General features: G+C 42.8%; 1 protein-coding gene across 2 annotated transcripts; it reads right to left on the minus strand.

Annotated features, from left to right (window-relative positions):
- Positions 1-9801: 9801 nt before the first annotated feature.
- On the minus strand, positions 9802-60011 carry mrps35 (mitochondrial ribosomal protein S35). Of its 2 annotated transcripts, XM_078568123.1 has the most exons (8): positions 59810-60011; positions 57235-57284; positions 56134-56301; positions 52612-52672; positions 51034-51173; positions 28131-28240; positions 24310-24379; positions 9802-10269 (listed from the first exon to the last, which is right to left on the minus strand). In XM_078568123.1, exons 1-8 carry the CDS (start codon positions 59937-59939, stop codon positions 9994-9996), a joined length of 1005 nt encoding a protein of 334 aa, XP_078424249.1. In that variant the 5' UTR covers positions 59940-60011; the 3' UTR covers positions 9802-9993. The 2 variants fall into 2 exon arrangements, with proteins under 2 accessions (XP_078424249.1, XP_078424250.1); XM_078568124.1 differs by lacking the exons at positions 9802-10269; positions 24310-24379; positions 28131-28240 and adding an exon at positions 39467-41008.
- Between the last annotated feature and the right edge of the window lie 2072 nt (positions 60012-62083).

The following is a 62083-nucleotide window of genomic DNA, read 5'->3' on the forward strand; positions in this document are numbered from 1 at the left end:
TTTCTATAACTAGCTAGCTGTCTCTCGTACTCTAATTTTTCCCTCCTTATTAACCTTTTAAGTCATTCTTTGCTGTTCTTTATATACTTTCCAATCTTCTGACCTGCCACCCGTCTTTGCATAATTATATGCTTTTTCTTTAAGTTTGATACTGTCTTTAACTTTTTCAGTTAACCATGGATGGTGGGCCCTCAACTTGGAATTTTTCTTTCTCATGGGAATGTATCTATTGTGTATTCTGAAATATCCCTTTAAATGCCTGCCACTGAACCTCTATTGACCTATCCCTTAACCTCATTTGCCAGCTCACTTTAGCCAGCTCTGCTTTCATGACCATATAACTGCCCTTATTTAAGTTTAAAAATACTAGTCTTGGACACACTCATCTCCCCTTCAAAATGAATGTAAAATTCAATCATATTATTAATTAGATGCTACCTAGGGGTGCCTTCACTACGAGGTTGTCAATTAATCCTATCTTGTTGCTTGATACCAGGTCTAGTATAGCCTGCTCTCTGGTTGGCTCCAGAACACGCTGTTCTAAGAAACTATTCTGAAAACATTCCATCAACTCCTCATCTACGCTACCTTTTCCCATCTGATTTTTCAGTCTATATTTAGATTAAAATCCCCATGATTATTGCTGTACCTTTCTGAGAAGTTCCTATTATCTCTTCTTTTTACTCTATCCTACCGTGTAGTTACAATTAGGGGGCCTGTACACAACTCCCACAAGTGACTTCTCACCTTTATCATTTCTCATCTCTACCCAAACACTTCTACATCTTGGTTTCCTGAACTTAGTTCATCCCACTCTAATGTGCTAATACCAACATAATTAACAGAGCCACTCCTCCACCTTTTCCTCACTTCCTGTTAATGTAGTTGTCTGGACAGCTGGTTTGTGATGCAGAGTGACGCCAACAGGTTGGGTTCAATTCCCGTACCGGCTGAGGTCAATCCATGAAGGCCCTGCCTTCTCAACGTCAGCCTTCGTCTGAGGTGTGGTGACCCTCAGGTTAAACTCACCACCAGTGGTCTCTCTCTGATGAGAGAGCAGCCTATAGCCCTCTGGGACTATGGCGACTCTCATTTCCTAAATATCATGTACCCTTCAATATTCAGGTCCCAATCTATGTCATCCTCTAGCCATGTCTCTGTAATGGCTATCAGATAGTACAATAGAAATAATTAAGTACAATCAGTTCATCTGTTTTGTTTCGAATGCTACACGGGTTTAGATAGAGACTTTAGTTTTGCCCTTTTATTTTTGTAGCGTCTAACCTTTCCTGCTGATTTACTCTTAGATTTATACTCTTTGTCCCTTCCTGTCACGGTCTGTTTATCATTTCCCATATTAATACTGGTCTCTCTTGCCTTGTCTCTACTCTTTAATTTACCACATCTTCCCAAATTTGATCCCTTGCCCCCACTAATCAGTTTAAAACCCTCTCTACATCCCTAGATTTGCGCTCGCAAAGACACCAGCCCCAGCACGGTTCAGATGTAGACCGTACCCACTTACCAGATACTCATCTAACTCCTTTCCCTGTAGTGGAGCAAGAACCAATTTCTATGGGGTGAGAAAGATAGAAAAAGTAAACAAACATCTCCTTCACCGAACTCCCCCTCTCACCAAACTCCAAGTCTTCACTCAGTTAGCTCAGCTGCACTTCGTTTGCAGTCTCTGTTCCAAAATGTCAGCTGCACTCTGTATGTAGTCTCTGTTCTAAAATGTCACTTAAGTTTTATGTTACGAACACACGGGACAGAATTTTATGTTTGTCAGGCGGGCGGGCCTGACCCATTCAGCGGCGGGCGCATAGCTGATCTCTGGCCGCGCCGCCATTTTGCGCGGGCAGGCCAATTAAGGCCCGCCCAGCGCGTTTCAGGCTCCCATGTACAGCGGGAAATTCAAATGTGCGGTGGGCGTGTACAGACTGCTGGTCCCAATGTGGAACCGGCAGTCTGTATAATGAAAGACCAGGCAGCCTCCTTTAAGCTGTTCACCATGGCCAGCGACCGGGCTCCAGAGGAGGTCAGGGCAGAGGAGGAGGGGGGCAGGTTGCAGGGTAGGCCAGCAGGGGGCCAATGTGCCGCTCGGTTCTCTGATGCCTGCTTGCTGCCCTCCTTGAAGAGGTGTCAAATCGTCGGGAGGTGTTGTTGTGTTGTTTCCGGAGGATGGGAGGAGGAGGGCCCCCCACGTGACCAGGCAGGCGTGGCAGGAGGTGGCAGCGGAGGCTGTGAGCTCTCAAGATGCCGTGCAGCTCACAGGAACCCAGTGCCGCAAACACTTCAATGATTTGTTGCGCTCTGGAAGGGTGAGTACCATGTCGGCCTTGGCCATTTGACCCAGCAGGTAGCCTGAGCCTTTGAGGCGCCCCCCCACCCAAAATACGTCTTAGTGTCGTTGCTGCATTGGGCATTTGGCGCACGCTTTGTGGGCAAACAGATATTGACCATGCTTACATCAGCCTTAGTGGTTGAGGAGAAGATGGGTTCTCCCTGCAGCATATGTTGGTGTTTGTGGCATTTGAGTAGTCTGGGGGCAACCTGCAGGGGAGGCAGCTAGACACATGCTCAGAACTCCAACACATGTCTTACTGATGGTGATGAGATGGTGGAAGGGGAGCCTCAAGGTGTCGTGGCCAAGAGCCATCTGCTGGCCTCGGCGCCGCACCTAATTGCGCCTCCTTGCCATGGGCGCGAAGACCCGTGTGTTATTCAAAGTGATGGGCGCCGAATGTGTCCAAGGTGTCCATTGGGGGAGGGGGTTGGGAGCAGCCGTACTATCTTCTGGTGACTGATCACCAGTAGTGTGGACAGGAGCCGCTGGAGGCCTCAGATGGTCCACTGTGGTTGGGGTGCGGCGTGCGGGTGCAGAGTACATGAGCGATCAGCCCCAATAAATGCTCTTCTATGTTCTGCAGGCAAAAACAGAGCACAATAGCCGGGAGCATTTGTGGACTGGTGGTGGGCACGCTGTGCTGCAGCACCTAACCACGCATGAGGAGCAGGCCATGGAGCTGGGGAGGAGGCAAGCGACCAGGGCGGCAGGTGTCGGTGAGGCTGGGGTGCAGCGGCCAGGTACTTGAGGGCCACAGTCCCATCCACTCTGTCTCCCCACCATCCAAAGCACTGATGATTGCTGCAATCGTTAACGCAGCAGTACTGCTCATTCACAGACTGATACAGTCAGACGTGTGGGTCATACACAAAGGTCCCTCGTCCCCTTGAGGATGCGCGTCTCTAGCACCTTCCAAAGTCGCCTTATCCCATTTCTGACCACTATCCCCATGGCCTAACATGCCATGGCATCGCTGCTGCACATCCAAAGACTTACTGCATCTTAAGAGGGTTTGGGACCTCCACCACCCTTTCAGCCAGTGCGTCCCACATCACTCTGTGCAAAAGGTCCTCAGCACCTCACCTGTCAACCTCATGGCACTCAACTTAAATAAATGCCACCACGTTAGTCATCCCTGTGCCAAGGGGAAATGTTGCCTTCTGTCCACCCATTCTATGCCCCTCCTAACGGTATGAAGGTCAATAATGTGACCTGTCAATCTCCTGTGCTCCACGGCAAATGTCGCAAGTGTTTGCAATGTTTCCTCATAACTCTAACTCTCCAGGCCAGCATGCATCCAGGTCAGGAACCTCTGCACTCTCCCCACTCCAATGCCATCCCTCCCATGAAACGCTGGTCATAACTGAACGCAGAAGTGTAGATGTGGCCTCGACAGCGTTTTCTGCACTTGCAACATGACCTCCCTTTTCCTACATTCTATTCCTAGGCTAATAAAGGCAAGTCTGGCTTTGACCTTGTTAAACGCCTTATGTTCCTGTTCTGCTACCTTAACGGGTCTGCCCAGCAAGGTCCCTGTAATCGTCGTGACTTTCCATGGTTCTACCATTACTCATGTACTCCCGTACCTTGTTTGTCTTGCCCAAGTGCTTAACTGCACACGTATCCACATAACATTCCATGTGGCATTCCTTAGGCCATCTGACAAGCCTGTCTGTATGCATGTGTAATGTTTGGGCCTCCTCTTGACTATTTACCATCCCACCAATGTTCGTCTTCTTAGGTTCTTGAAGGTTGAGTGCATTATGAGCCTGGGGAGGGAAAGGGATGAATGGTGTTACTGATTGAACGCTAACTGATGCACTGTCCTTGTTGTTAATTTCAGCATCATCACTGCATGGCTACCAGGAACAAGTCCAGAGCCCCCCCTCCACACCTGAGGGGCATCACTTGCAACTTGCGTCACATCCTTTCAGCGAGCCAGGCACCAGCACAGCGACTACCACATCGGTGGAGATTATGAAGTCGGCTAGTGTCCCGGGGCACAGTGGGGAGGGCACTTCACAATTGCTGGAGGAGATGGCACGGACAGAGAGTGCCGATGGCGCCAGCAGCCGGAGGACTGAAGGGGACCAGGCACATGCTGAGTCAGGCCGTGATGATGTACCTCTGGAGATGTCAGCCATGCAGCAGCTGCAGGACAACCGGCAGGGTGCGTGGGAGCATCTGGCAGGGTTGCATGAGGGTGTGCTTCACTTGGTCTATGGGGTGGAGGAGTCCAGGCAGAGTGCCAGTGATGGCATGAACCTCAGGACAGAGCTTCAGGCTTCCTCCATTGAGAGATTGGCGACTCTCATGGAGAGGGGCTTCCAACAGATTGAGAATCATCTGATTGGGTTACGCTCTGACCTGCAAGCCCTCACACCGCTAATGGCCACAGGTGGTCCTTGGCAATGTGGGAGATGTTCTGGGCACCAAGTGCCGCAGCTTGGTGCCCATCCATCTGCGGTGAGCAGGGAGGTCCAATGTGACCTCACGTCGGCGCAGCAGCTGCCTGTCGTTGCTGCGAGCTCCTCTCAGGGTGCTCCCGATGGGGGCAGCAGCTCCTCTGCCCCACTGCCAGCGACCGTTGCATCCATTGACGCTGTGATAACTGGGGAGGTGCCAGTTCTGGAACTGGCCACTCCCTCCCAGCTGGGGCCAGCACAGGCTCTACGGGCCAGCGGACGGCCGCCAAGGTCATCGAGGCCAACAGGACGGCAGAGTCAGCAGGCTGTCTCAGAAACCACTCTGAGCGATGGGGCAGCACCAAGAGGTAGCACCCGCAAATGTAAGCATAAGGCACGTTAGGCATTCCACGGGTTTGTCACTGGTGATTTTGTGTTGGCCCTAGATTAGGGAATGTTTCATTATCTGCGTCAGAGCGACGTTTGTTGTTTATTTTGGTGGCAATAAAATCCACTTTTCTGATCATGGCTGAGGGTGTTTCCTTTGTGCTGCATTTGTATGTTTCACAGACATCTCATGAATGTTTGAGTGGACATTGATGTTTCCGTACTAAGCCCTTAGTTGCAGCTGATGAGGTGGAAGTTGTAGCACCTAAGTGCCACATTTGGAAGTGCCAGGCAATGCTGGTCCTGCAGATCCATGTGTGTGGAGCTAGCTGAAGGTTCGTTGAATTAAAGTGTCCCGGATATCCCTGTCTCCTTGGTGTAGTAGCGGGTCGGCGTGCTGCCCCTCATCATTCCCCTGTGCTTCCTCATTCTCTGAGCCACTGCTGGATTCGTCATGTGCAGCCTCATCCAGGGCGTCATGGTCTTCATCATCAACTGCATCCCCCCTTTCCAACGCAAGACTGTGCAGAGCGCAGCATGCTACCACTATCAGAGAAACGCGATCTGGGGGGTACTGGAGTGCGCCCCCTGAGCGGCCCAGGCAACGGAAGCACATCTTGAGAAGACCGATGTCTCTCTCCACCATAGCCCTTGTGGTGCCATGTCTCCTGTTGTAGCGCTCCTCAGCTTCTGTTCTTGGATGGTGGAGAGGCGTCATGAGCCACCTTCTGAGGGGATAGCCCTTGTCACCCACCAGCCATCCATCCAGCCGAGCCAGAGCACTGAAGAGCCCCGGCACCTGGCAGTGTCTGAGGATGTAGGCATCGTGGGAGCTGCCTGGGTACCTTGCACAGACTTGTAGAATCTGCATCCTGTGATCACACACTATCTGCACGTTCATGGAGTGGAAGCCCTTCCTGTTGATGAAGGCACTGGGCTCACCTGCTGGCGCCTTCATGGCCACAAGTGTACAGTCTATTGCACCCTGGACGCGCGAGAAGCCAGCAATGGCCGCGAAGCCTCTGGCTCACTGTGCCTGACTTGCCTGGTCCCAGCGGAAGTGGATGAACGTCAATGCACATCTGAACAGAGCGTCCGTAACCTGCTTGACACAAGTGTGGACAGCTGATTGGGAGATACCGCAAATATCACCCACCGAGCCCTGAAAGGAGCCAGATGCATAGAAGTGGAGGGCAGCTGTGACCTTCAGAGCCGCTGGCATGGGGTGTCCACCCACACAGTGGGGGAGATCTCAGGGCCAATCATCTGACAGATATAGTTCACTGTCCCCTTTGACAGTCGGAGCCTCCTTCGGCACTGCACATCAGTCATATTGAGGTAGCTGCTTCACCACCTGTATACCCTGGCAGCAGGATAGTGGTGTCTTCTCCGGCCCCTTGCACCTTGGACAACCTCTTGGCCCTGCGCCCCTTGTGCCTGCACCTGGCCACTCAAAGGTGGCTCCCCTGGAGGCTGATTGTCCACTCCTGGCCTCCTCCTTATTCTATCCCTCCCTTCATCCTCAGAGAAGCTGCCTCCAGTGGAGATGTCAGAACCCATACCCCCAGGCTAAATGGAGGCCTCCGGAAAGCTGCAGGCCCCATAAAGTTTACTGTCTGCAGACTGGTGAGCTGAAGCTTCAAAGTACAAAGAAAGCTGTTGGAAAGCGATCTGAACTGCTAACAATCACACAGGCAAGTTTAAAACACTTTTTGCAATAAATACTTCAGATAAAACATTAACAACCCCTCTGAGCCTGCATATCCCGCCCGTGGATAAGGTTTGTTAAAAAATCACTTACCCGCCTGCCTGTTGTGCCTGTGCGCCGAGCCAAAGATCGCACGGGCGCCTCAAAATTGGCGTCGATTGACGAGTTAAGGGCCTTAACAAGGCCTTTAATTAATGGTGGGTGCACATCGCGCTTCATAGCGCGCCTGCCCAGCTACGTATCGCTATGGCGCACGCTGACATCCGGATGCTCGCCTGACCTCAGTGCACGACATTTTAAGCGCTGACGTGTGGGCTCTGCCACCCGTACATCATAACTAAAATTCTGCCCACGGAGTGTGCTGGACTGTATGACATAATTGAAAGGATAAGTAAGATGGTGAATATGAGGTCTGAAGATTGCCCAGTACTATAGTAATTTATTTTTTTCATACATATCAGGTTACCAGAAAATATAGTAGACATTTTATAATAAAAATTACACCATCAGTATTCACAAAGCATATCTAGAGGTTATTATCAAAACAAACGGGGTTTGGAACAAATATGAAAAGAAGTTTCATACTTGCAAACTCACAGAACTTTCAAATCCAAGGAGAAAACAGAGAGCGTTCAGACACTTTCCACAGGTGCTCCACTCAACTGCAATAACAATCCAAAGAAAGAGAAACACTTACCCATTTGGCTGAAATGTAAAACAAGGTTGCAATTGAAACCCACATTCTTCTGTCGAGGAAGTCCAACATTTTCTCACTGAAACTAAGTTATAATGTGCTATTTTGGGAACGTATCCCCATGACAATCACAACTGACCTGTGACTACTAGATTTCTGACAGCATGTTACAAAGAATGAAACCATTGTCACAATGAAATTCAGTACATTTCATTAATTGGATCCAAAACGTAAACAGGAAAAGTATTGACTTGGGTGGTATTTAGCTATAAACCCGAGATTAGTAATGTACGTTTATGGATTAGGAGACATTTAATATTGGAAAGACACTTGAAAATAGACTTGCGTAAGAGTAACGAACTGCCTTGCAACATATGTGAAAGGATTTGTCCTCGTGGCTCACTATGTCCACGCATGTATGAACTAAAGACACACAAAAGTGATGTCCCATTACACCCTATTTTATCAATTACCGGTTCTGCACAGTATGAATTGGCCAAATAGTTGAGCGAGTTACTACAGCCAGTTCTTGGTGAATTTTCCACATACACGTTGAAGGATTCCTTCAGCTTTGTGAAGACTATGTGTGACCTACATATTGGCAGACTCAACCAGCTTGTGCAAAAAAACACAAAACATGTACTGTTAATTGATTCAGCAATTGGGCAGCACTTGCTGAACAATCCTGAGTATGTTAATAACTTACATTAACAACCAATTTAAGGGGACCCTGAACAGGGAGATCTCAAAATAAATCAACACTATGTAGGTGTTGCCAGGGAGAAAGCAATGGGGAGCTATATGCTTGCCAAGCTCCAGTAACATACATTCATAAGCAGGGACTTGTTTTCTACAAACAAAAAGAATATGTTCAAGCCTTGTGCCTTTTTTAAATTACCTAGGAGCTTGGTGAGCCTATAGCTCCCCATTGCTTTCTCCCTGGCAACACCTACATCTATTTAACAGGTATGTGCATTTCCAGTAGATTTGAGGTTCCTCCAGCTGTTAGTGTTGATTTATTTTGAGAGAGTTTAGCAATCTCTCTGTTCAGGGTCCCCTTAAAGAAAAACCAGTCTCCATTATGGTGATCTTTGCGTCCTCAATCTGTAAATAAGATCTTCAAAATCTGCAGTTTAATAACTTCAGACTAGAATTAACATTCTCCTTTCAAATGCATAGCCGAGCTCCAAATAATATTTGATTTAAAATCCAGTAAAGCATACAGGAATATCCCGAACTGCAGAGGTGAGCCATGAGGGAAAACTGAATGAGAAGAAACCAAATTCAAAATTTCAATACCCATGTCTTCATGCTTCAGGTTATTGAGCTAATCCTTTTGTTGACCTAAATGTAATGTTTCAGTTTGATAAGTAGAAAAGCACTGTGAATTGGGAAGTGCACCTCCCATCTTCCTAAATGTATTGCTTTGCTAATGACAAAGTGCTGTTTGTGCCTGGCTTTTCTGAAGTTGCTATTCATTTTTTTAAGGTGATGCCTGAGGGTGTGGCCGGTAGTAGCAGTGTTTTAAAATAAAGTCCATAACTTAAAAAACACCAATTATTGTATATGCTACGCACATTCTGTCAAAGGTAACTTTTTTTTAAAAAAATGTCACAGAACAAAAATAGATATGCAGATATTGTTGAAAAAAAAAGATGTGTTGCCAAAGTTTTTCGTCTTGCGCTATTCATGAAAAATTTCAAACAATAACAACAACTTATACTACAGGAGAAAAGGATGCTAATTGGTTAACAAATCAATTCTGATTGGCCAAGGTTTTTTAAAATTCATTTACAGGATGTGAATGTCGCTGGCTAGGCCAACGTTTACTGCCCATCCCCAATTGCCTTTGAGAAAGTGGTGAGCTGCCTTCTTGAACCGCTGCAGTCCCTGTGGTGTAGGTACACCTACAGTGCTGTTAGGGAGGGAGTTCCAGGATTTTGACCCAGTGATAGTGAAAGAACGGTGATATATTTCCAAGTCGGGATGGTGAGTGGCTTGGAGGGAAACTTCCAGGGAACACCACCATCTCTATTTTCAGCAATATTCAAGTACCTATGTTTGTTCTGGTAACATTGCAGAGATAGCGGTGAGTGGTCTTGGTGACAGAAGGGAAGTGAAGATTGAAGCTCAGCTTTGGGTTGAGCAGGAGGCCAAGATTTGAGTCAGTCAGAATCAATCGCAATAAGGTCCAGCAGAATTTAGAGCAGAAGTTTAAATGATTAGCCTCATAGCTGGTTAGACACAGTGAACAAATTAATGGAAGGGAAAGGCTAAATTTTATTCACAGAATTAAAATACTTTCAATACAAGCATATTTGTGGAAGTAAAATTAAATTTGCTTACAAATGAACAATTAACACTTCCCTTTATACAAGATACTTTAATTTTTGACAAAATCTGTACAGTGCCAATCTATTAACTTAGTATAAACTGACCATGTCTTTATAGGTCATGCTGGAACCTGCAAATGTAGCAGCTTTTTAACAGATTCTTTGTATTGTAAAATGTTTTCTTCCGTTTCCCCAACGTTTTTAATATTCACCACAGACGTCTTGTAATTGTGGACTTCTGGGAAGTTGATTATTTCTTCCTTTGAAACTGATAATTTTTCAGCCTCTTTCATTCTGAAGATTGTGTCCAAGGCCTTTTTCTCAGATTGACTGTTCTCCCAAATAAATTCATCCATGTCAGCCTCCGTTTTGTCCAATTCCCATACTTCCGTTTTCTGTGAAGAAGACAGACAGAACAGTATTTGGTGATGGTGTGATTGCTTTTTGCACAAGGCAAGTTCATTGTTAAGACTTGGAGGCCATGGCCAGAAGAAACGTTTTTCCATATTACCTAAATAGTTTGAACAATTAATTTCCCAGGCATAAGCAGGCATTGTGGAATGGCTGCCCGAAAACAGCAACCGACCAATTTCCATTTCAATGCTTTATTTTATTCTCTGGCATTATGGAAAATCCACTCTATTGCTCACAAAAACACTGGTCTAGAGGGTGTCTTTTCAGCTCACAAAAACACTGGTCTAGTGGGTGTCTTTTCAGTTCCAACTTGGTAACAGAACCTAAAATTACCGTAGAAAACAATCTAGAGGTGCTGTAGGAGAAAGTTCAATTATAGGCTGAACTAGAAGATTAGTTATTTGAAATAAATTAACACCATTACTGTGGTACAGATGGAAAAAATGTATATGCAGATAAACTAAAACTAGGGCTATCAGATGTAGTCTTGCAATTGATCAAACATTGAGAGAATGAAGATGAACCTAAGGCTGAATTTAAGACCTAAGTTGAGTTTAATGAAAGGTTTTTTTCTCCTTAGCAGAATCAGAAATTTTACAGTGCAGAAGGAGGTCATTCAGCCCATTGAGTCTGCACTGGCTCTCTGAAAGAGCATTCTACCTAGCCCCACACTCGTCTTATCCCCATAACCTTGCACGATCTTTCTTTTCAGATAGCAATCCAATTCCCTTTTGAATACCTTGATTGAGCCCACCTCAACTACCCTCTCTGGAAGTTCATTCCAGACTCCAATCACCGGCTAGGTGAAAAAAATTTCTCCTTGCCTCACTTTTACTCCTTTTGACAAATTATTTTGAATCTGTGCCCTCTAGTTTTTGATGCTCGAGTGGGAAGTTTCTCACTATGTACCCCGTCCATACCCCTCAGGATCTTGAATACCTCTATCAAGTCTCCTCTCAGCCTTCTTCTCTCCAAGGAAACAGTCCCAACCTCCTCAATATATCCTAATAGCTACAGTTCTTTATCCCTGGAATCATTCTTGTCAATCACTTATACTCTCTTCCATGCCTTCATATCCTTCCTCAAATATGGCGCCCAGAACTGGATGCAGTACTCCAGATGAGGCCTAACTAGTGTCTTCTACAAGTTCAATATGACCTCCTTATTCTTGTACTCAATATCCCTATTAATAAAGCCTTAGACACTATATGCTTTGTTAACTGCTCTCTCTACATGCCATATCTTCAATGACTTATGTATGTATACACCGAGGTACCTCTGTTCCTACACCTCCTTTAGAGTTTCTCCCATTATTTTATACTGTCTCACCATATTCTGCCTGCCAAAATGAATCACCTCACACTTCTCTGCATTGAACCTCATCTGCCACTCACCATCCTGACTTGGGAATATATCGCCGTTTCTTCCTGCCACTGGGTCAAAATCCTGGAACTCTCTCCCTAACATCACCGTGGGTGTACCAGCACCACATGGATTGCTGTGGTTCAAGAAGGTAGCTCACCATCACCTCAAGGGCAACTGGGGATGGGCAATAAATGCTGGCCTAGCTAGCAACGCCCACACCCTATAAATGAATAAAAAAATACTTGTCTGCCCAATCCACCAACATATCTATGTTCTTTTGGAATTCAAGACTATCCTCATCACTGTTGACAATGTTTCCAATCTTTGCATCATCTGCAAATTTTTGAATCATGCCCATATATATTTGATATATATAAAAAATATTTAGCTTCATTTTTTTTTATGCATGACAGTGAAGGACAGTGGTTCCTAATCAGGATGGTGTACATCTTGGAGGGAAACTTGCAGATGGTGGCGTCCCCATGCATCTGCTGCCCTTGTTCTTCTAGGTTGCGGGTTTGTAAGGTGCTGTCAAAGGAGTCTTGGTGAGTTGCTGCAGTGCATCTTATAGATGGTACACACTGCTTCCACTGTGTATTGGTAGTGAAAGGAATGAATGTTTAAGGTAGTGGATGGGGTCCCAATCAAGTGGGTTTCTTTGTCCTGGACAATGTCAAGCTTCTTGAGTGTTGTGGGAGCTGCACTGATCCAGGCAAGTGGGGAGCATTCCATCACACACCTGACTTGTGCCTTGTAGATGGTGGAATCATGAGGTGAGTTACTCACCACAGAATTCCAAGGCTCTGACCTGCTCTTGTAGCCACAGTATTTAGATTCTGTGATATGGCTGGTGCAGTTCAGTTTCTGGTCACTGGTAACTCCTAGGATGTTGATAGTAGGGGATTCAGCAATGGTACTGCCGTTGAATGTCAAGGTGAGATGGTTAGATTTTCTTGTTGGAGATAGTCAGTGTCTGGCGCAAATGTTACCTGCCACTTATCAGTCCAGTCCTGAATGTTGTCCAGGCCTTGCTGAATATAGACTGTTTCAGTATCTGAGGAATTGCGAATGGTGCTGAACATTGCACAATCATCAGTGAACATCCCCAATTCTAGCTTTATGTTGGAGGGAAGGTCATTGATGGAGCAGCCAAAGATGGCTGGGCCTAGGACACTACCTTGAGGAACTCCTGCAGCGATGTCCTGCAATTGAGATGAGTACCTATTTAAGCTTTTATGTTATGGCCATAAGTTAATAGGATGCAGACAGTTTCTGGTACATTTGCCAATGTCAATAAGAAACTAATGAGAGGATTATTCCCTCCAATTTTGTTGATGATTACTTTATTTGCTATGATTTGTCTAATTCTCTGAGAGAATGTTGAAATAATAGTTTAAAGATATTTAAGGTTGAATATTGTTGTCTGAAATTTGTAGTTTATTTAAAATCAAATTCGAAAGGTTTTTGGAGAAGAAAAAGTCAATTAAAGTCAATGAAAGACACAATTAGAATCAGAACATTCAACACTTTCTCTAGTTTGCTACATGAAATGAGGTTGTAGAAGTAGGGAAGAGAGAGGGCACAAAGGAATGATGTACTGCTATTAACTTAAAATGAACACAAAACAGCCATATACTTTTAAATGGCGACTCAACTTAACACCTTAAGGAAAATAATGCAAGTGTGATTAAGAGCACAACAATTATAGAAAGATTGACCCCGAAATTGCTGGAGTGGCTAATCTTGCAGCGAGATTACCCCACCTCCTTTCTCTCCTTCCCTATCTTTCCTGAAACCTTGTATCTAGGAATATTTACTACCCAGTGCCGCCCTTTTTGAGCCAATGCTATCATATTCCCAGATGGCTATTTGCATCTGCGGTTCACCAACCTTATTTACCACTCTCCATGCATTTACATAAATGCACTGTAAACCTAATTTAGACCTTATTGCATTCCCTCTTAGTGTGACAACTCATCTCTCCTAATCCTACATCCTGGTTCTCATCCTTTTGCCAAGTTAATTTAAGCCCTCCCAAATACCACCAGCAAAACATTCCCAATTCTGTGAGGATGCAACTCACATGGCCTCATTTGGTCCCATCTCCTCCCAGAACCAGTCCCAATGTTCCTCCTCCATCATCTCTCCAACGATGGATTCATCTGCTCTGTCCTCCTATTTCTATACTCACTAGTGTCTGACACTGAGGGTAATCCAGAGATTACTACCTATGAGGTCCTGCTTGCTGGTTTCTATTCAGTTCCCTGAAATCTGCCTGCAGGACTTACTCCCTTTCTCCACCTATGTCATCGGTACCGATATAGACCACAACCTCTGGCGGTCCACCTTCCCCCCTTAGAGTGTTCAGCAGCAGCTCAATAATATCCTTGACCATGGTACCAGGGAGGCAACTTACCATCCTGGATCACACCTGCAGCTGCAAAAACAACCTGTCCGTTCCGTTAACTATAGAATCCGCTATCACTATTGCTTTCCTAATCTTCCTCCTGCCCTCTGTACAGCTGAGCTACCTATGGTGGACTTGGTTCTGGTGGTACTCCACAGATGAACTATCATTCCCACCAGTATGCTGAACTGAATACTGTCTGGAGTAGAGATGCACTCAGGGTAATTCTGCACTACCTGCCTGGTCCTCCTTGACTCCCTGGTGGTCACCCATTCCCTCTCTGCTTGCACACCCTTAAGCTGAAACCCAAGCTGCTCAAGCTGACATCACTTCCTGGTGATGTCTGGGACACTTTTTCTTCACTGATAACCAAGGTATGCTTGAATTAAATTTTAACTTCATCAAGCAAAGCAATCCAAAATAACACTTTAGAACACTTTATTTTATAAAAACATGCATTTATAATAATTTAGGAAAAATGTATCTCAAGGCACTTCACAGGGGGATAAGAGGAAAAATGGTGCAAAGTGAAAGAAGATTTTGGAACAGGAGCTCAAATGCTCGATTAAAGAGGCAGGTTTCAAGGTTTAGGGGGTCTTGCAGGAAGTGAGCAAGGAGGAGAGGCAGTAAAGAAATTCCAGAGCATGGTGCCTAGGTGACTAAATGTACAGCCACTAATGATGCAACAAAGATACACAAGAGTTTGGAGTCAATAGAAGAAAACAAGGTACTTATTGGCTATGAATTGCATGCTATACCTATGTTACAAGATTGGTGGTACAGTATAGCTGCAGCCTAACTTTCGGTTTGCTAAAAGATTTGGGAAAAGAAAGGCAAAAGTTATAAGACTGTCAAAACAGAGAGTCAATTGCTCCTCAGTCCAAGTAATGAAAATCTATATTGTTATGAGGTAAGTGAAGGAGAGAGGCAGCAAAACAGATGGTCTTTGTCTTGGGAACAAATAAATCCACAACTACTTGCATCTCTCATGAGTGGTGAGGGTGGAAGAGGTAGGGAGAACAATTTAAAGGCGGTGTTTGGTAATGGTAAGTTGTTCGGTGCACTGAATTTTATTTTCCCAACTGCTTCCCATTTCATTTTTTCTTCAAAATAACAGTATTATTCCCTGAAATTATAAAGGTAATGGGAGAAATATTTATAAGAGTACAATATTTGTATCAAACTGTGTTGCAAAAAAAATCCAGCTACCAAATAGTTTAACAGTGACACTGCTACAGGTGCATTGTCTCAAATCCGACAACCTCGCGATCAAGTCCATGCCGGATTTCGGATTTTGCTGGTATTTAGATTGGTTGGTTTGCTCCAGGTCAAATTAGGTCGTTTGGGCTGGGTTGGGTGGGGGCAAGAGTTGCTCGGACCACTCCGAGTGCGGCAAGCTACAGGTACTTGAAGTTGTTGGCGAGCCATTGCACCAATGCAGCAACTAGCTGAACAAGCCGTTAAGTTATCTTACTCATCTAATAACTAAAATCCATGCACGGCAGCTTAACAAATGTCTGGTATTGGACATCGCTGGTTTTTGGATAGCCGGATTTGGGACACTGTACCTGTACTCTAAAAAGACAAGGAGCGGAGTTAGTAATTTCATGTTTTTGAAGAAAGTACAATGGCGATGACCATCCCCACCCGGCATCATAGAGAAACAACCTGTTGAATCACATGTAAAGAATGGTTACTCGGATGTGGTCCTGAAGGGTTGACACAACATCATCATTTTCAACAGAGCAGGTGTAAGAGGAATATTGGGAAAAGAATTTTACAAAACCACTTGGGGGCAGCATAAACTCTCAGCCAACCTGAATAGACAAGTCGCTTCACAGTAACTCAATATTTAATGTTGTGAATAGATTTAGATTTGTAATTCATTGCTTTAAAAAAAAGGCAACTCCACGTCCCCACCCTTCAAATACCTTTCCATTAAATTATGCCAGAGAAATAGGGTAATCAAGCTGCCACTTTTGCAATGCAATAAAGTGGTTTTAACTTAGCAGCTAGTCAAAAGTAACACTGTGGGTGGGACTTTGCACATCTGTGCTCACTAGTAGCCAGTTTTCCTGTTCATCAAAATTAACAAGTGAAAGTGTGACCAGATAGGTGAAAAAAAACCACAGCCCATAACTTAAAAGTTGTGTTTCTATCTGATTCAAGAATGCAACAGTGCAAGAGCCCTTTGCAGTGGGCATTTCATACTTCTTTATGTATCACACAATCTTAGTATCACATAAAGGCGTTTAGACCAATCAATAGATTTATAGGCACGTCATAAAACTTAGGCAGAGTCTTTTTTAATTTTTTAGGGGAAGGTGTTTCCACTTATACTCTTTGAACATATGAAAATAAATGTTTGGGAGTAGATATTTGCTCATATAAATGCGCATGGATCTCTCCCCTAGCAAACGTAGTGCAATTCATGCTCAAGGAATGCAACAAGGTACTTCCTGGCTATGAACTATGAACTACTATATCTGTGTTACAAGATTAGCAGTATGGTATAGCTGCAGCCTAACTTTTGATTTGCTCTAAGATTTGGGGAAAGAAAGACAAAAATTACAAGACTGTCAAAACAGACTCAATTGCCCCAAAGTCCAAGTAATTGTCATGCCAAGCAGACGTGAGGACATTACAAGTTAAAAAAAAACTGTATGCCCTCTTTAAAGGGGACATTGTTGATCTTTAAGATTGTTGCTACAGGTCACCTGACCTTTGGAACTGCAGGTTGGCCAAGCTTCTGGCAACTTTAAAACTGGATTACAATAGACACGCCTAGACAACTTGCTTGTCAAATGTCATTCTCAGGACTTACCCCATTCAGAGCTCTGAAGAAGATTCATATGAACTCAAAATGTTAACTCTGTTTCTCTCTCCACAATGCTGCCAATCTGCTAAGTTTTTCCAGCATTTTCTGTTTTTATTTCAGGTTTCCAGCATCCACAGTATTTTGCTTTTATGTCACTTTGTAGCCTCCTTCTGTCCTCTTCAGTTTACTCTCTTTCCTATCTTTGTATTGTCAGCAAATTTAGCAACCATTCCTTTGGTCCCTTTATCCAAGTAATTTATATAAATTGTAAAAAGTTGAGGCCCCAGCACTGATCGCTGTGGTACACCACTTGTCACACAGCCTGCCAACCAGAAAAAGACCCATTTATGCTAACTCTCTGCTTCCTGCTAGCTAGCCAATCTTCTATCCATGCCAATATGTTACCCCCATACGATAAGTTTTACTTTCAGCAATAACCTGTCATGTAGCACTTTATCAAATGCCTTCTGGAAATCCATGAAAAGTACATTCACCGGTTCCACTTTAACCACAGCACGTGTGACTCCCTCGAAGAATTCCAATAAACTGGTTAAACATGATTTCCCTTTCATAAAACCATGTTGACTCGGCCTGATTGCTTTGAATTTTACTAAGTACCCTCTATAACATCTTTAATAATAGCTTCTAACATTTCCCTATGACAGATGTTAGGCTAACTGGCCTATAGTTTCCTGCTTTGTCTCCCTCCCTTTTTGAATAAAGGACTTACATTTGCTATTTTCCAATCTAATGGAAACCTCCCCGAATCTAGGGAATTTTGGAAAATTAAAACCAATGCATCAACTATTTCACTAGCCATTTCTTTCAAGACCTTAGGGTGAAGTCCATCCAGACCTGGAGATTTGTCAGCCCACGGCCCCAACCATTTGCTCAATACCACTTCCCTGGTGATTGTAATTTTCCTGAGTTTCTCTCTTCCTTCCATTTCCTGATTTACAGCTACTTCCGAGATGTTACTTGTGTCCTCCAGAGCGAAGACCAAAGCAAGATACCTGTTTAATTGATCTGCCATCTCCCTACTTTCCATTATAAATTCTCCAGACTCACTTTCAATAGGACCAACGATCACTTTAATTCTTTTCTTATTTAAATATCGATAGAAACTCTTACTTTGCCTTCATATTACTAGCTAGCTTTCTCTCATACTCTAATTTTTCCCTCCTTATTAATCTTTTCATCATTCTTTGCTGTTCTTTATATTCTTTCCTGCCACCTGCCACCCGTCTTTAAGTAATTGTATGCTTTTTTTAAAAGTTTGATTTTTCAGTTAACCACGGATGGTGGGCCCTCCCCTTGGAATTGTATGTATTGGAATGGATGTATTGTGTATTCCAAAATATCCCTGTAAATGTCTGCCACCAAACCTCTGTTGACGTCATTTGCCAGTTCACTTTAACTAACTCCACTCTCATGCCCTCATAATTAATCTTAAGTTTAAAATACTAGTCTTGGATGAACTCATTTCTCTCTCAAAGTGAATGTAAAATTCAATCACATTATGAACGCTGCTCCCCAGGGGTGCCTTCACTTTGAGGTTATCAATTAATCCTATCTCGTTGCTCAATACCAGGTCTAGTATAGCCTGCTCTCTGGTTTGCTCCAGAATGTGTTGTTCTAAGAAACTACCCCAAAAACATTCTAAGAAACTAACCTGAAAATATTCTATGAACTCCTCATCTATGCTACCTTTGCCCATCTGATTTTTCCAGCCTATGTAGATTAAAATTCCCCATGATTATTGCTGTACCTTTCTGACAAGCTCCCATTATCTCTTCTTTTTACTCTGTCCTACCGTGTGGTTACTGTTAGGGGGCCTGTACACCACTCCTACAAGCAAATTTTTGCCTTTATTATTTCTCATCTCTACCCAAACCACTTCTAGATCCTGATTTCCTGAATTTTTAGTTCATCCCTCTCTAATGTGCTAATACCATCATTAATTAACAGAGCCACCCCTCCACCTTTTCCTAACTTCCTGTCCTTCCTAAATGTCACGTACCCTTCAATATTCAGGTCCCAATCTATGTCATCCTCTAGCCATGTCTCTGTAATGCCAACAGATTGTACCTAATTATTTCTATTTGCGCTATCAATTCATCTGTTTTGTTTCGAATGCTACATGCGTTTAGATACAGAGCTTTGGTTTTGTCCTTTTATTATTTTTGCAGCATTAAGCCTTATCTGCTGATTTACTCTTAGATTTGTACTCTTTGTCCCTTCCTGTCACAGTCTGTTTATCATTTCCCATATTAATACCCTCTCTTGCCTTGTCACTACTCTTTTGTTTACCGCATCTTCCCCAATTTGATCCCTTGCCCCTCTAAAACCCTCTCTACTTCCCTAGTTAGGTGGCTTGTGGGGATACCAGCCCCAGCACGGTTCAGGTGTAGACCGTCCCAACGGTACAGATCCCACTTTCCCCAATACTGGTGCCAGTGCCCCACGAACTAGAACCCACTTCTCCCACTCCAGTCTTTGAGCCATGTATTCATTTCTCTAATCTTATTTGTCTTATGCCATTAGCTCGTGGCTCAGGTAATCAGAAATTACCTTTGAGGTTCTGCTTCTTAATTTGGTGCCCAACTGCTCATACTGACTATGCAGAACCTCCTTCCTCATCCTGCCTATGTCATTGGTACCTAAATGGGCCACGACCATTGGATCCTCCCCCCAACTGCAAGTTCCTCTCCAGCCCTGAGCAAATGTCCCGAACTCTGGCACTGAGCAGGCAACATAGCCGCTAGGACTCTCGCTCCTTGGTACAGAGAACACTGTCAATCCCCCTCATTTTACTGCCCACTACTACCGCTACATTCCTTTGTGCTCCCCCCCTTGATTGGCTTCCTGTACCACAGTGCTATGGTCAGTCAACTCATACAACCTGCAGCCCCTACTCATCCAAATAAGCTGAAAGAACCTCAAACCTGTTGGACAATTGCAGAGGCTGACTCTCCTGCACTCTGGGTCCCCTTACCTGCCTCAGCTGCAGTCATACCCTCCTGTCCCTGACGACCTTTCAAGTCAGAAGATCCTATCCTAATGGGTGTGACTGCATCCTGGTACAAAGCATCTAGGTAACTTTCTCCCTTCCTGATGTGTCGCAGTGTCCACAGCTCAGCTTCCAGCTCAATGACTGAGCCGAAGCTCCTCATGCCGCAGACACTTACTGCAGACATGTTTGCCCTGCATAACACTGGTACCAGTAGTTCCCAAGTACTGCAACCATGACACATGACCTGTCCTGCCAAACAAATGTGCTTTAATTAATTACTTAATTATTTTATTCAATTATCTATTTATTTTATATAAATTATAATAATAATATAATGATAAATTATAATCTTATCACAAATTTCTGTACTATTTTAAACCTTAGGAATAGAATAGACCTTGACCACTTATCATATATCACCAAAAAGCTAGCTTCTTCCCCTGTGGCAAAGCAAGAACCAGTTCCTACAAGGTGAAAAAGAGTTAGAAAAAGCCAAGGAGCGCCTTCCTCACCAAACTCCCACACTCCGTTGATGTCGCACACTCAGTGCTGGTCGCATTGAGAATGTCTGAATTTATATGTTCTAAACAAAGGGACTAGCTGAGTCTCTGGGTCCTCTTTTCACCCGCTCTTCCAGCTGGTGGCTCCGGGTCCTCTCACTCTTCTAGGTGGTGGTTTCCGTGTCTGCTTTTCACCCGCTCTTAATAGTCTGTCGAAGTGAAACCCACTTTCCCTTACTGAATCCGTCTTGTGTGTATGTGGTGTGTGTGAAATAGCAATAAACTTATCCAAGAAATGTGTGTGTGAATAAATTATATTCCTTGTTTAAAAATACATGAAGGTTTGCTGCAGGTGACTTAGTAAAAACTGACTGCACACAAACAAAGAGTTTGGGAACACTTCAGAGAAGTGACTTTCGGGGCCCAAATCCCAGGCCCCAGATCTCTTCCCCTGCTCTTATCCCTCCTATCCGGCCTGGACCAGCACACCCGCCCCCCCAATCCCAGCCCGCTGTCCCGGACCTGCAGCCATTCCAGTAGCGCCAGCCTTCCACAGAACAGCAGCTCCTCCTTTCGCCACTCCACCTCCCCCTCCTCCTCCTGCCCACTTGTCAGTGGGGTCTGTGGCTCCTCCTCAGCTGGCACCACTTGGATCTCTGCTGCCAGGGAAGGGGCAGCTACCTCCCCAGGGCCAGGAACCTGGTGGGCCAGGGAGCATAGTCTCTTCCATCACTAGGCACTTGGGTAGTGCTGGTGTCCCCAGTAGACCGAGCCAGAGGCGGTGCAAAGTAGTGACTGCTGCCGAGGGTGGGATGTGGTTGAGACTGTGGCCGCTGGAATTTCTCTCCCTCCTGGGGCCAGAGACTGAAGCCGAGTGGCTGGCTGCGGTTGGGTTGTGGACAAGTTGCTCCATCGGTAATGGGGCCATGGATTGGGCGAGTAGATCCAGTTGTCCTGCTCCAGCGACTTCTGCTGCAGCGGAAGCATCAGGAAGATGGGCCAGCGCAGGAAGACCCTCTGCAGGCTGCACACGGGAGCAGCAGTTACTGGAGGTGTGGCCCCTGCATCTCCCAATTACAGAAAGTCAGTCAGATTGGTAGCGTATTAAAAAGAAAATGGCTCAGTGACAGCTCCCCTGGGTCAGGCAGAGATCAGAAAAAAATTAAAAGAGCAGAATTCCATGATCCAAAAGTTGGAATTCTGCCAAACAGCAGAAATTTCTCATCCCTGGACAAAAATTAAAACTATATTGGATATAGTACCTTTAAAAGTAGATTAATTTTCCTATCTGCACAATTATATGAGCAACATTGTTTTTTATAAAGTGGATATATTTAAAACTGAAATCAATAGGTTTTTGTTATCCATAGGTATTAAGAGATATGAGGCAAAGGCGGATATATGGAGTGAGGTCACACTGCAGCTGTGATCTCACTGAATGTTGGCAGAACATGCTAGAAGGGCTTAATGTTCCTATGTTTCTAGGAAAAGGCTTCACTGAACTTCAGTTCATTATCTACCCCATTGCCAGCAATTTGTAAAAGAGTTGCCATTAAATGTGAAAAATTCTTCTTATGATTAGTAATCTTAATTAAATATATAGGGGCATTTCCTATGGATAACAGCACTACAGGGCAAAATTTGTGCCTCCTACAAGTCCTTTGGATTTGCCCAAAATGTCAAAAAATTTTTTTTAATATATTACTTCCCTCAATAACAATTATTTTAATATAACGTTGCCCCATGTATATACAATAAGGTCTTTAAAATAATCCAACACAATTTTATATATATATAGATTCTAAGTTACCATTCAAGGCACAGACACCTATATAAATACAGACTTTGTTTTAGGTACATTAATGCAATGACATATCTCACAGAAAAGGTTGGCAAAAATATAAAGAAGCAGCCTGTGCTTTAGGCTCACATGACTGTTTTGTTGAAATTAGACATCTGAGCAATTTCACAATGTCTCATTCCACCCTTCCAAGAATGCAGACAACAGTACAAGCATCTGGCTTAGCTTCATGGAAATATTTTTAAAAGTTAAATTTATTGGTACTGATACAATTCTTTCCATCTTGCAAAAGTTGCCATGGATGCTCACAACTTCCATTAGAGAATTCACAGCACTTATGAACCAAAACATTTTAGGTGTGTCATGAATGCTTGTCTCAGGGCGGACAATCCACCATTTTAATCAAAGTTTTATACCAGATATAGTGTGGTTTGCCCACGATATACTCCTATTCTCTCCAATAAGCAGAATTACACAATGTCAACAAACATAAACTTCAGGCTAAACTATAAAGTATAATACACACACACACACACACACACACACACACATACCCTCCCACATATATACACACCACAAAATTGCAGCGTTTCACCATATTCTGTCTGAAAGTAAGGGAAATTTCAAAGTCTTAACAGGTTTCCCAGAGATATTGAACAAGAGCCTGTAATTTTAAATGACAAATGATTCCTCATGGATTTCCTATTGGGCGTGGCTCATTTAGCAGCAGAGCAAAATAGGAAACTGAAGACCAGCTGAGTTACAATCCTCTCCTTTCTTGAATGTACAGGCTGACACAATTGAAGTTGCAAAGGTCTATTTCAATCAATAAAAACTGTCCCACTTCAAATTACTTCTTGTAACTCGATTTTGTGAAGTAAATAAATGTATCAATGTTATTGAGTACATCTGTTTTAAACTTCAGATATTGTTTGTATCAATTCAGAATTTACACCATTTAACATTAAAGTGAAGCCTATATTTTCTGAGAAAACACAACTTAGTTTTCCAAAATTTGAATATCTACTTAAAGTATTTACTAATATATTCCAAACTAGCATTTACAATTGAGAATACTAATATTGATCATTGCAGTGAATGGAATCTAAGAAATCTATTATCCCATGGAAAGCAATGTGGGCTGGATTCTCATATTACTGTGTGAAGAAAAAGTGTAAAGTTACACTCACTACAGCATGTTGGTATTTTGTTAACTAGGCAATCAACTCATGGATTATGATTGTACTGATTCCTATTAGACAGCTTACTACAATAACTAATGTCTAAATAGTGCAATTATTTAACAGTACTCATGCTCACGAAAGTGTAACATCAGACAGGTGCAGCTACTGTAACAATATATTTCAGCTCGTCTTTAAGCTAGTTGGAAAGAGATTGCATTGACCATGGAAAATCAAATATGTCACAGTAATCATTAATGTTTAATAAAAATCAAGCACAATTAGAACTGATTGACACCTCCATTAACTATTGATATTAGATCTGAAAGGTAACAGAAAGGCAGCCATTTCACCAAAGGCTTTCCTGTGTAGTCAGAATACAACACACACAACATGAAAATATCGGATGACCTGGTCTCCCCATCTAAGTAACATTATAGTCAAAAGAATGAAGGGTTTGTCTACCTTTAATAAACACGTCATCTCCTAATCTTTCACCATTAGTACTCCACTGGCATTGAAAGTTTCCACCTGCCACCAGGGTAATGGCTTTTCTTATCAGTAATAAAAGATTACAGTGTTCAAGCACTGACAGCAATGGACCTTGAAAGTGTAGTGACAATGAACTTAGAAGCACATCATTAGAGGGGAAAAAAGACCTGCCTGCATTCCAGATGCTTGGTAAGCCTGGATCTTTTGGTACTTAACATCAAGTTGTTCTAGCACAAATATATTACAAGTCAGATGCAGAGTAACATTCTTTTAAATAGTTAAGCCAATATTTCAAGATAATAACTAGTAATAGAAGAGATGAAAAAAAGCCACTTTTTTGCATTACACACATGCATTTCCTACAATCTTCCAAAAGGATATTGAAGGAAATTATTAGTTCAGCATATCAAAAGTTGATCAGTTCTCCAAAATAAGTTCACTTACCCATGATTCATGGTACAAAACAGTGAGCAAATACATGGCATAATCATAATTCTGTCGCCGCAGTGGGCACCTGAAAGAAAAATATTCAATATCTGTAATCCACATGCGGTATTTATGTTGCTTTAAAACAAGTTAAGCTCCTCTTTCCAATCATAAATTTCTTTCTTTTATCAAAAAATAAAATTATCAAAGCATTCTGAAATAGTTGCACAGAGTTCCTCAGTAAAACGGAGGTGGTGACGTAGTGGTAATGTCACCACAGTAGTAATCCAGAGGCCCAGGTTAATGCTCTGGGGACATCGGTTTGAATCCCACCACAGCAGCTGGTGGAATTTAAATTCAGTTACTAAATCTGGAATTAAAAAGTTCAGTAATAGTGACCAGGAAACTATTGTCATAAAAACCCACCTGGTTCACCAATGGCCTTGAGGGAAGGAAATCTGCTGTCCTTACCTGGTCTGGCATATGTGTGACTCCAGGCCCACAGCTATGTGGTTGACTCTTAGCTGCCTTCTGAAATGGACTGGCAAGCCAGTCAATTGTACCAAAACCACTACAAAGTCTACAAAAGTGAATGAAACCTCATGGATCACCCAGCATCAAGCTAGGAACAGGGAATGACAACACATCCAGCCCAGTCAACCCTGCAAAGTCCTTACTAACATCTGGGGGCTTGTGCCAAAATTGAGAGAGCTGTCTCACAGACTGGTAAAGCAACAGCTTGACATAGTCATACTCATGGAATCACATCTTACAATGTCCCAGCCACCACCATCACCATCCCACTAGAGTTGGCAGCATAGTGGTATACAGTAAGGTTGGAGTTGCCCAGGAATTTCTCAACATCGACTCTGGACCCCAAGAAGTCTCATGGTATCAGGTCAAATGTGATCAAGGAAACCTTCTGCTGATTACCATCCGACACAACCGCCCCATGACGCCCCCTCCAGCTGATGAATCAGTACTCCTACATGTTGAACACCAATTGGAGGAAACACTGAGGGTGAACGTACTCTAGTGGGGGACTTTAATGCCCATCACCAAGAGGGACTCAGTAGCACCGCTGGTTGAGTCATAAAGTGCATAGCTGCGAAACTGGGTCTATGGCAGTTGGTGAGGGAACCAACAAGAGGGAAAATCTTACTTGACCTCGCCCTCACCAATCTACCTATCACAGATGCATCCGTCCATGATAGTATTGGTAAGAGTAACCACCGCACAGTCCTTGCGGAGACGAAGTCCCATTTTCACATTGAGGATACCCTCCACCATGCTAAATGGGATAGATTTCAAACAGATCTAGCAACTCAAAAGTGGGCATCCATGAGATGCCGTGGGCCATCAGCAGCAGCAGAATTGTATACTACCACAATTGGTAACCTCATGGCCTGGCATATCTCCCACTTTACCAATACCATCAAGCCAGGGGATCAACCCTGGTTCAATGAAGAGTGTAGGAGGGCATGCCAAAAGCAGCACCAGGCATACCTAAAAATGAGGTGTCAACCTGGTGAAGCTACAACACAGGACTACTTGCATGCCAAACACCAAAAGCAGCATGCGATAGACAGAGTTAAGCGATCCCACAACCAACAAATCAGATTTAAGGTCTGTGGTCCTGCCACATCCAGTTGTGAATGGTGGCTGACAATTAAACAATTAACAGGAGGCGGCAGTTCTTCAAATAGCCCCATCCTCGATGATGGGGGAGGCCAGCACATCAGTGCAAAAGAGAAGGCTGAAGCATTTGCTACAATCTTCAGCCAGAAGTGCCGAATAGATGATCCATATTGGCCTCCTCCTGCGGTACCCGGCATCACAGATATCAGTCTTCGGCCAATTTAATTCACTCCATGTGATATCAAGAAATGGCTGAAGACACTGGATACTGCAAAGGCTATGGACCCTGACAACATTCCAGCAATAGTACTGAAGACTTGAGCTCCAGAACTTGATGGGCCCATAGCCAAGCTGTTCCAGTGCAGCTACAACACTGCACCTATCAGCAATGTGGAAAATTGTCCAAGAATGTCCTGTCCTCAAACCTCAGGACAAATCCAACCCAGCCAATTACCACCCATCAGTCCTCTCTCGATCATCAGCAAAATGATGGAAAGTGTCGTCGGCTGTGCTATCAAATGGCACTTACTCAGCAATAATCTGCTCACTGACGTTCAGTTTGGGTTCCAAGTCTCAGCTCCTGACCTCATTACGGCCTGAGAACATGGGCAAAAGAGATGACCTCAAGAGTGAAGTGAAAGTGACTGCCCTTGACATCAAGGTAGCATTTCATCAACTGTGGCATCAAGGAGCCCAAGCAAAACTGGAATCAATGGGAATCAGGGAAACTCTCCACTGGCTGGAGTCATACCTAGCACAAAGGAAGATGGTTGTGGTTGTTCATCTCAGTCCCAGGACATCACTGCACGAGTTCCTCAGGATAGTGTCCTAGGCCCAACCATCTTCAGCTGCTTCATCAATGGCCTTCCCTCCATAAAAAGTGGGGATGCTCGCTGATGATTGCGCAATGTTCAGCAGCATTCACGACTTCTCAGATCCTGAAGCAGTCCATGCCCGTATGCAGCAAGACCTGGGCAATATTCTGGCTTGGGCTGATAAGTGGCATGTAACATTTGCGCCACACAAGTGTCAGGCAATGACCATCTCCAACAAGAGAAATTCCAACCACTGCCCTTGACATTCAGTGGCATTACCATTGCTGAATCCCCCACTATCAACATCTTGGGAGCCACCATTGGCCAGAAACTGAACTGATCCAGCCATATAAGTACTGTGGCTACAAGAGCAGGTCAGAGGCCGGGGATTCTGAGAGAGTAACTCACCTCCTAACTCCCTAAAGCCTAACCACCATCTACAAGGCACAAGGCAGAAGGCAGGAGTGTAATGGCATACTCTCCACTTGCTTTGATGAGTGCAGCTGCAAAGATACTCAAGAAGTTCGACACCATCCAGGACAAAGCAGCTCGCTTGATTAGCACCCCACCCACCACCTTCAACATCCATGCTCTCCACCACTGATGCACAGTGGCAGCAGTGTGTACCATCTACAAGTGCATTACAGCAACTCACCAAGGCTCCTTTGACAGCACCTTCCAAACCTACAACCTCTACCACCTAGAAGGACAAAGGCAGCAAATGCATGGGAACACTACCACTTGCAAGTTTTTCTCCAAGCTACACACCATCCTTACTTGGAACTATATCACTGGTCCTTCACTGTCGCTGGGTCCAGATCCTGGGACTCCCTTCCTAACAGCACTGTGGTGGTACTTACACCACATTGACTGCAGCGGTTCAAGCGGACGCTCACCACCACCTTCTCAAGGGCAATAGGGATGAGCGATAAATGCTGGCCTAGCCAGCGACAGCTACATCCTCTGAAAGAATTTTTAAAAAAGCACTCCGCCTAAGTAGCAAAGCTCGTCAAGTAAAGACTGGCTCACGTTTTGGTTAAAATTCAGTGTTCTGAAACAGAAAATAATTATTTCTGCTTTTGACTTTCGTTTTTCCTTGCTTTCTGTATTCTTCACATTCAAATTATTTAAAATAAAATGCAGAGGCAGACACAGGATAGAGGAGAGATGCAAAAAATACCAAGTGTTGCTACAAAGAAATTGATAATGGCAATGCATTTGACTGTAGCATCACACCATTTTATCATTGTGGGAAAAAAAAACTGCAGGACTTTGTGATTTTGCCTTTAGATACTTAGGTTTCTTGCTTTGTAATGAAGACAGTGCCTAATTGGCATGATGACTTTAATTGCATTTATAACTGACGTCTGTTTCATGTTACTGTACCTGTCTGCCGTAATGGTAAGTATATCTGTATCTTTGTTGTATCGATTTCCTACAAGTTTAATGAATTTCTTCCTGGCATGGTCATCCAAATTCAGATTCGAAAGTCTAATCTTCAAAATACAAAAAGAAAATGTATGCAAGTTTCACCAAAATATATTATCAGAATTATACAGATGTGTAATTTATATCCTAGATAGTAAGTCAGTCTTTCTTACAAGTAACTGAATGAAATAATTCCCTGGTTTAACCATTTGCTAAGAACCCTTCCATTATTTAATAATGTATCAAAACAATATTCATAAACTTCAAGTTAAAGCAGTACAAGAGCCATTATAAATGTTACAGAGCCTCAGCTCAATTTTATTGACACATTTTAGGATAGTCATCATATCATGTATAATCATTTAAACAAAATCTATTTGACTTCCAATGACTGATTTGGGAAAGAAAAGTACTTAAAATGTGAATTTGGAAATAAAACAGGGAACAGTACAGAGTCTCCCTACTGCCGATGGCAAGGGCAGTAAAATTCTGCATTTCAGCGATTCTACCTTCATAACTCTCAATCCGTGAAGTCACCATATTCAGAGGTCTGATCTACTAGCATTGATGTTATGGTCATGACTCTGCTTGTTTTATATAAAGAATGATATGTATGTCTCCAAAGAATGAACTCCTGAGTGCTTAAAGAAGAAATGGGGAGAAAAGAAAGAAAGAAAGAAAATTAGGCCAGGGAGTGGGGGGAGGTGGGGGGTGTGGCAGGGAGGGTAACAAACCCTCCAGGGTGGTAGTGGGGGAGTAAACAATGGTTCTGCTGGGCAAAGGATGGGTGGTTGCTTTCTGTGAATTCACTATGAGCAATGCAATCGCCTACACACTAAATACAATTAAAATAAATGAAGATTTTAACTTGGAGTGGGTTTCTGATTGAAATCTGCTCCAGCAAACTTAATGCCCTGGCCCCCAGCTGTAATAGGTTTTTGTCAATTTTAATCAATAGGCTTTGCTTAAATCGTACTGGTGTACTTCTTGCCCGGCTCAAGTGAGAAGAGAGCACAGATCAGCTGCTGCATATTGACAAGGGGATCCTTAATAGGTATTTTTCAGGTATGCAGCTTTGTGAGGTTGCACCTTCCTTAGGAGTGTGGTGAGGACTCCTGTGACTCTTGGTTGCACAAAAGTAAAGTGTTTGACTACCTTTTGAGCTCCTTCATTGTTGCCAATAGCAGCAGACCTGATTGCATTTTAACACAGGTTTTGGGGGCGGGGGGGGAGCTACGTGGTACTTTAATAAACTTACATTCATGAGGACCCTTCCAGCCCCAGCTTTAGGTGGATGCCTCAGCTGCCTGCATGTTAAAATGCTGGTAGAAAAAAGACAAATTTTGAATGAATAATTAACCTGCTCAGTTTTAACTGTCCAATTGACTGGTTTTCTGAGAGAGTAGGGTTAAAACTACCCTGCCAAATCTCACTTAAAAACAATCAGAGCAAGCTTTTCTAAATACTTTAACAATTTATGCCATTGTTCAAAAGTGAGCTGCAATGCTAAGAACTCTGAAACTCTTTGCAAACACCTAACTATATGAATTTACATTTGTTGAATATTTTTGTTCAATACCTCTGGTGCACAATCTAAACAAAGGCATAATCAGTCCCCTTATTCTGAGACTGTGATCCTTTGTTCCAGACTCCCAACCAGGGAAATAAACTCCCGGTATCTACTCTGACAAGCCCCTTATGAATTTTATATATTTCAATGAGATTACCTCTCATTTTTCTAAACTCCAGTGAATACAGGCATAGTCTACTCAATCTCTCCTCAATGGACAATCCCCTCAGTACAGGAATTGGTCCAGTGAACCTATGTTGCACTCCTTCTAAGACATGTACCTAGTTCCTGAGGAAAGGACACATCTGTACACAACTGCATACAGTACTCTAGGTGTGGTCTCACCAGAATGATCTATAAGTGCCCTAAAAGTGTTAAGGGTTGTCCTAAAAATTGTGTTTTCAATAATCTGGTCGAGCTCTGGGGGAAAAAAAGAATGAATTACTTCCAGAACTATGGGTGCTATAACATTGCTTTGGGGGACAAAAATATTTTTCAATTGACATCTAGTTACAATTAATGGATAGAGCTAGGTATACCAGGTCTTACCAAGTTTGAGTCGAGGGCCATAATATCTAGCCATGATAAGTATCACCAAGGATGATCTAAGGAAAAAACACTGTCCAGAGTGTCTGGCTTTGGCTGACAAGGGCGTGTATGGACTCATCAGCTGCTGGGTATCCACTCTGGATTTACATTTTCAGATCATTTAGTTATCCTTACTGTTGCTGCACACTATGCTGCTGGTTTCAGTGGACCAGCCACCAGCGCCCAACATCCTTCTCATGTGTTGCATCTTGTAATATAGAACGAGTTAGTTTATACATCCAATGAACATAAGAAACAGGAGCACGAGTAGGCCATTCGGCCCTTCAAGCCTGCCCCGCCATTCAATAAGATCATGGCTGATCTGCTCCAGGCCTCAACTTCTCTTTTGTGCCAGCTCCTCATAGCCAACTCCCCGATATTCCAAAAATCTATCTATCTCCTCTTTAAATACTTTCAGTGAACTAGCCTCCACAACTATCTGGGGTAGAGAATTCTAGACATTCACTACCCTCTGAGAGAAGAAATTCCTTCGCATCTCAGTTTTAAATGAGTGTCCCCTTACTCTGTAACTATGTCCCCTAGTTTGAGATTCCTCCATGAGTGGAAACTCTTCTCAACATCTACCTTGTCAAGCCCCTCAGAATCTTGTACATTTCAATAAGATCATCCCTCATTCTTCTAAACTCTAATGAATAAAGGCCTAACCTGTTTAGTCGAACTTGATAAATCAACCCCTTCGTCCCAGGAATCAGCCTAGTGAATCTCTTTTGAACTGCCTCCAAAGCCAGTATATCCTTTCTTAAATACGGGGACCAAAACTGTACACTGTACTCCAGGTGCGGCCTCACCAACAATCTGTACAGTTGTAACAAGACTTCCCTATTTTTAAACTCCAAACCCCTAGCAATACGGGTCAAAATTCCATTTGCCTTCTTAATTACTTGCTGCACCTGCATGCTAACCTTTTGTGTTTCATGCACAAGAACAACCAGATCCCTCTGTGTTGAACTTCTTTGGAATCTCTATCCATTTAAATAATAGTCTGCTTTTTGATTCTTCTTACCAAAGCGCATGACCTCACGCTTTCCTATATTAACTCTATCTGCCAAATTTTCAACCGCTCACTCAACCTATCCATATCCCCTTGCAGATTCCTTATGTCCTCATCATAACATGCCCTCCCACCAATTCTTGTATTGTCAGCAAATTTGGATACATTACACTCTGTCCCTTCCTCCAAGTCATTAAATAGATAGTAAATAATTGAGGCCCTAGGACTGATCCTTGTGGCACTCCACTAGTTACGTCTTTCCAACCTGAGAAAGATCCATTAATCCCGACTCTCTGTCTTCTGTGTGTTAACCAATCCTCAATCCATGCTAATACATCACCCCAATACCGTGATGTTGAATACCAAATACTAATACCAAAAATGTTCATATTTCCCTACCTTAGTCTCATTATTATGCAGTTGTTAACATTAATTGCCATTTCCTACTCATCAACTAACCCTCCCAACCTCTCCTGATCGCTTTGTTTGGTTTGTCTGTTACCACTGATTTGAACAACCTCCTGAAAGAAAATTACTACCTCCTGCAAAATTAAGATTGGTATGTTTCAGTCCTCAGCTCTGAATCCTTTTTATACAGTCAACACCAGGAGCCTTAACAGAAAACAATCACATGTATTAAACAGAAAATACAGCATAGAAACAGGCATGCAGCCTAACTTGTCAGTGCGTTTCTATGCTCCACAAGTCACCTCCCATTCCATCCACCTTATCTCAGCCTTTTAAGCTATTTCCTTTTCCCTCATTTACTTGTCTGGTATCTCTTTGAAAGCATCTAAGCTATTAGTCGCAACCACATCAGTAATAGCAAATTTCACATTCTAAGCACTCTCTGATTAAAAAAATTTCTCTTCAATTCCCTGCATGATTTTAAAAAAATCATTCACAGGATGTGGCATCGTTGGCAAGCCAACTGACCTTGAGAAGGTGAAGGTTGAGCTGCTGCAGTCCATGTGGTGAAGGTATTCTCACATGTTAAGTAATGAGCTCCAAAATTTTGACCTAGCAATGATAAACAAATGATGATTTACTTTCAAGTCAGGATGACTTGGAGGTGGTGGCATTCCCATGCGCCTGCTGACTTTGTCCTTCTAGGTGTTAGGAGGTCACAGGTTTGGGAGTGCTGCTCAAAAATCTTGGGCAAGTTGCTACAGTGCATCGCGTAAATAGTACACACTGCAGCCACCATGTAGCGGTGCTCGAGAGAGTGAAATGTTCAAGGTGTTGGATGGGTTGTGAATCACTTGTCCCGGATGATGTTGAGCTTAAAGTGTTGTCAGTGCTGAGATCATTGTGACTTGTGCCTTATAGGTGGTGCAAAGGCTTTAGGGAGTAAAGGGCGATTCACTCACCGCAGGATACCCAGGTTCTGACCTTCTCTTGTAGCCACGATATTTATACGGCTGGCCCAGTTAAATTTCTGGTCAATGGTAAACACCTGGATATCGATGGTGAGGATCCTGATATTGATAATGACGGTGAATGTCAGGTGGAAGTGTTTAGGTCCTTAATTGTGTGGTGCGAATGTTACTCGTCACTGATCTGCTGTCCACATCTTGCTGCATGCGCACAACTGCTTCATTATCTGAGGAGGTGTGAACGCAACTGAACATTGCACTATCAGCGAACATCCCCACTTCCGACCTATGGCAGAGAAAAGTTACTGCGGAAATAGTTGAAGATGGTAGGCCCTAGGGCACTTCCCTGAGGAATTCCTCCAACCATGGCCTGGGGCTGAGATGATTGGCTTCCAACAACCACAACCATCTTCTTTTGTGCAAGATATGGCTCCAGCAGTAGAAAGTCTCTCCTCTGATCCCTACTGACTTCAATTTTACTACAGCTCCGTCATGCTATACTCCATCTAAGGCTGCCTTAAAATCAAGGGCAGTCACTCTCACTTCACCTCTGGAATTCAGCTTTTTTGTCCATGTTTGGACCTCGTGGTGTGGACAAGTGGTCCTAGCAGAATACAAACTGAGCATTACTGAGCAGGAATAAAAACAGAAAATGCTGTTAAAACTCAGCAGGTCTGCAAGCATCTGTGGAGAGAGAAACAGAGTTAATGTTTTGAGTCCATATGACTCTTCTTCAGAGCTAAACAGAGCTGAGCAGATTATGGCTAAGCGCTGCTTCATAAAACTGTCAGCACCCTTTACATCACTTTGCTGATCACTAAGAGTTGTTGATGGGATGGAAATTGTATTTATCCTGCTTTTTGTGGACTGGACACCCTGGGCATTTTTTCACCTTGTCGGGTAGATGCCAGTGTTGTAGTTTTACTGGAACAGCTTGGCGAGTGGTGCGGCTAGTTCTGGTAGCACAAGTTTTCAGCACTACAGCTGGATGTTGTCAGAGCTCATAGCGTCAGCTGTTTCTTAATATCACACTGAGTGAATCTAATCGTCTGAGGATTGGTTTCTGTGATGTTGGAGACCTCCGGAGATTGCCAATATGAATCATCCACTCAGCACTTATGGTTGAAGATGACTGCAAATGCTTCAGCCCTGTCTTTTGCACTCATGTTCTGGGCTCTGCTATTATTGAGGATGGGTATATTTGTGGAGCCTCCTCCTTCCATTGGCTAATAGCCCACCACCATTCACAAATGGATGAAGCAAGACTACAAAGCTTTAATCGATCTGTTGGTTGTGGGTTTGCTTAGCTGTCTATAGCATGTTGCATATGCTGTTTAGCATGCATGTAGTCCTGTGTTGTAGCTTCACCAGGCTGGTGCTTATTTATAACTATCATGTATTTATGGCTCCTAGCTTTGGATTCTGCCATAAGTGAAAACATTTTCTCCACATTTACCCTGTCCAAATTATTCATAATTTTAAAAGCCTCTATCACATTGCCTCTAAGTTTCCTCTTTTTCAAGGAAAAAAAACCCTAACTTGCAATCTTTCCTGATAGCTGTAATCTCTCTGTTGTTACCATCTTCATAAATCTTTTTGCTCTTCATCCTTTTTAGTATGGAGAACAGGTCTGTCCACAATATTCGAAGTGCAGCCTGACCAAGGTCCTAGATAAGTTAAACATTATTTCACTACTTTTGAATTCAAAACATTCACAAATAAACCCAAATGTTTTGTTAGCATTTTTAATTTTAATTTAATTTTATAACTTTCTGGCCCGCCATGCAGCTTTTAATGATCTGTTCATCTCTATCTGTAGATTCCTTTTCTTTTCCACCCCATTCAGTTTCTTATTTTCTAAGGTGTATGCGATGTTTTTGTTTTCCCTACCAGAGGGGATCATATCAGATTTATCCATGTTAAAGTTAATTTGTCATTTAAGTGCCAAATCTGCAAATTTTCTAATGCCTTCTTGTATTAAGTGGCATTCTTCCTCAGTGTTAACCTTCCCCTTACCCTACTCCAGTTCAGTATCAGCAAATTTTTTGCTATTGAGTTAATTATTCCCAAATCCAAATCATAAATGTAAATTCTGAGTAATTTTACTTTCTTCCAATCTGAATAACTATCCTTTACCCGTAATTTGCACTTCTATTTTCAAGCCAAACTGTTATCCGTTCAGCTATTTGCCCTTGACCTCACATGGCCTAAACTTTGTCACAAAACTGCTGTGTGGTATCCTATCAATAGTCTTTTGAAAATCTAAGTATATCAGTTGCATTATCCATGTCGCTGTTACTTCTTGAAAGAACTCTATCAGTTTAGTTAAGCATGACTTAGCCTTTCAGAATACATTCCGATTTAAAAAAAATTTTTCTGTCACTAGATGCTTTTCTATCACTCATAGATTCTAGTATCTTTCCGATCACTGGCATTAAATTGACTTGTCTATATTTTTATTTCCCAGGTACAAGTTTCCCTTGTGTACAGTACAACATTAGCTTCTGCCAGTCTGGGACTGCCCCTTCTTTTGTATATAAACGTGTGCCTATTATCTCCTTTCTAGTTTTCTTGAGTACAGGTGTTTATATAGCATCCAGACCTGGGGTTTTATTCTTTTCTACTTTTACTAGTTTGTGAATTATTTTCTATATTTCTAGTCCAACAGTATTAATATTCCTTTTGAGCTCATTCTTAAGTATCTGATTTATCATCATCTTCAGTATCTGATTTTTCATCTTCTTTAGTAAAAACTGAGACAAAGTAGTTATGCAATACTTCTGCCACTTTTCTGACATTACCTATGAGCTCATTTTGTTCATCCTTTAGTGGCCCTACAGCTTTTCAAATTTTCCTTTTGCTATTTTTGTGTCTATACAACACATTTCTTTTTCTATTCATCGATAATTTGATTTTGTAATTTCTCTGAACTGCACTAAGTGCAGTAGTGGGCATGAAAAACGATGTTTTACCTGCCAGCTACAAAGGCGGATTTTCGCACTGTATTGTCTGCTTCCTGGACACGTCCCTCATTAATAATGCATTCACAGGAAACACACCAGATCGCTAGCAGATGGGCTTGGATTTGCCTGCCACGCCATGACCTCAGCACTTCCTCGCTCTGGGCACTGTATTTAAAGCATACCTGAGTGCAGCCTACTTCACGTCTACAGACCGGAACTGCTCCAGGCGACAGATGGCCCCGAAAGCAAAGGTGACGGCAGCCACCAAATTTAGTGACACCTCTCTGGGGTGCCTGTTGGACGCAGTGGAAGGCCGCCATGAACTCCTCTATCTTTGCTCTGGACCTCCTCTGCAGGAGGTCCACCAGAGTCACCAATCTGGCCTGGCAGGCGGTGGCAGCAGCAGTGGCAGTCAGCAGAGCACAGAGGAGGTCAGCCATTCAGTGCAGAAAGAGGATGAATGATCTCATCAATTCTGCCAGGGTAAGTCAACCACCTCATCACTCTCAACACACTCCCGAACCCATCATACATCCACAGGAAGCTCTTACCTCAAGGGACACCACCACTAATTCTCACACACAGCTTCACATCTCCACCAGGCCATGTGCTCTGGAGCTTGCGCACTCATCCCATCCATGGCCCTCTCACCGCACAAACATTCCAGGGATCCTCATCATCTGCTGTGACATGCGTCCTGCTCACACACTCTCCAACTGTTTTCATGCAGAATAAGCTGGCTCACAATGGGAGAGGTCCCACACTGGAAGTGCAGTGGCTGACATTAAGCCCCTCACTCACTTTGAAAAGTGTCCCATCGCGCTGACTGGTGAGGACATGGACCATGCTTACGGCAGTGAAGTCAGCAGCAAACATCCATGTGATGATCCTGCACCACATCATTCCTCTCTCAACGCAACTCTGCTGGCCTGCACTAATTATCTCTACTTCGGTTCACAAGGACCTCTGCCAAATGACCGACACCCTCAGCTCCATCCATGTCCTCACCCCTAGTGAAGAGGACACCTCTTCCAATGAAGAGCTGGAAATAAGTAGCCTGGAAGACCTGTCACAGCGCCTACTCACACCCTGCACCAGCAAGAGACACACACCTCGGTGGGACCTTGATCTAGAGCAGGCTTGGGTTCACAATCTGGTGCTCACTGCATAGAGACGTGTCTGCAGCAGGAGGACGCAGGTTTGGTCGAGCCCACTCACACTGCTGGGGAAGAGGCATCTGCCAGGCCCGAGACAGGTGAAGTGCCCCTGGATTCAGCCTTCCAACTCATCCTGGAGAGTTAACAGAAGGTGGGGAAAATCACAAAGAGCTGTTGGAAGCCCTCAAAAGAGTGGCACGTGAATTGGAGAAGTGCGTCTGCTTGCTCTCTGATGAAGTGATGCCCACATGTGCGTGCATGGAGGTCTCCATGGGAAAGATGGCGGACACCATGGAGACGCTGGTCCAGCGGATTGTGGAAATGCACGCAGACCTGCACTCCATTGCAGTAGCCACTAATGAGTTCCTGCAGTGGCCATGCGAGGGGGAAACGGGGCAACCTCGACATCCCTCCAAGTACTCCTTCCCCTCAAGAAGTCAGACGGGAACCCTCTGGCATCTGAAGGGAGGAGGAGCGGCAGCTGGCCATCCCTGGGTCATCCATTCAGGAATCTCAGAGACTGTCCACTCCTGAGTCCCCTTTGTCTGTGAACCCATCAACCTTGTCCTTTGTCATCGCAGAGGGAGCAGCCGGCCCACAGGAGAACGGCCTCCCCAAGGACTTGGCTCTCCAGAGGGAGAAGTGTATGTGACAGGGCCTTTTGGAGCCTCATACAGGCACTCTCACATGCATGTGGAGCCTTCAACCATCACACTCATCTCACTGTCCCGAGCATTTTCAATGCTGCCTGCTGGGGTTCTCTTTCAGTTGTCCATCTGAGCTGAGCATCTCCACCCACCCACTGATCGCACTTTCATGCAGCACCTGTGCCCTTCCAACACAAGGCTCCACTCACTTTCGATTTCAAAAAGATGGTAGAGGTCCAATTCCTCAAGAGTTCCCCCACCATTTCCCCTCCCCTTCCCTGGTCACTCAGGCCTTTTCCCCATAACCATAGTCCTCCCTTGCATTACCTTCGACCTCCCCACCATAACCATCCAGCCCGAACCCTCGTCATTCCAGGATGTCCAGGTGAACACGCACGTTCCCTATCTTTCTGAAAATCCCACCCCCACTGACCTCCCCGACCCCCCTTCTTTCCAATCCCCGTGTTTATGTACCCACCAAACACCCTTGCCGCCCCTTCTATCTATCAATACTATCGCACCCTCATCCTCCATCCTATTGGCTCTCACTGCCCCTGTTACTCTAACCATCCCCTCCTACCACATCCACCCTGAGTTTGTTCCCCAGATGGCAGTCAATGATTCCACAGACCCCTCCCTTGCACATTCACCTGGACATTGCACCCCCTACTTACCCCCATTAGAACCTCCTCCCCCGGACACTTTCTCCCTTCTGAACTCCTCCCTTATTCCGTCCTCCACACGTGCACCTTCCCCCCACCCCCTCCTCGTCCTGCACTCCCTCCTCCAGCTGGACATATTTCTCTGTTTGGACCCCCTTCATTCCCCACACACCTTGTCACCTGTGAACTCCCTCCCTTACACACATCTCCCAACTTGCACCATTCTCCCAGTTAACTCTTCCCCCCACCGGGCTTCCTCCCCCTCCTCCCCAGGCACCTTTTCCCTGCACCAAACACCCCTGCTACCTTTGCGCCCCCTCCCCCAGCCTCCCTGCTTGCATCATTCTCTCCCATTACACCAAGGTTACACCTTCTTTCTCCTCCTCCGCGGACACCTTCGCCCTCCCCCACCAACCTCACAGCCTTGATGCTTTCGCCACCCCTCCCCCTCCAACGTCCCCACTTGCACCATTCTTCCCCATTACACCATCCCCCTTCCGGACTTCCTCCACCCCCTGGACACCTTTGTGCAATCCCTCCCTCCCAACCTCACCCAACCCCCAGGTACACCTTCCATTCCCCACCCCCCCAGCCTCAGCCTCAGCCTCAGCCTCCCCCCGGTACACCTTCCTCTCCCACTCACACCTCGGCCTTTCTCTCTCCACCCCCCACCCACTGGCAACCTTCACTGATCATCAGTACCAGCCCACTGCTAAGTCTGTGAAGTTCCAAAGCATTAATGGACACCATGGAAGATGGTGTGAGACCATGGCGAAATCCGAGAAGTTACGAAGCCTCAGCGAAGTTGAAGCTTCTGCATAGAGACCTTCTGAGAGCTGCTTCCCAACGGAGCCACGTGTATGAGGATCCACCCACCATGCAATGCACATGTTCCTCCAGAGTCCGGTAGCTGTAGGCCTCCAGCATCATCTCCTTAGGTGTCCGCGATTTGAGCAAGGCCCTACAAGTAAGTCCCGACTTCTGCACGTTACACTTGTCCACACGTTCTGGGCTGGCGTGTTTTCCCACCAGTGTAATGATAAATTGAGCTTGGGGGGGGTTGTGGTGGATTCCGGTCGGGCCTTACTTTGTAACCCATTAGAGGGATGCAAATCGGGCTCACTGCAGCATCCAGCTGGATTCACGATCTGCCACCTTCAGATGATCCTGCTGTGATTTCCCACTAGCACAAAAGCGATTTTGGTCCCTCTCGCCAACCGTGACTCTCACCACAAACGGCAGCGCCAATTACGCCATCTGTCTTTGATTTTGTTTAACACTTTTCTCCTACTTTCCTCATATTCCCTTTTGTTCTCTCCTTTAATAATATTCAAGTACTCCTAATATGCTTTTTTCTTCAGCTTCACTTTTTCCTTTAATACTTTATTCATCCAGTGCCCCATAATTCAGCTCACTTGTTTTTTGGCTTTCAAATTAATATATTTCTCTACCCTCTTAAAGATTTCACATTTTTTAAAAAATATTTTCTCCCAGCTTATCTTTACTTCCACTCTCCTTCCCTCATATTTTGCTCATTTCTATTATTTTAGTCCTCCTTGTGTCACACTCGATCCTGAACTTTACTGTGTTTTGATCATGACTATCAGGTCACCCATTTGCTCCTACTTCTTCTATTGGTTCTAGTTCACTACAAGATCTGTAATGATTTTTTTTTGTTGGACTTCTTACATACCGAGTAAGAAAGGGGTCCTGTGTATGCTGTAAAAATTCAACTCCCTTTGGTTACTTCACGCCAGTTTATTAGGAGGTAGTTGAAATCTCCCTTGATAGATATTCCATGTCTGCCATTCACCTCATATTTGCTTCTCTAATTTCCTTCAAAAGTACAAAATCAAATTATCCATGTGATCTATAGTTTACCTCTATTAGGGTGATATTGGTTGGAATTTTACAGACCCTCCTGGCAGTGGGATCTTCTGGTCCTGCCAAAGTCAATGGCTTTTGAATGGCTCACTGTATTTTATGGCCCTGCCCCCTCCGCAAAAGGGCTGTAAAATTCCGCCCCTTATCTTTTAACTCAATCCATATGGATGCTGTATCTAATTAATAGTTATATATTTTTTTTCTACTGCCATTGTTATAGTTAACTAGTAGAGCTAGCCACCTCCCCTGCTTTCCAAGTGTGTTTTATTCAGCAATATTTAGTTGCCAATCTGCTCTCCGTGTAGCCATGTTTCAGTCATCCCTACTATATCTTCTTTACAAATGATTACCTCTAGTTCATTTATTTTGTTTCGAATACTATGTACATTGCAGTACCAACTGTTTAATTTATTATACTTTTTATAGTTTTTACTTATTTTACCTTTATGCTCTATTTGCAATTCGTGTTAACCCTGTTCCTTCCTTTAGTTTGACCTACGCTCTTTTCCCAATTCTTTTACTGCCAGAATTTTGTAACATATAACAATTCCCTCCACCCCAAGTTATTAAAACCATATTTACAGCCCTGGTTATCTTTCATGCTAGCACATTGGTCCAAACACAGTTGCAGTCCATCCCAACTGTACAGCTCCGTCCTGTCCCAGTACTACTATAGTGACCTGTGAAATTGAAACCCTCTTTCCCACAACATTCCTTTGGCCACATGTTGACTTTCTTAATTGTTTTGACCCTATGATAATTTGCACATGATTTGGGTAAGAGATTATTATCATTCTGCCATTAAATTTAATTTCTAATCGCTGATACTCCCTTGAGCAGGGTCTCTTCCCTAATTTTTCTGTCGTTGATTCGGTTATGGAGCATAACAACTGGATCCTCCTTCTCCCTTCCCAGCTGTTTTGAAATGTCCTGTACTTGGCACCAGGCAGGAAACATATCCTTTGGGACTCTTGAACCTGACAACAAAGAATATTGCATATCCAGCCAATTATAGAATCTCCAACAACTACAACCTTTCTATTCTAGCACCCCCCCGCCCCCCCCGGATAGACTCTCTCTTCATAGTGCCTTGGTCAGCATTTTGACTGTTCATCCCAGTCTCTCTACTTATCCTCATAGGTAGAGTTCTTTGTATCTGTTGGAAAGAGGTAGTGTCTAATGGACCTTTTTCATTAGCTGTCCAATGTTCCCTTATCTGGATTTCTGATAATCACAGTCTACCCCTTCTTGCGCCTGTGCTTTCTTCTGGTGTGTGACTGTACTCTAGAGTAAATTATTTAGTAATTCCTCCTTCTCCTTTTCGTGTCAAGTATTTCTTGCTCAGACTGCAGCTCAACAACTCAACTGGAGTGTCTCGAGGCAGAGATTTTCTTGCACCTGTGATAGTCTGGGATGGGCTATAATCCACAATATCCCACTTATTAAAATCCCAACACCGACTTGACTAATTTATTTGTTATCTGCAATTTATTCCATGAACAGATTGATAATTGGAGATCAGGATTTAATAGTGGATTTAGCTTGAGGTTAAGTAAGTTACCGTGATTAATTAGCTATTCGTAAGTTATTAGCACCTTGAAATGCAGTTAGAATTTAATTACTTAGCTGCTTTTTAAAAAACTTATACTTGTGTCAATATCAAGTCAATTTGAACACCAACCACTGACAATACTAAACATACAAGGAATAGCTAGATACTTATTTCGTTGGCTCTGCCGCTCCTCTGTTTTAATTACGATGCTGTTTTCCCTATTTCATCCAGTATTATATACTTAGAATCATAGAATGGTTGCAGCACAGAAAGCCATTTGGCCCGTTGTGCCCATGTCAGCTCTCGCCAGAGCAACTCAGTTAGTCCCACTGCCCCACCCTTACCCTATAGCCCTGCAAATTCTCTCTTCAGGTGCTTACCAATTCTCTTTTGAAAGCTACCACACTCTCAGGCAGTACATTCCAGATCCTAAACACATACTGTTTAAAAGGTTGACATTGGTTATTTACCAATCACCTTAAATTAGCATCCTTTGGTTCTTGAGCCTTTTGCCAATGGAAACAATTTCTCTCTACCTACTCTGCCTAGACTGCTTATAATTTTGAGACCTCTATCAAATAACCTCTCAAAGGAGAACAATCCCAACTTCTATCTACCTATGTAACTGAAGCCTCTCATCCCTGGAACCATTTTTGTCAATCTTTTCTGCACCATCTAAAGCCTTCACATTCTTCCTAAAGTGCAGTGTCCATAATTGGACACAATACTCCAGTTGAGGCCAAACAATTGTTTTGTAAAAGTTCATCATAACTTCTTATCCTTTTGTACTCTATACCTCTATTTATAAAGCCCAGGATCCTGTACACCTTTTTAACCACTTTATCAACTTGCCCTGCTACCTTCAACAATTTGAGCACTTACACCCCTATGTCTCTTTGTTCTTGAGCCCCCTTTAGAATTGCACCCTTTATTTTATATTGCCTCCTCTCGTTCTTCCTATGAAAATCTATCATATTTCTCTGCATTAAATTTCATCTGCCACATGCCCGTCAATCCCACTAGCCTATGTCCCCTTGAAGTCCATCATTATCCTTCTCACAGTTAACAATACTTCCAAGTTTTGTGTCATTTTGCAATATTTGAAATTTTGCCTTGTACACCCAAGTCTAGGTTATTAATATATATCAAGAAAAGCAGTGTTCCTAGTACCAACTGTATACCTTTCTCCAGTCCTAAAAACAAATGCTCACCACTGCTCTGCTTTCTGTTGTTCAAACAATTTCAAAACCATGCCACCCACTGTTCCTTTTATTCGAGTCTTCAACTTTGTTGAAATGTCTACGATGTGGCACTTTACCAAATACCTTTTGGAAGCCCATATACACATCGGCTTCATCGACTCTCCCTATTGCGCCACCAAAAAAACTCAATCGTGATTTACCTTTTAACAAAATCGAGTGAGTTTTCCTTAACTAATCCATGCTTGCCCAGATTCCTGTTAATTTTGTTTCAGGTTATGGTTTCTAAAAGCTTTCCCGCCTCCAAGGTTATGCTAAACGGCCTATAGTTGCTTTTTATTTACCTTTTTTGAACAAGGGTGTAACATTTTCAGTTCTCCAGTCCTCTGGCACCACCCTGTATCTGAGAAAGATTGGAAGATTATGATCACTGCCTCCACAATTCGCATGCTTACTTCCCTCAGCATCCTCAGATGCATCTCATCCGATCCTGGTGACTTATCAGCTGAGTAGAGCCAGCCTTCCTAATGCCTCCTCCATCAAATTTTAGCACATTCAATATTTCAACCATCTTTTTCTTCTTCACTATGATTTCAGCAGCAGCATCTTGCTTGGTAAAGTCAGATGCAAAAAAAGATTTAGTCCCTCAGCCATGCCCTCTGCCCAGTCCCTACATAGATCCCCTTCTTTGTCCCTAATTGGCCCCACACCTTCACTTATGGCCCTTTTACTATTTATACGCTTATTCTCATGGACAGAATTTTGTGCGTTTTCGTATTGTCTGTGATCAATGTGTTTTGTATGCGAGGTGTGTGTATGTTCTTACCCTCAGAGTGGTTGTCCCAATTTAAATAATTTCAGCAGCAAGCTTTGAGAGTTTAAAAAATAAAAAAAGGTTATTTATTATCTCACACTTGCCTGAGGTTTTTGTAAGGAACATATCTTTTTATTTCTGTTAGACTGTTATAAAGAACATCTCTCTTTATTTTCTGTTGGACTGTGGGTTCAAATTACAATGGCTGCAGGTTGAAAGACATGTCCACTGGAACAGGATGAGAAATATATACAATGTTGCAGTCCTGGAACAGTGTGTGTCATGAAAGACAGGATGGTGCCGGAAAGGAGTCCTTGACCAAGGGAGCTGCCTGGCAACATTTTAATTGGCTCCTGACCAGGTGACTGGATTTTGAGTAAGAAGCAGTGCAGCAGAATAGCTTTCAGCCTGAAAGGAACAAGACCTAAAACAACTTTCTCCTGTGTGGAAAATTCTAGTAATTCCACAATAATAGCTAGCTGGCTTTTCTTCTCATATCTCTATAACCTGCTCTCTCTCTGAAAACCCCTGTCAAGAGGCAATGGGGAAAATCACCATTAGAGACACTGAAAGGCAAGTGCTTAACCAGCGAATTAAAGACTGAAAGTGCTGGAAGACCACCTCGTGTCATCAACAAGAACTGAAAGGAATTTGGAAGACATCAATCAAAATCAACCCATTGAATCCTGTACTCTGGAATTGGTGCTATTAAACTGTTTTATCCCACCCTTAAAATCCAGGTTTTTGTGTGTCTTATGTGTGTGTATAGAGATTTAAGAAGGGGGTAGAGTTTAAGTTATAGTGTTAGAAATTAGCAGTTCATATTTCTTTCTTTTGCCAATGTTAATGACAGTTTGTTCAATAAACAGTTATTTACTTATTAAGTTTACAAACCTGGTGCTTGTATTTTGTTAACCTAAATTAAACAGTTAGGTAGAATTGGGGCAATCTGGTGGTTTGCTCAAACTTTTCACATTTGTCGTGGCTCGGGGAACAGTGGGGCTTGATATTATAGCGCACTATCCCCAGTGAGTCGTGACATTTTTAAAAATGCAATGTCTCACTCACCCAACTCACCCACACTATCACTCACACAAAGACTAGATACAGAAGAAGATAAAAACCAATACGATTACAACGTATAATTGTCTTAGTCTCTCTTTTACGGCAGGTCTGTAATTTCTTAGGTAAGCTGATGCTTTTAGTTGAAGTGAAGGTCTTGTAAGCAGAGGTTCCTCAGTGAGCTGCAAGGCTTTTTATAGTTGAATTTCCGTAAAGTTGGTTCTCAGGTGAACCTGAAGTTGAAACATGTTAGGGGGAAGAGTCCTTCTCCGATTTTCGAGGTATTGCTGTTTATTACTCTGGCTGCTTAGGTGACTGCAGCTGGTTTGATGGCTTTCTGATGGTCTGTGCCTCTGGGGGGCTGATTCTTGTTGTTTTAAAAGCAGATAGCAAACATGGCTGTCTCACCCACATGATCTGTTACAAAGCCTTTTTACAAATGTGGGCAGTCAGGTTGATAAACATCCTGTGTTGTTATTTGACATTTTGAAATTTACCCAGTCTGGGTTCAGAGGGACCATCATAATACAATGGGAGATCAATGGGGATCCCTTCACATTTGTTTAAAATACATTGAGTTTCGGAATCAGAAAGGCAAGTTGGCTGGAATGCTATAGTCCTTTTGTTGACTTTCCATAGAACCATAGAAAAGTTATAGCACAGGAGGCCATTCGGCCCACCTTGTCCATGCCAGCCAGAGGACACCCAGGTGCCCTTTCTAATCCCACCTTCCTGCACCCGGCCCATAGCCCTGCAGCTTACAGCACTTTATGTGAAGATCCAGGTGCTTTTTAAAAGAGTTTAAAGTTTCTGCCTCTACCACCAACTTGGACAGCGAATTCCAGACACCCACTACCCTCTGTGTAAAAAAGTTCTTCCTCATGTCCCCCCTACACCTTCTGCCACTTACCTTGAATCTATGTCCCCTGGTTCTAGAATTCTCCATCAAGGGAAACAATTTTATCCTGTCCAGTCTATCTATTCCCCTCATAATTTTGTACACCTCAATCAAGTCACCTCTCAGCCTTCTTTGTTCGAAGGAAAATAACCCCAACCTATCCAATCTCCCCTCGTAGCTACACTTTTCTAACCCTGGTAATTCTTGTAAACCTCCTTTGCACTCTCTCCAGAGCCTTCCTGTAATGTGGTGACCAGAACTGCACACAATATGCCAGTTGTGGCCTCACCAGTGTTTTATACAATTCCAACATTATATCCTTACTTTTGTATTCTATACCTCTGCCAATTAAGGAGAGCATTCCATATGCCTTCTTTACAACCTTGTCTACTTGAACTGCTGCCTTCAGGGATCTGTGTACTTGTACGCCAAGATCTCTCACTTCATCTACCCCTCTTAGTATATTCCCATTTATTGTGCAATCCCTGTAACTGTTTGACCTCCCTAAATATATGACCTCTCACTTCTCTATGTTAAAATCCATCTGCCACTTTACCGCCCACTCCACCAACCCATCTATATCGTTTGAGATTATGGCTATCCTCTACACTATCCACTACTCGGTCAATCTTCGTGTCATCTGCAAATTTCCCAATCGTGCCCCTCACGTTCATGTCCAAATCGTTAATATATAACACAAACAGCAAGGGACCAACACCGAGCCCTGTGGAACACCACTTGAGACAACTTTCCATTCGCAAGGGCATCCATTGACCATTACCCTTTGTTTCCTGTTACAAAGCCAACCTTTTATCCAGTTTGCCACATTACCCTGAATCCCATGGGCTTTTACTTTCCTGACCAATCTGCCACGTGGGAGCTTGCCAAATGCTTTGCTAAAATCCATGTACACAACATCCACTGCACTACCTTCATCAATCCTTCTTGTCACTTCCTCAAAGAATTCAAACAAATTTGTGAGGCAAGACCTTCCTTTAACAAATCCATGCTGACCATCCCTGACTAGTCCATGCCTTCCCACATGACAGTTAATCTTATCTCTCAGGATTGATTCTACTAATTTGCTCACCACCGATGTAAGACTAACTGGCCTATAATTGTTTGGCATTTCCTTTGATCCTTTTTAAACAATGGAACTACGTTTGCATTTCTCCAGTCCTCCGGTACCTCCCCTGTATCTAGTGAAGATTGGAAAATCATCCTCAGAGCATCTGCTATCTCCTCCCTGACTCCCTTCAGCAGCCTCGGAAACAATCCATCTGGCCCTGGTGACTAATCAACTTTCAAGGATTTCAACCCTTCGAGTACTTCCTCTCTCTTTATGACTATCCCATCCAATATCTCACAGTGTTCCTTCTGGACTACTATATCTACATCCTTTCCTTTGTAAACACGGAGACAAAATATTCATTCAAAACCCTTCCCACAGCTTCTGCAACTACACACAAGTTTCCATCTTCATCTCTGATAGGTCCCACTTTTTCCTTAACTAACCTTTTAACATTAATGTATTGGTAAAACATCTTTGGGTTATCTTTAACTTTACTTGCTAATCTTCTTTGATGCCCTCTCTTTGATTTCCTTATTCCTTTTTTACTTTGTCTCTGCACTTCCTATATTCGTCTAGGCTGCCTGCAGTACTTAGTTCTTTGTGCCTATCATACGCTTTCTTTTTCTGTTTGATCTTCCCCTGTATTCCTCTAGACAACCAGGGAGGTCTAGATTTGGCAGTACTATCTTTAACAAAGGGATGTGTAAATTCCCCGAATGGCTATGAATGACCATATGTAATTAGGTATTTGCTTGACTTTCAGGACTGTTACTGCCAAAGGTCATATGATTTGCAGCAGCCATTTTAACAGTGTGTTAAAAATTTTAAAGTATTGTCTAAACTTTCATAATATACTGGATCATGACATTATAGAAGACTTTTTGATTCCCTTTTATGTTAGCTGCCAGTCGCTGCTCATAAACTTTCTTTGCTGCTCTTATTTCTTTTCTCACTTCCACTCTCTATTCTGCCTGTTTCTCACTTGGATTATCAATGTGACATCTGTAATATGCACTCATTTTCTACTGCATCTTACTCTCTCATCATCCAGAGAGCTCTGGCTTTAGTTGCCCAATCTTTCTTCTTGTGGGAATGCACCTCAACTGTAGCCAAACCACCTCCTCTTTAAAGACAGCTCATTCTTCCACTACAGTTTTGCCTGCCAATCTTTGATTCCAAATTAACTGTGGCAGATCTGTTTGCACCCCATTGATATTGGCTGCCTTCCAATTTAGCATTTTTACTCCACATTGCTCCTTTTCCAGAGTATCATAAGGTTGGGGATGGCTATGATCACTGTTCCCTAAATGTTCCCCAACTGACACTTGATCCGCTTTACTCAGAACCTCATTGCTCAGAACCAGATTCAGCTACGTCTCCTTCTTCATTGAGCTGGAAACACACTGATGTAGAAATTTTTCCTGAACATGCTTCTGAAATCCCTTCCCCTTTGTCCTTTACACTGTTACCATCTCAGTCTGTATCAGGATAATTAACATCCCCTATTTTCACTCCTCTATAGTTTTTGCACCTTTGCAATTTCGCTGTAAATTTACTCCTATATATCTTTCCCACTGGTTGGTGGCCTACAGCCAGTAGTACAATGCTCTATTGCTTATTAATTCTAACCAAATGGATTCTGTCCTGATTCCTCTAGGTCATCCTCTCTTTCCAGCACTGGAATATTCTTCTTACTCAATACTACCATTCCTAATTTTTTTATTTCCTTCCCTACGTTTCCTATACCGAGTATCCCAGAATATTTTGTATCCAGCCCTGGCCTTTTTTGAGCCAGGTCTCAGTTTATTGCCACAACATCATCATATTCCCACGTGGTTATTTGTGCCTGCAGCTCACCAACCTTATTTACGTACATGTGCTATAAACCTAATTTAAACTTATTGCACTTCCTCTTTGTCTGACCCCACCTAATACCGTACTATTTCTTACTATCTAGTCTCTCCCAATCCATTTGGCACCTTGCTTCTCTCTTCTAATGCTCAATCCTGGTTTCAAACTCCCTGTCAAATTAATTTAAACCCTCCCCAACAGCACTAGCAAACTATCTCACGAGGACATTGGTCCCAACTTCATTGCATCCAGCCTGAATAGGTCCCACCTCTCCCAGAACAATTCCAATGGCCAGGAATGTAAAGCCCTCCTCTGCACCATTTCCCCAGCCATATATCCATTATCTCTGTCTTCCTAATTCTATATTTACTAGTGTATCGTACTGGGAGTAATCCAGAGACTGCTAACTTTGAGGTCCTGCTGCTAGTCTTTCTTAGCTCCCTAAAATCTACCTGCAGGGCCTCACCTCTCTTTCTACCAATGTCATTGGTACTTATTTATTGTTCCCCTTGGCTTAAACGTCTTTGCACCTTCTACCCTCTCTATACCTAATTCTCACTCTTACCAAATTCCCACTGTCACTCGATTTAGGAAGCCATTCCTTTTAGACATTTTCCCAGTGCTATGCCACACAACATCACCCAGCAATGATTTTTGTGCCACCCTGCTCAGTGACCTTGGGTATGTTGAAGCAGCTCTACTCACAAACAACGTTGCTTTCTGTGGTTTAATCGGTATTATAACTACTTTGAAAGCTTTACTCTTTTTCTATTCCTTCTGGACTATCATTATTAACAAGTTGCAAAAACCCTTAATAAAATCACAAACAATTTCAGTTGTGAACCAGGTTAGTCAATTGCCCCCAGAACTGCAGGAACTTTTTTTTTCCGGCAAGAACCTCTGATAAATGCATGATGATTCCTTTTTTCTACACCATATCTATCTAGATATTCCATATTCCCCTCTGTCAGGATGCCTGATCAGTGTATATGTGACTGACCCCATGACTGTGGATGACGTTACCATGGGGAAGCTGACCTCATATCTGTGCTTAAAGTGGACAGTCACTCCAGTCCTCACCAATTTGCATTGGTTTCCTGTCCTCCAATGCCTCAAATCTGAAATTCTCATACTCATGTTTAAATGTCTCCATGGCGTCACCATTTTCTGTAACTTCCACCAGCGCTACCACTTTCCCACCAATTCTCCATTCCTGAATCTAACTTTTTGCACAATATTTCCTCCCATCACTCTGCCATTGGTGCCCATGTCCTCAACCGCCTAGGCTCCATATTCTGGAATTTCCTCCTTGAACCCCTTGTTCTCTCCACCTCTGCACTATTTTAAGATGCTCTTTAAAATTGGATGAGCCTCCATTTTTTCAGCATACCTTTCTGATGGACTTCAGGACATTTTCTACATTAAAAGTGTCATATAAATGCAAATTGTTTCCCAGGGCCTCCAGTTCTTTCATTTTCCATCTACTTAGTTGGCTTATTAGTTATACACTTGAACTGTCCCTATATTGGCCCCTGCTCGGCACTTTAATATCAAGTTTCTGTATCTTTCTTGCCTGCAAAACATTTTTTCCTTCTTTCTTGGACAGCAGTTTCAACTTTATAAATTTAAATCCTTCCAAAATACCGTATTTAGTCTGTCTGCAAAGACATATGTATTGTTCGATTCAGCTTCCTTCCCTCTTCTAGTGTCACAATTGTTAGTGTCCTAGGTACCTGAAAATCTCCTCTCTCACACCATCTCCTTTTTATAGCCATGCATTGATTTTTCTAATCTGCTTCTTCCTAACCGGTCTAGTACATGGCAGAACCTTGCAGCACTCACACGAAATCAGTTCTATTGAGTTTCTCATCTATTTTTATACAGGTAGAACATGGACTACCTTACTTATATTGTTGCAGGTCTCAATAATTTGTTTGATCTTGAGCACTTTAGTTCCAAAAATAAAATCTAAAGTGGTGCTACATTTTGCTAGACTGGATAAGATTTCTTCTTCTCTTCCACAAATTACGTTTCAATCCCTGCTGTGGAATATGGAAAGACATCACAAAGTTTAGACGCTCACCCACAGGGCTACAGTGAGAGGCGCGGCGGGGGTGGGGGGGGGGTGGTGGTGCGCGAAAGTGGGGAGTGGAATTAAAACAAAGCAGACTCAACTGGGCCACTTTTTCTAGTAACAACCAGTTTCACATCACAGCTGTTTCAGCCCAAGAAACACGTCTCTAAGCCTGATCTCTTGGTTAGGAAAATTACATGCACAAGTTGATTTCATGAGCTGGTAGCATTAGGGCAGAACTAAGAAGTCCAATTGGTTTGCTGTTATGTGATTACAGCAAAGGAGTTCTCTAACGTTCTAAAATTCTCTGTTAAGAGAATTTAAATGATATATCTTGAGATTGACCAGTAGCAATTCAGTATGTTTTGCTACATTTAGCAAACCCTCACCATGAAAAGGGTTTTAAAATCAATTTGGATAGATGAATTGAAATAGTTTTATACAATGTGGCTTTTTCCCATTTAGCAATTCATCACTTACTGTCAAGGTGACCATTCTGGCCTTGGGATTGCGGAGAGAGGGTCCTGCTGCAACATAATCAGTTGTCTCAATTTTGATTGGGAAGTGCTGCTCACATTTTTCATCACTATCGAGTGCTGCTGGCCACTCAGTGCAGAACTCTGAAATCGAGTAAAGCATTTAGTAAAGCATTAATAAGGATTATTATTACAATTCTAGTTCATACTAGGGATGTGGGCGTCACTGGCATCCCATCCCTAACTGCCCTTGTTCAGAGGGCATTTCAGAGTCAACCACATTGCTGTGGGTCTGGGGTCACATGTAGGCCACACCAGGTAAGGACGGCAGATTTCCTTCCCTAAAGGACATCAATGAACCAGATGGGTTTTTACAACAATTGACAATGGTTTCATGGTCATTATTAGACTTTTTTAATTCCAAATTTTTATTGAATTCGTGGCGAGGTTTGAACCTGGGTCCCCAGAGAATTACCATGGGTCTCTGGATTACTAGTCCAGTGACAATACCACTACGCCACCGCCTTTTCACTCAATCCTTTGAGCATAATCTAATGGACTCCCCATTGTAATGTTCTATATGATGATTCTGTGGTCTCCAACTTTTCACAATCCTGGTTTCCTTCAGCATGGGGTGCATTCTGACCAGCCCATCGCTGGGTTGGTAACCCAGATGCAGTCCTTTTCTTTTGCTTGGTGTAGCAGCATCTGTTATGGGTTCTTTATTCCCAAACTCCTCTCTCTCTCAGAGTCTGCAGCAGTAAGACCAGATGCCTTTTCTTTTGTGTCCAGGTGTTAAAGCTCATACCTGACTTTGAATAAGTTTTGTCCTGGGTCCCTGCCCCCATGGCAAGCAGATCACATGGGCTTATCACCAGGCAGGGTTCAGCACAACGTCACACCATTTCCCCAAACCCCCACCATTCCAGGGCATTCTGTTTTATCTTAAATTACAAGAAACAGTTTAAAACATAACTGTCTTATAAAATCTAGCAGTGATAATTTATATAGCCCCTTTCAAAACCACTAGACATCCCAAAATGCTTTACAGCCAATGAAGTACTTTTGAAATGTAGTCACCATCGAAACATAAGAAACAAGGCAGTTAATTTGCTCTCAGCAACTCCCACAAACAGTAATGTGACAATTAGCAAATAATCTGTTTGTGTGATGCTGTTGGGGGATAAATATTGGCCAGGATGCCGGTGCTCTTCAAAATAGTGCTTTCGGATGTTATATATCCACCCGAGAGTGCAGAATGGATCTCAGTTTAACGTCTTATCCAAAAGGCGGCACCTGGACAGTGTAATGCTGCTTCGATATTGCACTGGAGTGTCAGCCTACAGTTTTGTGCTCTCTTGGTGGGATTTGAATCCTCAACCTTCTGACTCAGCCTTGGCTACTAAAATTTAGCTATGACTTTTTGTGACAACCAACTGCAAAAGTGACATGCAACTATGAGAGTCATTTCATGATCACTGCAGAGTAAGATAAAGCTGTCCCAAATATAATTAATCAGTTGTAAAGCATACTTTAGAACCATCCTTCATAAATTACAGGTTCAGTGTGACACGTGACCTACCTTTTAAAGCTGTGCAATGTCTTTTTATTGCAGGCGGAGTGAGATGCAAGAAATTTGAAATCTGAAACAAATTTATAAACAAATTAATCTTTATTATTTATTTTCTTAGCTGTAAATTGATATAATTTAGTGGGTAGGAAGGGTCATGCTCAGCAAGGCCAGTGACAATATGCAGCCTGTGAATTGATACACATCAACAACATTACTTAAACATGGCAACTGACAACTTGGAGCACAGGTAAAAATGAATCAAGAGTTTAGCAGAAGCTCAAGTTGCATTATCAGGTTCCACAGATCTAGTAATGTCGTTACCAGACATTGTCATGATGATGTGATGTGTGCATGTGTCACATTACTCTTTAATTTCATCAGCTGATCGAACATATATTGAACTGTTTAAAAAGGACTTTTCAAAAGCAAGCAAAGACACTCACTTAAGATCGCTGTCACAAGTCACCTGACATCTGCTATTACAAAAACAAAAAATGCTGGAAAAACTCAGCAGGTCTAACAGCATCTGTGGAGAGAAAAAAAAGTTAATGTTTCGAGTCCTTATGACTCTTCTTCATAAGGACTCGAAATGCTAACTCTGTTTTTTACTCTCCACAGATGTTAAACCTGCTGCGTTTTCACAGCATTTTCTGTTTTTGTTTCAGATTTCCAGCATCCGCAGTATTTTGCTTTTATCTGCTATTACAAGTTGATTAGTTTTCTGGAAGGTTCCTTTGTGGATATAGTTAAGACATGCCCAGACATCCTCCTATGGGATTTCACACGTCCTGGTGTCAAGAACTACCTTCAAAGGATGAACTGAAACTGCACCGTTTCTTATATTTGCATTTCTATAAAGCTACCTCTCAAGCAAAGATAGAAAGTCTACCAGGGCAATAGCTACATGGAAAGGTGTTTTTCCTATCTCATCAAAATGGGTAATGAATCATACTGCTAACGGTTAACGGCTGGGACATTACAAAATCTAATTACCTAGTCCATGGGATAATAGCCACAGTCTGTTCAGATGTGAGTTAATCAATTACCTTCTGAAATCATTGTGGGGAGAAAGGTCATGTGACTGGATTAACCATTTTTGAATGTCTTTTTATTATAACACGCAAGTTGCTAATCAGTAGTCTGGAAGAATCCTCCAATGGGCCAGTAATACTCTCCCTCTCCCCTTCTCTTCCAAGTTTCAAGATCCTACAATAAAAACAAAATACCGCAGATGCTGGAAATCTGAAACAAAAAACAGAAAATGCTGCAAAAACTCAGCAGGTCGAGCAGCATCTGTGGAGAGAGAAAGAGAGTAACATTTCGAGTCCGTATGGCCCTTCTTCTGCTTTTTACAGCATTTTCTGTTTTGTTTCAAGATCCTACCTCTGTCACAGATTGAAATCCAGCACAGAGGTAGAGAATTTCCAGCAAAAGGAACATCAGGTTAAAAAATCATCCACTTTTGGAAAAGATGGATTATGTTTCAAAAAAAACCTGTCTCCAGAAATTGCAGTTTGTATGGGCTTCAACTCCACTGGGATTTAAAGACCACTGTGAAGAAAAATCTGTCACAGCCACAGATATCAGCAAAGATCTCAAACAGTGAACTATTTTTTTCCTTTTTGCATTGACCTTTAATTTGGCTAAGAAAATAACTTCCTATTGTATAACTTGTAATTCTGCAAATAACTTGTGATGCTTGGAGGGCATATGTGTTGTGAAGGTCGAGGCACAGGTTTACCTTTTTAAATATCTTTATATCCATCCGGGTGGATTTCTGGCTCAATAAAAACTAACACCTTTGTGTTTTAAATTCAAGAACGCCTGCCAGACAGGTTTCTTTGCAATCAACACAGAAATGGTTAAGCACAGTCATTGGGTAAATACCTTCATCCTTATAATTCACTAAAAAAACCCTGTTATGGCCAGACTTGGGGTAGTACAGTAGGGGAGTCATTTTTACGCCCCCCACCCCCCACCCACGCCACGTGGTCCTAAAAACATATTATTTGCAGAATCAAATATTTCTCTTTAAATGTGGCTTAAAGAAAATTCAAACATTGCAGCAATTATAGCCAACAATTTTAGCTGGTGTTTTTCACAATGGTCTTCATTGTTCTAACTTTGTGCCTATGAACAGCGATATGCAAAAATTATTTGGATCTAACTTATGACCATTTTTAGGAAATAGCCTTCTGGTTCACACTGTAGCTATAAATGTTTTAATCAAACAATAAACTTTATTTAGCTACAAATGGCAAGAAGATTTTCAAAGAATTAAACTGTAAAAGCTCTAGCATTTAATAATTATCAGTGCAAGTATTATACATTACCTATGCTATAAGAGAAAGCTAATACAACATACTTTGAAGATTGATTATTAGAGGGAGCAGTCTGCTTTTTACTAATGAATATAGGCAAAGATGTTTCTTTTTCAATATATTCATACCTGCAAAACTATTTCTTATACAACTCTGATGCTGGTTACAAAGAAAGGTGCAAAACATATCCTTTTAATAAGCTTTTAAAAATCATGAAAGGGGATCATTAATTGGAGTGGGGTGCACAAAGAAGTTGAGGACTTTTAACATACAAGCTGATCTTGTGTGGTTTTACAAGTAATTGGTAGAAGTCAAGAAATTAAACTTAAAAATACCTTTTCACAAACCAGAATACACTAAAAACTAATTGACCAAATGGCTCAGATGATTTATTTACATTATTTTAACTATCGTTTTCATTCTTCACTGAGATCAGCTACATCTATAACAATCACATCTATTTTAGTAGAGCTGTAAATCCAATTATTGTAAACTGATTAATACTAATGGAAAGAGATCTTAAGTTGAATGCAATATGTAAACTAGTTTCTGATAGTGTAATTGCAGGACCATGATAATTACATACTTACAACAAAAAGGCAATAAATTTAACATGTAACATATACCCCCCACCCACCCCCCACTGTAAATTTGGTCTCCAATCTAGAGATGGGGGCTTAAACTGGGGTTTCACCTGGACTTTGTGATTCCAACCTTCAATTTTTTGAAGAGAGATTCATCATGGGTATTTTTATCCAATTCCTGTAGAACTACAATGTGCAGGCAATTACCACGACAACCTACATATCATGATAACTTGGTAAAAAAGGTGAGAGGAGATCCAGTTCTTGCAGACAAGAATTTAGAGACGACGGATCAAAGGAGTTGTATTTCCATCCCATTTCTGTGAAACTACGATAGTGAACATGCAAAGATAATCTGTGCAACATGACAACCAGGTAGAAAATTTATAAATGCAAGGCTTGAGTAGCTGAAATTAAAGGGCAAATAATATTTTTCACAGAATTTCATACAATTCAAGCTATTGAATAAAAGTACCCGAGCAACTGGTGTTACTTGGGATTTGTTTTTGTGTGTTCCAGAAAGGCACTGATGACTAGCCCCAATCAGTCAGCAATACTTATGAGATGCTTTGATTCTGATCTTGGACATCAGAGTCAGGTGATTAAACCATACTATTCTTACTTACCTTAATTAGCTCTAGGTTTCCTATCTTGCCTGGTGGGACTCCTCTTTCTACTGGATAGCCCATGCGAATAGGAAGAGGAACAACAGAAGGTTTAAATGCTGAAGCGGTTGGGTACACATTGCACCAGTTCTGGTCCACTTCCATCTTTTCAGTCCTTGGAGGTACAGGCTAAAATGTAAAATTATATATATATATTTTTATAAAAGGTTTTGTTTCCTACATTAGCATTTTTACTGATTGAGTTCTGAAAGAATAAAAAACTTAAAAAGTGGTATTTTATCACTATCACCAACTGTAGCATGTTGTACTGATCAAAGAAATCTATTTTTTTCACCCTCAGGACATGAATGTCACTGGCAAGGTCAGCATTCGTGTCCATCCCTAATTGCCGAGAAGGTGGTGTTGGGCCGTCCTCTTGAGACTGCAGTCTCTGTGGTAAAAGTGCTCCCAGAATACTGTTTGGTCAGGGGGTCCAGGATTTTGACCGAGAGACAAGGGAGAAACTGATACATGTCCAAGGCAGGATTTAGCAGGCAATTTGGAGGTGTGTTTTTCCCATGTACCTACTAGCTTTGCCTTTCTAAAGTAATGGAGGTCATAAGTTTTGTAGGAGCTGCCAAAGAAGCCTTGATGAATTGCTGTAATTAATTCTGTAGATAGTACACGCTGTGGCCACACTATACTGGCAGTAGAGGGGATGGTCACTTAGAGTAGTGGGCGATCACAAGAACTGCTTTGCCCAGGAAAGTGTCGAACCTTGGGTTGTTGCAGCTACACCCGTCCAAAAATGAGAAAATTATTCCATCATACTCTTGACTATGGCATTGTAGGTTATGGAGTGGCTTTGGGAAATATTGAGGCACTTGACACGGAATACCCAGCCCTTGACCTAATCTAGTAGCCATGTTTGTGACTGGTCCAGTCGACACTATCAGTGAACGGGGTAAGAAAGAATACTTTCAAGGCCAATAATAATTAAATCAAAATTCTGTTATTCTGTGTTGTCTTCAGGGAACAGTCAAGATTCTAAAATTACTGTGCAATTGTCATGCCCATCATTCTGTGGAACATTGTGATTCTTATACGTGGCTTAATAATTACCTCTCTCCTTTGTTTTTCTCTTGGAGATGCTCTATTGCCTCTTGTTACAGCTGACGAAATAAAGCATTGAATAAAAATTGAAATTAGGATGATATAGTAAGTGACTAGAAACTTTTTAAATATACATTTAAAACATAAGACAGCTTTTTCCTTTTAAACTTCAAGTAAAATTATAAGGGAGAGAGGGAAGACATGAAAATGAAAAAGCAACAAATTCTTCCACAAATATTTTTGTTGATGACTTGGGAATTAGAATTTAAATGTTTTACTTAAAAAAAAATTACATTTTTCACTGTCTTCATTTTTTGTACACATTCCCCTAGTAAAAAGCCACAAAAATAATTACCAAATTGTAAAATGTAGTTTATTCCAATAATAGATAATAAGTTATATGACATTTGGCACCCTTCAGTTTAATGACAAACATTGAGCACTAGTAGGCTAACTAACTGAAAAACATCACAGACAAGCATAAGTCTGCACTCACTTAACTTGTAGTCACACAGTGGGCAAAAGAAATGGATTCTGCCACTTCCCAAAGTAAATGTGGACTTCATCCATCGAGATTTATAATCAATGCATTCAAAATGTATCAAATTAAAAGTAATTTCTAAATCTTCAAAGTTACTTAAATGTTTCTGCAATTCCTCAAATCTATTGTTCATCAGCTGTCAATACAGGTTTAAGTCTAAGTTATTCTATTCAGCATGATGGCCAACTATTTGATAGCCATAATTTTGGTTTCAATAAGAACTGACTTCTTACTGTGTTGCACCTTCTGTGTTTTGTTAAAGATCAATCAATTCCCTCTTACATTTTTTTTGCACATTGCGTCACCATCAACAAGTTTCATTGGAATTCCAATACAGCGAGAGACTCTGTATTTGAACAGGAAAATAAATATTCCTGTTCAAATGAGAAAATAATTTAGATAAGAAATTGTGTTAATTCCAATGTTTGCATTTGAATCTTACGAATTGATAGTACATTTGGCTCATCTTTGAAAGTGCAGTAGTGCTTAGTCCGACAGCCCTACTTTTTGTCTGTGACCCCTAAGTTCCTCAAATACCTGTCAAACTCCCTTTTAAAGTTATTTTTGGAATCAGCTTCCACTACTTTACCGGGTAGTACGATCCAGATTCCGATGACTGAGTAAAAGAATTTTTCATCTCCCCTCTAGAATTTGTGCCATTGATTTTAAATCGATGATCATGAGTTATTGAACGACCTGACAGAGAGAATACCCTTTCTCCAACCATGCAATCAGAACATTTCATCATCTTTAAAACCTCTTTTAGGTCAGCTCTCAATCTTCACTGCTCCAAGAGAACAGTTCTAACTTTTCCAACCTCTCCTCGCAACTCAAGCCTCTCATCATTCTGGTAAACCTTATCTGTGTCTTTTCTAAGGTCTATATTACTTGCCTGAAGTGTGGTACTCAGAACTGCACTCAATACTCCGGCTGAGGCCTAATCAATGGTTTGCAAAATTCTAGCATTATCTCTTTGCCTTAATATACCATATGTCTGTATTTATAAACTCAAGTAACCCATCTGCTTTTTCAAACCAACACCAATTTGTCCTGTCACCTTTAAGATTTGTCTATTTGGGCACACTTTTCAAAATCATACTACTTATAGTATCCTTTCTTTCTATTAGTCCTAGCTTGGACTGATAGGGCTGAATGGCCTGTTTCTGTGCTGCATTTTCTATGCAGTCCTCTCAACCTACATTGATTCACATATCTCCACATCAAACGTCACCTGTCATACTTTTCACCATTCCACCATCCTGTTTATGTCATCCTGAAGCTTACAACTATTTTCATCACAACCTACATTGTTAAATTCCAGGTAGTAAGTGGGTCAAAGATCAAACATGGTTGTTTTCAATGACAGAACATGCTTCAGGGGACCATATGGCTTAATCCTGCTGCTATTTCTTATCTGCAATTCTATAATTTGCTCCCTACACACGAGTCTAGGTCATTTCAAAAAGTAAAAAGATTACACTGAAAATTTATTTCGCTCAGGAACCAAAACTATAGTTTTGCTATCAATCCGAACTTATCCACCAGCTATACCGCTATTCTCGTGCTCGCCAGCACGAAGCCTACTCCTGATCCTTCAGTTTCTTCTTGCTAAGTACTTTTTGCATTAAAAACTCCAATAATCTGAATGAAGTAATTTCGAATTAAGAGGAATGGGTTGCATTTGTTGCTTTTATACATACCTAGTGCTCCACTGGGCAGTTTTTTTAACCGTTTGAGAATAGACCGGGTATCCGAACATAAAGTAGACTCAACTAAGGTGTCAGAACTTCTTGCGGCTGGAGTCCCTCATTGCTGAAGCCGGACAGTCCACCCGAAAAGCAACTCGAGCTATGCTGCTACTTTGTGCAAACACTAGATTGGCACACAATCAGGATCTCAATTATTCATACCCCCTTGGACCCTTGTCCTAGTTAGTGAAAGACCCATTTTGCAGACGTAGCTCCAGCTCTCATGAGTGTGTCAGTGACTAAGGCCTGACTACTTCCAGACACAACGACCCTCTCGAAGCCTGACTCCCCTTACCTTCGGTCGGTGGAGCAGAGTTTAGCGAAAATGGCGTAGAATATAAAGCAGCGCCTCTCAGGTTACAATCCACCCGGCTCCTCGCCGCTAATGGTCTCAAACTACATCGGATGACCGCCAAAGTCGCCATCACTGTCTCTTCCAATAGCCCACAATGCAATGAGCGTTGTTGCTATCACCGTCTCCTCCAGTAGCCCATAGTACACTGGGGCGCTGTTCCTATCACCGTCTCCTCCGGTAGCCCACAATGCATTGGGCGTTGTTGCTATCACCGTCTTCTCCAGTAGCCCACAATGCACTGGGCATTGTTGCTATGACTGCCTCTTCCAGTAGTTCACATTGGATCGGTTGTTGATCTGTCACAAGTTAAAATTCGTATCAGGAAAGAAACGCAATCAAAACAGTGCTTCCCTGGTACGGTCAATGTGAGCATTTGAGGAGAATATAACAAAGTAATATTTTTGAAGCTCCCCCTCCTTGACTCTTGAACGATCAAAATTCTTGCGAAAAGACGGGAATTAGCATTTTGGCAGCAGAAGAATGGAGAGAAGGCTGGAGGCAAACAATGTCGCAAAGATGGATAAGGGAAGCTAATCTGAGATAAAGCAGCAGATCAAAGCTCCACATTTCCCCTCAGTCCAACGCAAGATGTAGCCAGGCATATTGAGTTTTGATAAAAACAAAAAACTACTGCGGATGCTGGAAGTCCAAAACAAAAACAGAATTACCTGGAAAAACTCAGCAGGTCTGGCAGCATCGGCGGAGAAGTAAAGAGTTGACGTTTCGAGTCCTCATGACCCTTCAGCAGAACTGAGTAAAGTTAGGAGAGGGGTGAAATATAAGCTGGTTTAAGGTTGGAGGGGGGGGGGGGGGTGGTGGGGTGGGGGGAGAGAAGTTGGGGGGGGTGGTTGTAGGGACAAGCAAGCAGTGATAGGAGCAGATAATCAAAAGATGTCACAGACAAAAGGAACAAAGAGGTGTTAAAGGTGGTGATATTATCTAAGAAAATGTGCTAATTAAGAATGGATGGCAGGACACACAAGTTACAGCTCTAGTGGGGGTGGGGTGGAAAGACTGACAGGGTATTACAGTTACAGATTTAAAAATAATGGAAATAGGTGGGAAAAGAAAAATCTATATAAATTATTGGAAAAAACAAAAGGGAGGGGGAAGAAACGGAAATGGGGGTGGGGATGGGGGAGGGAGTTTAAGATCTAAAGTTGTTGAATTCAATGTTCAGCCCGGAAGGCTGTAAAGTGCCTAGTCGGAAGATGAGGTGCTGTTCCTCCAGTTTGCGTTGAGCTTCTCTGGAACAATGCAGCAGGCCAAGGACGGACATGTGGGCAAGAGAGCAGGGTGGAGTGTTAAAATGGCAAGCAACAGGGAGGTTTGGGTCTTTCTTGCAGACAAACCGCAGGTGTTCTGCAAAGCGGTAGCCCAGTTTGCGTTTGGTCTCTCCAATGTAGAGGAGACCGCATTGGGAGCAACGAATGCAGCAGACTAAGTTAAGGGAAATGCAAGTGAAATGCTGCTTCACTTGAAAGGACTGTTTGGGCCCTTGGACAGTGAGGAGAGAGGAAGTGAAGGGGCAGGTGTTGCATCTTCTGCGTGGGCATGGGGAGGTGCCATAGATGGGGGTTGAGGAGTAGGGGGTGATGGAGGAGTGGACCAGGGTGTCCCGGAGGGAACGATCCCTACGGAATGCCGCCAGGGGGGGTGAAGGGAAGATGTGTTTGGTGGTGGCATCATGCTGGAGTTGGCGGAAATGGCGGAGGATGATCCTTTGAATGCGGAGGCTGGTGGGGTGATAAGTGAGGACAAGGGGGACCCTATCATGTTTCTGGGAGGGAGGAGAAGGTGTGAGGGCGGATGCGCGGGAGATGGGCCGGACACGGTTGAGGGCCCTGTCAACGACCGTGGGTGGAAAACCTCGGTTAAGGAAGAAGGAGGACATGTCAGAGGAACTGTTTTTGAAAGTAGCATCATCAGAACAGATGCGACGGAGGCGAAGGAACTGAGAGAATGGGATGGAGTCCTTACAGGAAGCGGGGTGTAAGGAGCTGTAGTCGAGGTAGCTGTGGGAGTTGGTAGGCTTGTAATGGATATTGGTGGACAGTCTATCATCAGAAATTGAGACAGAGAGGTCAAGGAAGGGAAGGGAAGTGTCAGAGATGGACCATGTGAAAATGATGGAGGGGTGGAGATTGGAAGCAAAATTAATAAATTTTTCCAGGTCCTGACGAGAGCATGAAGCCGCACCGAAGTAATCATCGA

The sequence above is a fragment of the Cetorhinus maximus genome, chromosome 22 (assembly GCF_964194155.1).
Source record: "Cetorhinus maximus chromosome 22, sCetMax3.hap1.1, whole genome shotgun sequence".
In the NCBI taxonomy this organism is placed as follows: domain Eukaryota; kingdom Metazoa; phylum Chordata; class Chondrichthyes; order Lamniformes; family Cetorhinidae; genus Cetorhinus; species Cetorhinus maximus.

Bases quoted from the DNA above. Each gene is read 5' to 3' on its own strand.
- mrps35 (XM_078568123.1), bottom strand. From the start codon at position 59,939: ATGGCGACTTTGGCGGTCATCCGATGTAGTTTGAGACCATTAGCGGCG. The intron at 51,174-52,611 runs GTAGGTCACGTG...ACTCGATTTCAG, and splicing joins ACATTGCACAGCTTTAAAAG to AGTTCTGCACTGAGTGGCCA. The intron at 24,380-28,130 runs GTACAGTAACAT...TTTTTCTTTCAG, and splicing joins CTTACCATTACGGCAGACAG to GTGCCCACTGCGGCGACAGA.